A 67,906-nucleotide genomic window follows, 5' to 3' on the forward strand; every position below is an offset into this window, starting at 1 on the left:
AATATGGAGGTGTCACTTTTGCATTCCAAATTGTAATTGGGTTTTGATCATGATTCATAAGGAGGAAGATTTGTTTGTGACCGATCAAGAGGAAATTCGTGAACAATTATTGGGCTTTAAGGGTAAGTGTGACTAACCTTAAATTTCTTCTCTTATCTATTTTTCGAAGCATGCTGTAATTTTGTTTAGAATGCATATGTAGTTTCTACAATTTAATGTTCTATAAAAAAAAAATTACAATTGGGATCGATCCCTGCTTTTGCTTCAGATTTCAATCATTGAATTGTCTCCTCGGAGTCACTTCCTATGAAAGTGTGCCTTTGGCTTCGCCCCTTATGCCTATGTTCATGCCTATGTCGGGATGCACACCTTTATCTTGATAGAGATACTAACCTGTACACCTAGTGAGCCCAGTAGTGGGTCACTTACTGAGTATTTTTATACTTACCATCTTCTCTATAATTTTATTTTTTAGGTAAAGGAAATGATAGAGCGGCGAATGACAAGAATAATCCATGACCAGACCTTGGGGCTTGACATCTTCTCTATAATTTTCTTTTTTTTCTTACATTTGCAAATTTTAGCTTTGTAATTAAAATTTTAAATTCTTTGGGTATTTATTTCGGTTTTTTTTTTCCTCTTTGATTTTTCCAAATTTATTTTAAAGTAAAGTTAGGGGTACCCCGAACAAAGATTTATGTTATTGGCTTTGTAATAAAATTTGTTTTATTCTTTTGAATTTCATCAAAATTTTGTGAAAATGTTGTTTTGAGATTTATGCAAGCATATGATAGCAGTCTGATTCCTATCTCGAAAAATTGGGTTGTTACAATGTATGTATTCTCGGAATTCGAGAATCACACTTCCATGGAAATAAGCCCAGTTCAAGAATCACACTTCAAATTTTGGTTTGTTCTAATGTATTTTATTCTCTCTCTCTTCCTATATCACACTTTCTTTCTTTCTAGTCCCGAGAAAAACAGAGGGTGTTTGGAACTTCCATGGAAGTGGAAAATCTCCAACAAACTAAAACAACCTATTAACCCAATGAAGAAAAACCAAAGACTATATAAACACACCCTGAGTTTTCCCGGAAGAATAGAGAGAAAAGTTTAAGAAACTAAGATTATTAAAAAATGAGAGACAATTTGAGAGGATGGAGATGGAGGAGAGAGGACGAGAGAGAAGAGAGAGAAGTGAGCAAATTTCATCATCTTCTTCCATTGAAAAACGAGAGCTAAAAAGAGAAAGAAAGATGAGAGAGGAGAACAAACGTGAGAAAGATTAAAAATTATATATTTTTTCCAAGTGGTATTGTCACATCATATATTTAATCAATTTTATAATAGATTTATTAGTCGAGAGACCTTTTAAACCTATTCTTGAAAACTTAGGTGCGTTTGGGGCAAATAGTTGATTATTATAGTACTAGGTTATTATGGTTGGGTTATAATAGTTTGTGGTTGGAGTATATATTATTTTAGTTTGGGTTATAATAGTATGTATTTGAGGTGTAAACTATTTTAATTTGAGAAGGAAATGGTAACACTGTAGCAAATAATAAAATAATTATAAATGTAAAATAGTAAAACTATAGCAAATAGTAAATACTGTAACAAATTGGGGTTTTGAAATATTGTTGAGGGTAGCGAACTGGGGACTATAAAATAGTATTTACCGCAGCAAGAGGATTGTTGTTATAGTCTTAAGATAGTCTTTGCCTCAAACGCCCCCTAGGGATTAAAATGACAAATTTAAAACATTAGGGACCAAATACACGTATTCTTGAAAAATCGGGGACGAAAAAAGTATTTTTCCTATAAAAAGTATGATTTTTTCGTAGTCATTTTTGTTTAACCCTTCAATTACACACATATTTTTTTCAAATTTATAACACTCAATCGATATATCAATTGGAAAACTTCACATATATTCTACAATTTTTTTACATATAACCATCGTACTTGAGGTAGATAAAATACTTTTGATTTTTTAGTATATGATTGGTTGAGTTAGTCACTGGAGATGATCAATAGAGTTGGTGATCGAAATAGGTCATCATAGGTGACCGAAGTTGGCCGCTAGAGGTAGTAATAACGCGGAGTTGGACGTTGGAGGTGATCGCTGAAGATGGTTGTCATCGGAGGTGGTCATCAGAGTTTGGCCACCAAAGGTGGCATTGGAGTTTGAAAATTGGAGGTGGTCGTCACAACATGTCGTCGGTGGCCGATTGACAAATGTCTTGTATCTTCCTCACTTTTTTGTAGCTAGAAACAACACCAAAGACGACGAGGAATACAAGAGTCTCTGTGTATTTGGATGACTCCTACTTTTGAAAGTCTGGCTCATGTTTACGTGATAGTGGTCACCATTCCATCTCAAATGATTTAGTTATTTTTAATTAAAAAACAAGTACCTATAACATAACGACACATGACTTTAGGCATGTGTGAGAAACCTTTCTAACGGTGACTGAAATGAAACTTGCCAAAGGTGTAAAATGATATACCTGTTAAAGTTTGAAGTTTTCATTGATGAAATTGAAAGTCTGTGATTAAAATTGATATAATCTAGACTGTAAAATTTAAGATTTAAATCGATGAAGCTTAAAATTGTAGGAATTAAAATTAATACGATCTCCTAAATTTAAGGTAAAAAATGATTAATCCCCTTAGTATTATTATTTTACCAAATTCAGTAAAATTAGTTTTAAATTAATAATAAAAAACAAAAATTAGTACATAAACTAAAATAGAATAATCTCAAACAACAAAATGAAAACTTAACCAACATTTAGTTGATTTTCTTTGTAAATTACTTGACACAATAAATAGTAAGACATTTTGTTCTCACTAGAAAGGCATTAATAAAAACCTAACACTCAACCAGTCATTTGCAAATCTAACTTATTTTCTTGGTTAAAAAGTATTTTTGATCTCTGGATTTTTTACAGAGTAATACTTTAGAGTTTAATCACTAGACTTTAGCTTGTAATGATTTAGTTCACGTATTTTTACATTTACAATAGTTTTTTTTCGTACAATTGAGAATAGGGAGATTCAAACAACAAACCTCGTGGTTTCTAGCACACTTGTATGCTAATTGAGTTATGTTTGGTTTGACGAATTTGTAATAATTTAGTCCCAATCAATTTTTACTGGTTTGATCTCCATCTTAAAAAATGGTATTATGATATTCTTGATGTAGATTGATAAACTAGTTAAGAATCAAATTGGTTCACATATTATAAACACCAAGTCGCTATATAATACAAATTAGCACTTAATTTTGAAGAGTTATTAGAGTATGGACTATTTCATCATAAATTTGTAAGTACAAACACTAAATTGTTACATGATAGAGTTGAATGATTAAATTGTCACAAATTTACAAGTATATGAACTATGCTATCATAAAGTAAATTTTATGAAGTAAACTACTACTTTTACAAAAGTTTGTCACAACTATTTTTTTAACCTTTTTTTATACTTCGCCAATCTAAAACATAACTTAGTTGATAAGAAATCAATTACGACCATCTAAAATCAAATTGTCGTACTCTAAAAAAAAAAAAAGAAAAAATAAAGAAAAATAAGGTCAATTGTAAATTTGGTTCCTACGGTTAAAAGAAAGCCAGAATTGAATCCCTATGGTTTATAATTAGAATTTAGGCAAGTTTACTTATCCATAATCAAAATTTCCACAAACATAATGAGTTGCATTTATGTATTAATTGTAATTGGGTTCAATTGCAAAGGGAGTAATGAGTGAGAGCAATCAAATCAAATGAGGCTCACTTTTCAAATTGGATTACATCATGGTTTAATAAAACCTTTGCAAATAGTTCTTATAGAAGGATCTGTTTATGAGAATTTTATTAAATTATATGAACTATTTACGAAAATTTACTCCGGAATCTTTTTAAATATAAAACAATATTTAAAAATATTTACATTTAATAGAAAAATATTCCTCTTTTTTAATTTTTTTAAATCATAAAGTACAAATATTTTTAGATTTTTTCTATTTATAAGAATTTTCGATGTTATCATTCAATATAGAGAGTAGTCTTAAAGGTGCTGTTTTCGCTTAACTAAATCTGAAAGACAACAGAATCTTGGAATTTGGAAAAAAGCCCACAACGAAGGAGAAGGGGGCAAAGCGAATTCAGTTCAGGTTCGCCATTTGCAAATGGAAAGCCCAAATTCAAAGGTACCATCTTCACTGTAATTACATATAAACGTTCAGTCATTCTTCTTTCTCTCTTCTCTCATTTTCAGTTTTTTTCTTTGAGAGCTCTGCGCACGGCGGGAAAACACACAAAAAACCTTCCTTTTCCCTCAAAAACCTCCCTCCAAAATCAAAAAGCAAACGTCCCCATCGCCATCTCTCTCGTTCTCTCTCCAATCCCCTCTAAAACCCTAATTTCCACAACCCCATTTCCCCCTTTTCTTCCAAACTTGCTGTTTTGCTTCCTTCCTACTTCCCTGGATTGCCGCCCTTTTTGGGGCTGTTGTTTTGTTGCTGGAGGGAGCAGAAGTGGTGGAGGGCTTTTGCTTTTGCTTTTCTTTTTCAATGGCATTACCTCTTCAGCAGCGCCCCAAGCCACCAATTGTTGATGGGGAAGATGGAGATGATATCAATATCGATGTTTATAATGCTGGAACTCCGATTCGGTACCTTTCTCTCGATCATGTCTACTCCACTACATCTCCTTTTGTTAGTACAAGTGGGTCTTCCAATGTTATGTCTAAGAAGGTGAAAGCCCGGAGGCTTGTGGTGAATCACTTCGATGATCTTAATTTCAAGCCGCCTCGTTTGCTCCATGTTTATTCTCGCCGCCGGAAGAAACCCCGCCACTCTTCTGCTGGTTCCTCTGTCTACGAATCTTTGGTTGAGCAGGTTGAATTGGGCTCGAGAACTGTTGTGGAATCTGAAGCTCGTGAGATTGATGAGATGGTGAATGGTGTGGACGATCATGAAGAGGAATCTGAAGTTGATAGAACGCCCAAGAAGAAGAAAAAGAGAAAGGATAAGTTTGGGTGTAATGAGCTTGTTAAATTGGAGGTTGATTCCAGTGTTATTCGTGCGATGAATGGTCCTAGGTTGAGGGACTGTCGCACTCACAGCAATAACAATAAAAATCCTGGACAGAGAAAGAAGCGCAATTCTTCACAGCTTTCCGAGAAGACCATGTTCAAATCTCCTACTGCTAAGAGATGGGTCAGGTACTGGTTTCTGGTTTTTGAGTTGCAATTTAAGGCCTCGGAGGGGTAGTGGCTTCTTCGGAGTTGAAATGTGAAGCATTTGTATCTTGATTTTTGTGTAGTTGTTTCTCACTTAGTCAGTTCTATTTACTGGAATATAATAAATTATCAACTCTCAGGTTAAGTTTTGAGGATGTTGACCCAAAAGTGTATATTGGATTACAATGCAAGGCAAGTCATTCTATCTGTAACTCTGATTTGAATCATCTTCTTGGGATATGTTTGAAACGATATGGTACTTCGCAACGTCACAGGTTTATTGGCCATTGGACGCTGATTGGTACTGTGGTTGTGTTGTGGGCTATAATTCAGAGACTGGTCGTCATCATGTATGTTCTCACATATGTAATTTTAAACTTCACAGTGTGTGTTTGATATAAGTACTTACTGTTAACTGTAGATTATGTGTCTTCTCTTGTATTGTTCGGACTTGTCGGCTTTTGGTTTTTGGTGATGCCATTTATTCTTACTTACAAAATTCAATATAGATTGAATATGAAGATGAAGACAGAGAAGATTTGATTCTTTCAAATGAGAAAGTCAAATTCCATATTTCTGGTGAAGAGATGCAGTCTTTGAACTTGAATTTCGGCGTTGATAGCGTAGATAGTGATGCTTATGATTACAATGAGATGCTAGTGTTAGCAGCATCCTTGGATGACTGCCTGGAACCTGAACCTGGAGATATTGTTTGGGCCAAACTTACTGGTCTGTACTTCATCTCTTCCCTTTTCCCTATTTTTCCTCCTCTTTTTCATTTTAACAATTGAAAAAAGATAAACAGTAATGTTTTAAAAATAAAGAACGAATGTCTTAAAAAAATTAGTAAAAGAGAGGGAGTGGTGGTTTTTCCTGAAATAGAAAGACATGAAGGAAATAAGCACCAACTTGGAGTCCTCTATTGTTATTGAAAGTCCTCCATTGCGGAAACAAATGACTCTTGGAGCAAACATATTGTGCATTTTATGGTGAATGCATTTCTCTCTGTTTCTTAACATATTGTGAGAGGCTGAAAATCAAAAGGACAAAAAATTAAATGGAAATAGGAAAACATCAACGTGTTGTACCTTTCTATCACGGTTCAAGCTTCAAAGTGTCGCTATTGAGAGTATTAAATCGAGGGGTGGGGCAGTTCATGTTTAGGTTTTTTCAATTTTGAGAATTTATCTTGTCTGCCAGCTCCGTCATCTCTAAAATTGTAGGTTGAAATTGGGAAGAAAGGCAAAAAAACTGCTGAACTAAAGTTGAGAGTTGATGTTGAAATTTATTGGGAAGAAGAAGCCATAATTGAAGAAAGAATAGAATTGTTGGGCTAAAACTGAAGAAGGAAGAAAAATCAAGGATTAAATTGGGAAGATGAAAGAAATTATTGAGCAAAAAGACATAACTTCATGCAGGCTGAGTGCTTTTGTTACTATTTTTGAATTGTATGGCGATAGCAATGCAAATAGAAGTTGGTTTCTTATAAAAATTGATAATTCTTGCAAGGGACATATTTTGATTACTTCTTTTGTTAGTTAAATGCAGGTCATGCTATGTGGCCAGCAATTATAGTGGATGAATCACTCATTGGTGATCGTAAGGGGTTAAGAAATATTTCAGGAGGAAGGACAGTCCCTGTTCAATTTTTTGGTACACATGACTTTGCAAGGTTTGTGAGCTTTCTGGTTGAACTATATTTGTCTGGTTTATTGTACCAGAACTTTGAGACAAAAAATGCAGAAATTTTTTGTTGGGAATGCGCACACTAACTAGTTTCTCTATTGTCCAGGATTAAAGTAAAACAGGCCATCTCATTTCTCAAAGGTCTTCTTTCTTTTTTCCACCAGAAATGCAAGAAACCACACTTCATGCGGAGCCTAGAAGAGGCAAAAATGTAATGCTGGATTGGTTTGGCTTCTTATTTAAAAAAAGAAATGATTACGACATTTCTTACTCCCAAGTCTCTATAATTGTTTATCCTAAATTAAACTCATTCGACAGCCTGACGCTGATTGTTGTTTGCGGTATCAGCTCTGTCAATTTATAGTTACCATGCTAAGGATGTGATGGGACCAACTTTACTTTGAGGCAGATTCCTATTGAGATATATTTTGTCCTGTGTCCTGTAATGAAATGTTGAAAAAATTGCCGTGAGATTTAATTTATATATACTCACTTTGAGAGAATGGTTCTGTGCCAACCCATCTCCATTTCAATTTAATACTCGCACTCATGGAGAGTCCAATAATGTAAATGAAACTGAGTGTGATGATGTAAGAGGGGCTTTGTTGGTTCTTGTTACTTCTTGCTAAGCTGTATTCTATTTTTAAGGTCACTGGTAGAAATTTACTGACTTACCTGTTGAAGCAGGTATCTAAGTGAGCAGAAACTTCCACCAAGTATGTTACAGTTGCAAAATGGAATTGAAGTGGATGATTTTGCAACTGCAAGTGGTGAGGAAGAAGGGACAACAGATTCAGGGGAAGAATGCCTTAATGAAGGAGGAGGGATGCATTGTCTACTCAATGAATATGGATCTTCTCCATTTATAGTTGGGGATCTAGAAATAATAAGCCTTGGTAAAATTTGAATCACTCTTTTCCTAATGTATTATGGGATATCATGAAATGTTGATTTTCATCCACGGATTTTGAAACTGTAGGCTATTATAAGATTTGAATTGTTATTGTTCCATAAATTATAATGTTATATACGTTAAATTGACTTGTTAGTTCTCAAGAAACAAGATAATGACGTGGGAAAAATGATCAAAATCTTCATTTTACTTGTGAAACATAACATACCTTTGAGGTAAATATAGTAATCTTTTGATATGAAGTATCATTGCCATTAGACTTTTCTACGAGCACATTTTCCAAATATAAAAGTTCCTCCCTTTGGCAAACTATCGTAGATCTTTCTCTGAGTAGCACACAACCACAGAGACACATTTATTTGGCAGGCTATCACTAATCCTAATGAGAGCAACTCTCTGAACAAAACAACGTTGACCTTTCTTTGGTACCTTTGTTTTCCAAATCATCGATTGAGAAAAATTGTTAACTTTTCCACTTTTGACTTACCATCTTTATGATCTTTTTTTCTTCTAATGTTACTTACACTGCATTTAATTGGTGTAAATTAGTTTCTCCTTTTTGTAATTATGACTTAAACCCTCTTATAGCCCATTGGATTTTTTTTTTTTGTAATCCTCTGAACGGACCTCTCATTTTGTAGTTTCATTTATATCGATGAAATTCTCTGTTTCCTATGGAAAAAAATATGACTAGTTGTCAAAATATGGCAAAACAAGGGGTAATTGACATTGTATTTTAATCTTAAGCAACCTGTTTATTAATGTTTATGGGCATATTTTTTTTTTGTTCTCAGGGAAGATCGTCAAAGATTCTAAATATTTCCAGAATGATGGGTCTGTATGGCCCGAAGGGTACACAGCTGTGAGGAAATTTTCTTCTTTAACTGGTGGATATTTGAACTTTTGTAATTATTATTTTTGAAATTATCTTTGTTGCAGATATTTCTAGCTTACCTTTTCAACGTGATGAATTTCTAACACTATTCTTGTCATCTCTTTTGCTTGCTTCCAGATCCCAATGTCTGCACCTTATATAGAATGGAAGTTTTGAGAGATTTTGAATCAAAATTTCGACCTTTATTTAGAGTAACTTTGGATAACGGAGAGCAGGTTAGTTCGTTAGGTTGGGTGGATATACTTGCATTTGCATGTTATTTCAGTTCTTTTTTTCTCTTCTGATGAGAAACAATTTGCATGTTAATTCTCTGGTTATTCTAGTATATGATGGCTTCTTTGGTGCTTTAAAGTTACAACTATAATTTTTTTAATATGTATTTTTTTTAAAAATAAAGTAATTGCTATTAATTGGATGGAAGACAGATATTGTTATCACTAATAAACTTAGATCAAAGAACCCTTCCAATCGAAAATCATTATGAAAGAACAGTATATTCTTCAGTTTTTTGTCCTCAGAAGTTATTCAGTGGAAGCCTCTTTTGAAGCCTTTCAGTGGGTGTAGTATTTTTGGGTGTTGGTTCACCATTTTTCACTCAGTGGGTGTTTGATAGCTCAATTAAGGTCAACAGTTTAGAGTTTGGTTGGGCATTTTAGAAGATTTTCCTTGGTTGTTTTGTTCACTTGCAGAGATATATTACCTAGATGAGTTTCGTTTTGGAAGAATTCTTCAAGTCTTTCAAGATAGCTTTTTTGGTTTTTTAGTTTAAGATCAGTTTGAGTTTTGTCTTCTCTTGTTTTATTTGGATTGATTCAGTTTTCTACCTAGATCTTTCGCTTTGTGTAAAAGGATTTGGTGAGTTTGCTGATGTGTTAAGGAAGGAGAATATTTGTTGGAGCCAGAAGATGGAAGTGAAATGGGCTAAGAAGAGGGATTTTAATTCTGCCTTCTTCCATAGGGTGGATAGTGGTAGAGGAAACAAGAACTGCATAGGTCTTATAATCAAGGGCAATGGTTGTAGTACGGGCAATGATAAGGAGGTGAATGTTGTCGGTGTTTTCTGACCTGTATAGTCCTGCTGTCTTGCCAAAACCATTTGTTCAAGGCATTGATTGGTGTCCCATCTTGACCAGAGAAGGTGGAGAGATGGTGGCCCCGTTCACTATGGAAAAAATTAGGAAGGCGGTTTGGGAGTGATAGGAATAAGTCCCCAAGCTCGTACGACTTCTTTATGGCTTTTTTCCAAGATAATTGGAATCTTCTTAATGGGGATTTGGAAAATGTGTTTAAAGAATTCTTTGAAAGAGGCATCTTGAACTGCTCCCTTAAGGAAATCTTTGTTTTGTCTTATCCCCAAAGAGGAAAATGCAAACAGGGTCAAAGATTTTAGACCTATCAATCTCACAACCAGTGTTTAGAAGATCATTTCAAAGGTCTTGGCTAATAGGTTAAAGAAAGTGCTCCCTCCGACCATCTCTGAGGCTCAAGAAGCTTTTGTTGTAGGGAGACAAATTCTTGATTAGGCCCTCACTATGAATGAGGCCATTGAGAGCCAAGAAAAAGGAAGATTTGATTTTCAAAATCGACTTTGAGAAAGCCTATGACATGTTGACTGGAATTTCTTAGATAGGATGATGGAAAAGAAAGGCTTCGGGGATAAGTGGAGAATGTGGATGTAGGGATGTGTTAGGAACGTGAATTACTCCATCCTTATCAATGGCTCTCCAAAGGGCTCGATTAAGGCTTCTAAAGGCTTAAAATTAATAGAAGTAAGTGTCAGACATCCAGGAAAAGCTTAATAGATGGGCTAGTTTTGTTGGTTGCGATGTTGACTTCTTTCCTTCATCCTATCTTGGTTTCCCCTTGAGGTAATCCAAGAGTTATCTTGTTTTGGGATCCCCCCTTGGAGGAGATTAGGAAGAGATTGGCTTCGTGGAAGAAAAGTTTTTTCTCCAAAGCTGAGAGATTGACGATTGGATTGGTGTTGAGTGGTATCCCCATTTATTACTTTTTGCTTTTCAATGCCCCTATTTCAGTTTGCAAGAGCATTGAAAAACTTTTGAGAGACTTCCTCTTGGAAGAGGTGGAGGAAGGGCAAGGGTCTCGTTTGGTTAGCTGGGATGTCGTGGGGAAGCCCGTGACTCAAGGAGGGTTAAAGATTGGGAATTTAAGGTTACACCACAAAGCTCTGTTGGCTAAATGGATTTGGCATTTTGCACTTGAGCCTGAATCCTTGTGGCAAAAAGTTATTGAGAGTAAGTACAGTCCTCATCCCTATGAATGGGTAGTGAAAGAGGTTAAAGGCACACATCGAAATCTTTGGAAAGATATTTTTTCTCATCCCCCTTCCGTTGCCCACTTGTTTTTTGTATTGTGGGAGATGGTAAGAAAACATCATGCAGACTATTTTAGTTTTAGTTATAATAGTTTATATTTGAGATGTAAACTATTTTTGTTTGGGTAGAAAATAGTAAATACTGTAATAAAGAAGAAAAGAGAGGATGAGTGAAGAATAGTAAATACGGTAACAAAGAGGGTTTTGAAATAGTATTTATTATACTTAATTGTAGATTATAAATAGTTGTATGTACCACTATTATATTTGGTGCCCCAAACATGGAGTGGGTTAGTGGGCTTGATTTTTTTGTATGTCCGTGTATTCTTTGATTTTTTCTCAATGAAAGCAGTTGTTTCTATAAAAAAAAGGATCTATTGTCTTATTTTTATATTTTTGTATCTCGAACATTGGTCTCTTTTTATTATTTCAATGAAAAGTTTTTTTTTCCCTTTTAAAAAAGACAAGCAGTCTATTCAGGAAATGTTAATATTTTAAGAAATCGTTATTGTTATGCATTCTGGCAATATTGAACCTTATCTTCCGTTACTCTTTTAGTTTAACATCTTAGCCATAGATTACTTTTTAATTAATCCACATTTTTTGAACCTTTTTTTGTTAGCCTTGTATTAATCTTGTGACTTCTTAAATATTTCGCTTGTCTAAACTAGATTTTTGCTGTAGCGGTTTTCAATTGCCTTCTTTCCTATTAAAAGATGTCAAGGGTTATTAATGCAAGGCCTTTTCCGTTGTTGATACTCCTGTGTATTGCTATAGTTTAAAGGATCCTCGCCATCTGCTTGCTGGAATAAAATATACAAAAGGATGAGGAAAGTACAACATATTTCTGATGCTGCTGCCGAAAGTAAAGGGGAATTCGTATACAAGTCTGGTTCTGATATGTTTGGTTTCTCCAATCCAGATGTTAAGAAACTCATCCAGGTATACATGAAAGTTCTTTTCCAATATATATTTCTTCCCTTCTTTTGGTGTTGCAATTGTATCATATTTGGTCCGTACCATGTATGATTTCTACTTAAAATTATATTTTTTTCTAAGGAACAAGAATTTCTTTGAATGAATGGAATTACAGAGGAGGAATAACACCTACAAACCAAGGAGCTGTAAATCTTTCTAATTGGCAATAATGTAAGGAAGGGGTACTGACAGAAGTAATTAGAAACAAAGCTTCTAAAACGAGGCTGGACAAACTACAAGGTCCCATATCTCATGTGGATCCTTTTCCCCCTATTCCTGTTGTGTCACACTTGGCAAAAAATATCTCTAGTTGCATTCAACTATAGCACATCTCCCTCAAGTGTTGAACACAGAGGTACATGTCTAGCCTTGCTGGAACATAGCAGGGCGGCAACAACAAACCTAAAATTTCCAAGATTTTTCTTGTGCCTTTGTGTATAATGACGACTTTTTGGAGGAAGTGGTTCTGTTAGCTTCTAAATGGACCTTTATTTGTAATTATTTATGTTACCATCCCTTTGTTTGGTTATTCAAGTTGATTGCAGTTTTGTATATAGGCTCCTAGGCAATTCCGTGGATGTCTTGTCCTCTTTTTTTGGTTCCTTCATTCCTAATGATAGTCTATTTATAAAAAAAGTGAGTGAGAGAGCAGCATCAATGTAGAAAATACAAGTTGCTATTAGGAGCTTCTCTCTAGCTAATTACTTAACAAACAAGCATTGTCATTCAGGTGAATCTACTAAAAAATTAGCCAGTGGAAGTGCGATCAAGTTATGATATTCTAACTCTGTCAGCATACTTTGTTTAAGGCATGATGCTACTTTTATTATTATTAATATTATTATTTTTAACTTGAAAAGAATCAAAATTTTAGTAAAAGTGATCACGTTTTATCATCTCTTAATTGTTACTTTTTCCTTGCTAAATATTGCATATATGATGATGTAGGAGGATTAGGACAAATTTATATTTTTGTCGAAGTTTTGTATTTGTAATAGGATTTTACTTGAACAATTGTTTTGTTTTGTTTTTTTGTTTTGGTGTGTGCGTGCACGCATGTGTTGCATGTGTTATGTTTTTATGAGTCCCTAATAGGAGTCTTTTTGGCATCCATTTAAAAAGGAAAAAAACTCTTTGGATGAATTTCATTCGTGCATACCTTTGGTGCACTTGGCTTGAATGACATGCTTCCATATTCACAAATAAGGAACAAGACCACCAAGTTTCTCTCAGTCTCCCTTCTATTACCTTTTTATCTCTTAATTGGTGTAAATTGGTCTCTTCTTTTTGTAATTATAACTTCTATCTAATCTCATGACTAATTGAGAAATTTTTTTAAAATCCATTGGATAGGATCCACTTTTGTTATTTCATCTCATCAATGAAATTATCTGTTTCCTATAAAAAAAAAATTCTTTTATTATTATTATTATTATTATTTAATTTTAATGTTAGGAATTGGATTTTGCTTGGTTAACATCCTCTATAAATATGTTGCTTACTTATGCTGTTTTTATTGCTTTTTCATTCATTTTGGAGTTTGTATCCGTAGTAATAGACTCTTTTCGTTTTCTTAATGAAATGTTTAGTATCTTGTTCAGAAAAGCCTCTGTAAATAGGAAATGGTAATCTTTTGTATTGGAGAAACCTTGAATATTATTAATATCAGAATGATGATTTTTTGAATTGTTATTGTTGGAGCCTCGGTCTACTAATTGGTAGCCTTCATTATATTTTATTAAATCTTTATTTGTTTAATTGTGCCTTGTTTCACTCCAGCGATAATACTAGCTTTTCAGTATCACTATATGGCTATGCATATCTTGGGTGAGGTGGGGGTTGTATCCTTCATGTCCTTTGAGGAAAACCTAGCTTGCGTACTTTTTCTTGTAAACAAATCTGATGTTTCAAAGTAACTCATTTCTTCTTTTGACAGGGGATATCTAAATCTGGACTGTCTTCTTCCAGATCCTCGGGCAAAGTAGCCTCCAAAAAGTACAAAGATTTTCCCATTGGTTATAGACCTGTTCGTGTTGATTGGAAAGACCTTGACAAGTGCAGCGTATGTCATATGGATGAGGTGAGAGTTGTTTCCTAGGCTATATTCATTTAAGTTCTTTGCCCTTTTTCTCTCTCTTTGAAATGGTAACGTCACTTTTCATTGATAAAATGAAAAGAGACTAATGCTCGAATTACAAAGCAATAATCGAAATAACAACTAGAACTAAGGATCAACAGGTGCACTTGACTATCTCAACTAGATGGACACATTCATAACACCCTCATCACATCCCGAAACAAAATATGACAATTACAATAGAAAATTAAATGTCATAAAGACATGATTACATAGATTGAATGAAAGTATTCCAATTAAGATAGATATCTTTGCTTTTCAATCACTCTCTTTAAAAGTTATATTTTTTTTCTTAACGACGGTTTACTAGTACCTATATTAAAGAGCCTTCATCTGTTGCTGATATGTGTTTTCCTTTTCCTTTTTTCCCTTTTATTATGTATATATGATGCTCGTAGAAAGTAAATGGTTGCCATTTTTATAGTAAATGAAGTATGAAATTGTCAATCATTATGTTGTGGTTTTAAGGGTTCTCTTTCTCCCCCTCAATGAACTTTTGGGTAGATGGGTGCCCTTTCAGTTGCTATTGTAGTAAAAGGTAAAGATCAGTCAATTTCTGTTTCCTACAAAAATGAAGGAAATTAGATACTCATTACTAGAATACAGGAATGAAGATCAAGAATCTTCCCAAATAACTTCGATTCTTTTGTAAACTTTTGGGACTCTGTAGGTGCATAGCCTCAAATGGAGTCCTCTTCATAATTCCCTTTGAATTGCTCCTTTTATTATCATTTTAGATTGGAGAGACCTTTTCTGCAATTCTTCCTTGGCATAGGGACTACTTGTGCCTCTATGGTCTCTTGGTTGTTCTCATTTTTTTTTTCTTTTTTCTTTTTTCTTTTGTGTTTTTTTTATATCCGTGAGTGTTCGGACCATCTTATGCACACCTTGACTAATCTCACGGGACAACCCGCCTGACTCTATGAGTGTCAAGGAAACTCGTAGGATATTATATTTTTTTGAAAAAGGAAACGAGGCTCTTCATTAAGATAATGAAAGACGATACAAGATAATTGTGATGACACTAAAGCAATGTAAAGGGATCGGTATGTGGCCACCATGTAAAAGGATGACACTAAACGATGTAAAAGGATGACACTAAAAGAGCCTTTTCATTAAGATATTATATTATAAGTATGTGACCACCATGGATTGAACCTATGACCTCTTAGGTATTTATCAAGGTCATGCTCCCTATCTTGGTTCTTTTTTGTTTGGCTATTTATATGCATCTTTGTTTTTCATGTTAAATAAATAAAATAATTGAAAATAGGACAGTTGACCTGACTGCATTTTTTCTGGGTTCCTCTCCTAGCTCACACCATAATCTGCTCACCTCATTTTGGTATAGCCTTCTCATATGCGAAACTTTCTTACCAAAACTGCTCACTCACTCCTAATCCAGTTTTTACTGTGCATTAGATCATGTTGAGACTTCTATTATTATTATTTTAAAAAATAAAAATAACCATGCTAGTGAGTCTAAATTTATCCTCTTTGCCCCTTTTTGATGAATAAGCTTCTCTTTTTTTTCACCCTTTACATTTATTTTTCAATTCTGACAATGGTTTCTATTGTCTTATGATTGTCACGGTTAATGCTTTATGTTTTGCTAATCGAGCTTATACTTCTTTTCAATAGGAGTATGAAAATAACCTCTTCTTGCAGTGTGACAAATGCAGAATGATGGTATGTTTCCTCTTCCTTTTCATAATTTAATTTCAAAACCATCTGCAACTATCTTGAAATAGAACTTTTTGATAATCACTTACGAGTATCAACATATTGTTACAAACCAACAACTAGAAAAATACACTACTCTGAACCCAACAGCCTTGAAAGAGAACTAAACTACAAAACTAAACAGAGTCCCATAAATATTATAAGTAACATTGGCCTAAACTTAGGCCCTTTTGATAATGCTTTGATTTTTATTTTTATCTGAAAATTATGCTTTATTTCTCATGATTTTTTAGTATGCTTTCACATCTCTTAATAATAGAATTTCGAAAACTTTTATATATATATATATATATACATATATATAAATATGGCTTACGACCTTACTTGAATGAGATTTGTTCTATAGGTTGTACTGTATCCTTGAGTTCTAAGGAGTTTTCAAAATATGGCTTAGATTTTGAAAACAATTTAATAAATAGACAACAAATCAAATAAACACACATATAAAAGTAATGTTTATAAGTTTAATTTTCCAAAATAGAAAATAAAAAACAAAAGAGTTATTAGATGAGGCTGAAGAAATTGGAAATGGGTTTTCATTGGGATGATTTAGCTTCAGGTTGAAATCAAGAATGATATTGATCCATGAATGCATAAAATATAGTGAATTATAAATGCATACATCATAATATTGATTGTAGCATTTGTTTGAAATGCCACATTCTTAATTTTACTGGTTTACGTGGATCACATTACTTCAGTATACGTGAAATGAAATCTATTCTATGAATTATATATTTATACGTCAACTAGATTTATGAGCTAGTCTGTTTCCTCTGTTCTTTACTTAAACTTTCTACTATCCTGCCTTTCAAAAGCTATTTTATATTTTACTCTTATATTTAATCTGTTATACTTTAGGTCCACGCTAGGTGCTATGGAGAACTAGAACCAGTTGACGGAGTAATATGGTTGTGCAACTTGTGTCGGCCTGGGTCTCCTGACTGTCCGCCACCATGCTGCCTCTGTCCTGTCATTGGTATTTGAATTCACACCATTAAAATATGATTGCTGTATATCATGTTTTTTGGATAGGATTTTTGTATATCAACTTTGAATTATATTGAATCGTCTTTCACTTTTTCCGGTGAAAGCTTGGTTTATTAAATTCATATTCTCCAGGGGGTGCAATGAAGCCTACAACTGATGGACGCTGGGCTCATCTTGCTTGTGCTATATGGATACCTGGTTTGTGAGTTTATCATTAGGAGTTTTCAATAATTGGAAATTACAATATGTATGTTGACTTCTCACATTCTGCAGAAACGTGTTTATCTGATATCAAGAAAATGGAGCCCATTGACGGTCTTAATAGAATCAATAAGGTACCCTTTCGTAGTTTCTAATGTATAAATAACTTGATCCTTAGATTCTTGCACCCTTTTCCCTTTAGAATATTTACCTAGAAACTTCTTAATGCAAAAGTTGGATGTGCTTGTTTATTACTGATGGAAAAAACCTTGATTGAAGATGAAATTCCTTTGGTCTAATGGGGTCGTTGCCCTTTTCTAGAGGCTTTGGTTTGAAAGATATTCTCTTCGTGGTGAAGAACCTAGCAGGGAAATTTTTAGGGATTTAGTTACTTTTTGTCTCCACTTGGTCTTCGACCTCTAAACTCTTTTGTAATTATAGTCTTACTCCTGTTTACACTACTTGGGCTTCCGTTTTGTAACCTGTAGGTGTGTGGGGATATTTCTTCTCCCCCTCTTTTGCATCTTCTTTAAGTTTCTTATAATGAAAGTTAGCTGATGCCATGATGCCCTATAAGCTTTTTAAATCACCACTAAACTCAAAAGTTTAAGCTAACGGGTTGCGGTAAATTTAATTATATCTATACTTCAACATTACCTAAGCTTGAAATCTATAGAGGAAATTTATATTAATTGGAGAGGAAATAATATTGCAACAGTTCAAACACTAGACCTCTTGCTATGATACCATTTTAAATGCCTTTGTACACAAAAGCTTAAGCTAATAAGTTAGGATAAATTTAATTATATCAATGTTTTAACCATCATATTTTCAGCTCATGGTTCCCTTAAACTTTCGTTGAACTGCACGTGCATTATAATTTTTGATTAGAATTCGTATGCAATCCTTGTTCTTTTTGAAAAGCAGAAAGTAGTAAGGCATATTACGTATAATGGACACCATTATCTTCCCATTATTTACCTGGGTGGAGGGATATGCACAATTTTCCTTACTACCTTGTGTTGATGAATACATATCTGTTCTCTTTATTATTTGTGCTTATTTTGCCTTAAATTATAAATATAAGTTGCATAGTTTATGCTTATTTAGTTTTAATTTTATGATATGAAGATCATAGTTGTTTATTTTCTTTTACTGTAATTTCTAAAACAGGATCGTTGGAAGCTGTTATGCAGCATCTGTGGGGTCTCTTACGGAGCTTGCATTCAAGTAAGTTTGTTATTAATTTAAGCATGTATGTGCATGATAGTTGTCCTGATTTGATGGGTGTGTTATAGTTTGAGCTACCATACAGCCAACGGTTACAGTAAAAAAAAAATTCAGCTGGCACAAATATGCACAAGACTATAGTTATAATAAATATTAGTATGCTGAACATCTCTCTTTGGTTGATATGAGATATTTTGACATGTGGAAAAGATTTTTGAGACTTGGCTGTTTTTTCTTTCTTTTTGAAGAAACAATTTTATTGATTGATGAAATGGAGGAGTTGAAACTTTGAACACCTATTGGTGAATTGCAACACAGTTTTCCAATTTGGAGATTAGAAAGGCTGTTGTGATTTACACCAAAAGGAAGCACTAGATAAAAGCCTCTACATTAAAGAATCAAAAGAGTGAGAAATATCTCTGAAAAGACGGTCATTTCTTTCATTCCAAAGCAGCCAGAAAGAAGCTCGAACAAGGACAACCATAAAATTTTTTTAGTACCACCCAAAAAAAAGCTTGGCACGTGTTTGATGCAAGTTTGAATGATAATGGTGTAGCCTAAGAAGGATTAAGCAGAGTTTTCTCCAAAAGTCAATTTAAGATCTTTATTAGAATGAAAGTGTGTCCAATACATGTGGGAAACTCCCCCATTTATAAGGATTAATACACAAGTGAGGGTAAAAGAGATTTACCTAAGATTATCCTAATCCTTCATATCCCTCAAAAAAAAAAAAAAAAAAAGAAAGAAAGAAAGAAAGAAAAGAAAACTTGTCCATAAGTTTTAATCAAAATGAATTTTTAAAAAAAGAACAAATAAAAATCTTTAACATCAAAATACGTTTTGAAAACATGAAAGCAATATGTCTTTGGGACAATTGATTGAGTACAAATAATAGTGTGTTTCGAGCCTTGAGGGGAAGACTGCCCATTTCAACAAAAGAAGCTTCCATGTTATTAGATGAGTCCATTGAAGAAGAAAAATGAGTGGGTTAGGTGGAATATCATGTATCGTGGAAGAAAAACTCTTGAACAAAGGCTGGCCAAAGTTGAAATGGGTGGATGGGTTTGGTTAGTTTGTATTTAGGCTTGGTGGGATTATTGAAAAAAATGATAAGGGTCGAAGTTGGGTTAGGTTGTGCAAACGCCGAGGCAACAAATTGAAAACACGTTTGGTGGGTGTTGAATCTAGTCGTGTAGGTTATGGGTTGAAGACCTAATTTTATGGAAATTTCAATAGAAATATTGATTTCGATGGATATTTTTGGAAAAATTATATATAAAAAAAATAATAAAAATAAATTTGTTAAAAGATAGAAAATAGAGAACACTAAGTTTACGTGGAAAATCCTAGAACAAGGAGAAAAAACCACGATAGAGAGTCTTTTTATTATTTTAACATAAAATGAAAGTTACAAGAGAAGCCATATTTATAGGCTCTAGCAAGCCCTAATGCTAAAAAGGAAATAAACCTAGGGTAAAGTAAAATATTAAAATACCCTCGGGGCTATAAACTATCAACAAAGCCCTTTATTTCTAACACCCCCCTCAAGTTGGGGCGTAGATATCAATCAGACCCAACTTACTAAAACATGAGTCAAAACTTTGCTTGAGTAATCCTTTGGTGAGAACATTAGCAACTTGTTGACTAGATGGAATATACGAAATACAGATATTGCCATTATCTAGTTTTTCTTTTATAAAGTGTCTATCAATCTCCACATGTTTCGTTCTATCATGTTGTACAGGATTATTGGCTATGCTTATAGCCACTTTATTATCACAATAGAGCTTCACAGGTAAAACAATGTCTTGGTGAAGATCATGCAGAACTTTCTTCAACCTGATTTCTTCACAGATTCCCAAACTCATAGTTCTGTATTCAGCTTCAACACTACTTCTAGTAACAATACTTTGCTTCTTACTTCTCCTAGTAATTAGGTTACCCCACACAAAAGTACAGTATCTAAAGGTAGACTTTCTGTCCATAATTGATCCTGCCCAATCAGAGTCGGTATAAGCCTCAATGCATTTCTTGTCAGTTTTCCTGAACATCAGACCTTTACCCGGAGGGCTTTTCAAATATCTCAGAATCCGATTCACAACTTCCATATGTTCTTCGTAGGGTGCCTGCATAAACTGGCTAACAACATTGACAGCATAAGAAATATCTGGTCTAGTTTGAGATAAGTAAATTAGCCTTCCCACTAGACATTGATACCTCTATCAACAGGAACTTTGTCAACAGAATCTCCCAGTTTCGCATTGAATTTAATAGGAGTGTCGGTAGGTCTACATCCAGTCATACTTGTTTCTTTTAACAGGTCAAGAGTGTATTTCCGTTGTGAGAAAGAGATCCCTTCCCTTGATCTTGCCACCTCCATTCCAAGGAAATACCTTATATTTCCTAGATCTTTGATCTCAAACTCGTCAGCCATTTTCTTTTTTAGACTGTGCAACCTTGAGGAGGTGACGATTTTTCCTTTCAGCCATCCCATTCTGTTGAGGGGTATAGGCACATGAGCTTTGGTGGACAATGCCTTTAGAGGACTATAAATCACGAAGGATATGATTAAGGAACTCATGACCATTATCATTACGAAAAATAGTAATTTTGGTGTTGAATTGAGTTTCAACAGTTGTGTAAAATTGTTGAAATATCGATGAAACCTCAGATTTATCAGTGAGGAGAAAAATCCATGTAAGACGGGTATGATCATCAATAAAGGTTACAAATCAACGTTTCCCCGATGAGGTGGTAATACTCGAGGGACCCCAAACATCACTATGAATAAGGGTGAAGGGCGGAGAAGGTTTGTAAGGTTGAGACGGAAAGGTGACCTTATGCATTTTTGCGCGAATGCATACATCACCAGACAGAGAAGAGACATCAACTTTATTGAATAAATGAGGAAATAAATATTTCATGTATTGAAAATTTGGGTGACCAAGGCGAAAATTCCACAACATACAATTTTTTTTGAAGTTGAAAAATAAGAAGACAACAAACTAGTCCTATAACAGTTCCTAGAGGAAGCGTCATCATCAAGGAAATAGAGTCCCGTATTGTGCCGGGCAGTGCCAATTGTCTTCCCTGAGCTCAAGTCTTGAAAGAAAACATTATCTGGTGAGAAGGCAACTTGATAATTCAGATCTCTAGTTATCTTAGTAATAGATTAATTGTAAGATATTTTGGATACATGCAACATATTCTGTAAAGTTAAACCATCAAAAGGAGAAATATGATCCTTGCCCGCAATAGGAGCAAATGACCCATCTACAATCCGAATCTTTTCATTACCAACACTCGGAAGATATGATAGAAAATTATCAGAAGATCCAGTCAAATGATCTGTAGCCCCTGAATCAAGTATCTATGGTTTCTTACCATTTATGTTGAGGAGACTTAAGGATTGAGAGGTACCCGATTGAGCAACGACCCCAAGAGAAGAGACACTAGGGTCACTTTGGCAATTCACTTGAGGTTGTGACTGGGAGGCACTCGCAGATTCACTCATAAGAGCCCGATCAGGATTGGACTTGTCATTTGGTGGACGTCTTCTGCCATTGGTGGTCTACCATGTAACTTCTAGCACTGATCTTTCGTATGCCAGGGTTTCTTGCAATGTTCACACACCAGGGTCTGTTTTCCATTTTGCTTATCACTATCAGAACTAGATAATCTCGCATTGAAAGCAGTAGAATCAGCAGCAGTTACAGTCGTGATGTTCATAGCACTAACTTTGTCTTCCTCTAGACGAGAGCACACTTCCATAAAAGAAGGTATAAACCTTTGTCCTAGTGTATGGTCTCACACTACATCGAACTTGGAGTTCAAACTGGTTAGGAAATCATAAACACGATCAACTTTCTCAATCTTGGAATACTGAACACCTCCACAAGGATAATCCCAAATAATTTCACGACACAGGTCCTTCTCCTGCCATATTAGGGACAATTTGTTAAAGTATGAAATGACATCCATCGTCCCCTACTTGCACTCTTGAGCTTGTTTACGCAAGGTGTAAGGACTTGCATTCTACCTCTTAGAATATAATTTATGAACTGCGTCCCAGATATCTCAAGCAGTCGCAACGTATAACAACAGTTTCCCTATCTGAGGTTCCATACTATTAATCAACAGTGATCGAAGCAGAGAGTCTTCTCCTTTCCAAATGCGCTCCTGAGGATCCCTAACCTAGGTCTTGGTATCTCACCAGTTAGATATCCGAACTTTTGACGCCCCTCAAGAGCCATTTTGATGGATTGAGACCAGGAGAAATAATTTTGACCATTCAACTTCTCTTGTAATTAACCCTGAGGAATTTCCCATAGATCCAGACAAACAATGTTTGTAGTAGTTAAAGCAGGGAAAGAGGTTACCGGATTCTCTAAATACATCGGTAGACCGGAAGGAATGTCAGAATTCACTGTACTAGAATTTAAGTTTGTGGAAGCACCTAGGGTTGCTCCAAGAGCAGCGATTTATTGCAGAAAACTTGCCAGAAGATTAGCCAACTGTTGTTGAACCATTATTGGAGATAAACCAATTAAATCTTAATGTTCATAACTAGGTGGCGCATGATGAGGAAGGCCCGACGGCTACAGGTAGGTTGCTTGCGGTTGGAAGGGAAAAGGAGCCGGGGATTCTCGGTGGCTGTGAAAGGCTTGTTGCCGCGACAAGGGATTTACCTCTGTGGTAGGCGAACAACTCATCAATCTCGGCTTCAAGGTGTATGTTTCGGCTATTCACAACAAGGTTGGAAGGATTGATAGTGGCGACACTCAGGGAGAAACTCCGACAACATTGTGAAAAAGGGCGGCGACACTAGAGATTCCATCAAAGGGTCGGCACGAGAGTTGAACGGATATGCAAGGACTAAAGATACCAATCAACGACGGCTTGGACGACAGTAGCAGCGGTGGTGGTCAAAGGCCTTATCGGCAGTTGTGGCGGAAGTGGGGTTGGTGAAAAACTAAGGTTATCTTGCACCGGTTGGTTTTCGCCGATGGTGGCTAGGGTTTCGTCACCATGCTTTGATACCATGTTAAAAGATAGAAAATAGAGAACACTAAGTTTACGTGGAAAACCCTAGAACAGGGAGAAAAAATCACGATAGAGTCTCTTTTTATTATTTTAACATAAAATGAAGGTTACAAGAGAAGCCATATTTATAGGCTCTAGCAAGCCCTAATACAAAAAAGGAAATAAACCTAGGGTAAAGTAAAATACTAAAATACCCTCGTGACTATAAACTATCAACAAAGCCCCTTATTTCTAACAAAATTTAAATTAGTAAATAAACATTTTAAGCTTTTTAAATAATTTAACATGTCTGTTATTTATATTATATTTACATTAGTGGCATTTTGTTGCTTATGTTTTATGTTTAATGGATTTTTCTATGATATAATGGAAATTTCGACTTACCCTTCATGTTGATATCGAATCCATGGAAACATGTAAATATCGATGGAAGTATTGAGATATCGACAGAAAATTAATATTATAATTATCTCTCTCTTTTTTTTTTTTTTTTTTTTTGCGCTTTCAAATAATGGTGTATTAGACAGGGTTTTGGAGTAGTTGACACAAATGTCAGTTGGCTAAGAAAACTTTAGTTATTTAGACAAAAAGTAATATAATTTTTTGACAGAAGTATGTGGTTATGACAAAGTACCCGATCCCTGCTTTACATTTATTCATATTTTTACTTTAACCGTATCCTACTTTGTAACAGTGTTCAAACAATACTTGTTATGTAGCATATCACCCTCTTTGTGCACGAGCTGCTGGTCTTTGTGTAGAGGTATACTATCCATCCATTTGCTAACGCTTGTTTGCTGGATTATTTATTTATTTTTAAAATTTATACAAACATTTGCCGTAGTAACTTGTTGATTTTCTTTTCCTTTTCTTTTTTGTATTTTCAAAGCTTGAGGAAGATGACAGGCTCCATCTACTTGCTGCGGATGAAGATGAAGAACATCAGTGTATTCGATTACTTTCCTTTTGCAAGAAACACAGGCCACCATCTAATGAGCGTTTAATGGCTGAGGATCGTATAGGGCAAGCTGGACAGCAGTGCTCCAATTATACTCCACCATGCAATCCATCTGGTTGTGCTCGTACAGGTTTGGCACTTTTAATTGTTGAATTAAATTTGTGATTAGTTGCATCATTGTTAGAAACTGCAGGTTTACTAGTTTTGCTTCTTTCTTTTGTGGGGTGTTCTTTTATCGAGAGTTTTAACTGTTCTCTTATGGTGAAATAACATATTTGATCCCTATATTTTCCTTTACTATATTCATTGAAGTAACAATTTAGTCATTGAACTTTAATTTTCAAGATTTAGTATATGTACTTTTTCTAAGGGATGCTCCCTTAGAAAAGGTAAGGAAAAGGCTTGCTTCGTAGAAGAAAAGCATTTTCTCCAAAGTTGGGAGGATGACGTTAACTAAGTGGGTGTTGAGCGGAATTCCCATCTACTACTTCTCTCTTTTTTGTGCTCTTTGTCGGTTTGCAAAGATAGTGAGAAGCTCATGAAAGACTTTCTTTGGGAAGGGGTGGAGGAAGGAAAGGAGTCCCATTTGGTTATCTGGGATGCAGTCGGGAAACCTATGAATCTGGGAGGGCTAGAGCTCGGAAATTTAAGGTTTTGTAACAAAGCTTTGTTGGCTTAACAGTTATGGTGTTTTGCCCTTGAGCCCGAAGCTTTGTGGCAAAAGATTATCCTGAGCAAACACGGTCCCCAACCCTTGAGTGGGTAGCAAAGGTACACACAAAAAATCCTTGGAAAGACATTTCTCTTCTGCTTCCCTCTTATTCTCATCTTATTTTCTATATCGTGGGAGATGGTAAGGAGATGTATTTTTGGGAGGATCATTGGGTGGGGGATAGACCCCTATCTGCTGCGTTTCCTAGGCTGTATCATTTGTCTTCTTTGAAAAATTGCTTTGCGTCGAACTTCTTGGTTTGGTCAGGTAATTTGATCTCTTTCTTCTTTGGCTTTTGTTGGTCTTTGACCAATAAGGAAATGAATGAGGTGGCTTCTCATTTTGAGGGTTTTAATTTCAAGATCGGGAGGATGGATGTGTTTGTGTTTGGAGTCTTGACCCGCTTGCGGGTTTCTCTTGTAAGTTGTTTTTCAGGTTTTTGTTGGATCCTTCACCGTCTCTCGAGTCGGTCTTTGATGTCTTGTGGAGGATCAAGATTCCAAAGAAGGTTAAGTTCTTTGTTTAGTAGGTTTTGCTTGGTCGTGTGAATACGTTGCATAGAATTTTGAGAAAGATGTCTTCGTTAATGGGTCCCTTCTGTTGCATTCTTTGTCGGAAGGTGGAGGAAAGTATAGATCACCTTTTTTGGGAGTGTCAATTCGTGAGATTCGTTTGGATTTGTTTTTTTGCAAGAGTTTGATATCTCGGTTGCTCGTCAGGGGGATGTTTGGTTGATGATCGGGGAGTTCCTTCTCCATCTGCCTTTTCGAGAGAAAAGCCAATTTCTTTGATTTGCTGGGGTGTGTGCTTTATTGTGGAATCTTTGGGAGAAAGGAACAATAGAGTGTTAGGACGTGGAGAGGGATTATAGTGAGGTTTAGTCGTTGGTGAGATTTCATGCATCTCTTTGGGCTTTGGTTTCAAAGGTCTTTTGTAACTTCTCTCTAGACATTATTTCTCTTAGTTGGAAACCCTTTCTTTAGTGGGTTTTTGTGGGCTTGGTTTTTTGTATGCCCTTGTATTCTTTTATTTTTTCTCAATGAAAGCAGTTGTTTCAATCAAAAACAAAAAAAATATGTACTTCAAATTGGTAACAATTTAGTCTTGGAACAAGTGTCACAATTTTGTTGGTATAGTTTAAAATTTGTAACCCAATGTGAAGAATCTAATCAAAATTAAGTGTAGGTTTTCATTATGTAATAATTTAGTCTTCTTAGTTTATTAAGAAATTTGGTCCCCCTTTAATTTGTTGATCTACATGCATATATAAGCAATTTTATTATTAACGTCTTTCACATTGGGACTACTTGGACGACTAAATTGTTACACACTAATGTTTGAATGGACAATAGATTAGATGAAGCCCTGTCGATTAGCTCGTCACAAATTGTTACAGAAGTTCCTGGACTAAATTGTTACTAATGACATCTTTCCCTTGAACAAAGGAATGAAGCTCTGTTAAACATTGCTTTGGAGGTTTACCCAAGAAGGGAATAGCCTATGGAGAAGGAGAAGGGTGGTTGTGCCATCCATGGTTGGATTAATAAACCCTGAGAGGGTTGGCAAGAGGCAAACGGTGGGTTGATGTTGACAATAGTAGAGATGATTTTTTGAAGTCTTTCAGGCTGTAAAGTGGCTAATGGCACTTATATTCATGTTTGGGAGGATGCTTGGGCTAATGGCACTTTCAGATTTTCTTGCCCTTTCATCCAGAAAAGGGGCTCCAGTTGCAGATTGTTGGTGGGTTGAATCCCAGAACAGGGATTTTAGGATTAGGAGGAGACTTTTGACAGAGTAATCCCTAGATTCACCGTAAATTTCAACTTTTTCCTGCTCGGTAGTTATGGAGGAGTTAGAAATTTATTTTACTGGCTATCAAAATAGCATATCTTTGGAATCTAGGGGAGAAAGAAATAACTGTATCTTCAATGACAAGTCCTATTCTGTTGACAGTTTTATAGAAATTGTTTTGCTGTTCTCCCCATAATATGTTCTGTTGGTTCACATCGAAGTGTTCTATCTTTGATATATTGTCCTCTTCTTGGCAGAGCCTTATAATTACTTTGGGAGAAGAGGGCGCAAAGCACCTGAAGCCGTTGCTGCTGCATCCTTGAAACGATTGTTTGTTGAAAATCAGCCTTATATAGCGAGCGGTTATTCCCAACATTTGTTATCAGGAAACTTATTGCCTTGCATTGGAGTTCTAGGCATGAAATTTTCACTTCAACATTTGAAAACTTGTCAGCTTGATCCTCGAAACATACTTTCCGTGGCTGAAAAATACAAATTTATGAGGGAAACGTTCAGGAAAAGACTTGCATTTGGTAAGGATTAAATTGCAAAACCCTTTTTTCCCCTCATTTTGTGTTCTTGTAGGTTTTAACTAATTCAGCCACAATTAGGAAACTGCGTTGGTTTCCATTAGGAAACATTTGATAATAAATTTTTATTAATTCAGTCACCATTTTTTTTAAGAAAACATATTTATCTTATTCAATTAGTTTCATGTGTTTTTTCTTAATGAGATAAAACAATAATCCTCACTTAACAAAAAAAAAAAAAAAAATCATTTCAATTCTTGTACTTATTGTTGTGAATGCATTAGCAAGTTTACTTCTATGCCCAAAGGAAACTCATTTTAATTCTTGAACTTATTGTTGTGAAGCAAGTTTACTCTTTTTGTTAGATCCACCAGGAGTTTAGAAGGAGTTGGGAAGTAGGAGTTGTGAACTCCACTCCTTGTTTGGTCTAAGGAGTTTGTGGATTCCATGACTAAAAAACATCAATTTTATACTTCATCAACTTTTTACACTGTGGATCTCAAGAGTTCACAACTCCCTAGACTTCATAACTCCTTGGAGCTCACTATTCCACTCCTTGCCCCAAACACCCTCTATATGATTGTACGGAATAGTTTACTTGAGGATGGATTTAACAAGTTCTTATATCTATCCATCTAACTGCTTATCTAAAAAAGATCTATCCATCTAACTGGCTTTCTTTCAATTGAAACCTCTTTTGGCTCTTTAGGGAAGTCTGGGATTCATGGATTTGGAATCTTTGCTAAGCATCCACACAGAGCAGGGGATATGGTAAAAACAATGTTATTCTCGTTTATTGTTCCTTTTTCAGTAAGTATATAAAATTTGATTTCTTTAGGTAATCGAATACACGGGAGAAATTGTTAGACCTCCCATTGCAGACAGGAGGGAGCGGTTCATATATAATTTACTGGTGGTAAGTTCATCAGTATCATTAATCTGTTTGTCGGTTTCATGTAGTATCAATCATATGTCACACCCATGCAATAGAAGTTTCACCATTTGGATTTAGAATGAGTTTTCTTGATTGATATATTAAGTGGGTTGTCTTTTCTTTGATCATGTTGATTACCATATTTCTTTTTTTATATCGGTCATGATTTTTTAATTTGAATGCATTGGTGTTGGGGTTTGGGGTTGGGTTTTTTTTTTGTGATAAAATATTCTTGTTTGTGGAATAATTGTAATGACCCGACTTTCTAATATCTAACTAGGGCGTTACTACATGTATGCATGAGCTTGACAGTATATTATTTGTAGAGAGGTTTGGAAAAAAAGAAATAAAATCTCTATTTCATTTAATAAAGCTCTAAAACGATAACTTATTGAAAACACATGAACAAATTAAGCAAATAAAAATAAACTAACAAATGAACAAATAAAATAACCAGGAGTTTTAAATACTAGATCCTAACCAAATCATGTCTAACTAAAAGAAAACCTAAGTGTGGAAGGAAGCCAAGTCCCAACGGCCAGGTCATGGGTTCTCCTTGTCATTCGCCGTCTGGTCTTTTCCCATACTTAAAACACATAAAGACGAAAGAATGAGTATATATATACCCAATAAGCAACCTACTATTGGGCTCACTAGGTGATATGTTAGTCTTCCTATCGAGACTTGAGTGCACAGTGTCATAATCCGGTGGCTGGGTGAAGTGGTTGATGGCAATGGGACCAAAGGCAGCGACGATAGGACCAGAGATGGTGGTGTCGGTGTTGGGAGTAGAGCTGGTGGCGTTAGGGTTCCTGATCGATTGCTGTTGAGGATGTATTTGCAGCGATCAAAGATACCGGTCAATGGTGGTCTGAATGGCAGTGGCGGCGGCGGCGACGGCGATGGTGTTGGTCGGAGGCTCCATCGACGGCTGTGGCGGAAGTGATGTTGGTGCAACATTAAGGTTATCTTGCACCGGTTGGTTTTCGTTGATAGCGGCTAGGGTTTTGTCACCATGCTCTGATACCATGTTAAAAGAGAGGGAAAGAGGAGACACAAGATTTACATGGAAAATCCTAACCACGATAGAGAGTCCGTTTTATTAATTTTTTATATAATATGAGAAATACAAGAGGATTCTTATTTATCAGTTCCAACAAACCTAAATACAAAAAAGGAAAGAAAAATAGGTAAAAGTAAATAATATAATACCCCCGAGACTATAGACAATCAACTAAATCCCTTATTTCCAAGAGTCACAATTAGTCTAACATGGTCATAATCATACAATCATAATCTTAAGTCATGCTTATGAGTTTTCAGAACAGTCACAAAGTCCATCAATTATTCAATCATTGCGACATTCACATGAAATCATAAATTCCCATGGCATAAACACAGGCCCCCCATAGCCCCACATCAACCCAACATAGCGAGTCATAACATTTTAATCCAAAATACATGATACAACCACATACTTAACACCATTTAAGTTCGAGGGTGAATCGACAGTAAGTAGCTTACCTTGATATTAGGTCCAAAGATGACAGCAAAATAAACCCATAAGATAACCTTTCTTCTAGCTTTTCCAACTTGGAGTTAGGTTCTAGGACAAAGGCCAAATAACTCTAATTTAACCATCAAACCCAAATTCATTCATAACAATATTTTAGAAGCCTTTTAATTTCACTTAAGTAGCAACTTGATCCAAAACGTCCCCTAAACTCGCAAGTGATCCAACTTGAACATAAACCAATAATTAAGGGTTAAAACCAATCCTCAGACACTGATAATGTTCCAAATTATTCTTCAAGACCAAAATCACTCACCAAAGGAGTGCCAAAATACACTTGAGCTTGCTGAACGATACCCAATGGTACAAGAAAACTAATTTGATGATCCAACTTTGAAGACAAATCAAGAATTAACCCAAATTCAGTGGATAAATAAGGTTTAAACAAGAATCCTTCAAGAACGTCCAACCTGAACCAAAACTCACCCAAAATTCCACAATTCACCGGCGACACATGGAGGAAATCGAGCGGCGATGCGTGTGTGTTGACAACGGCCAGTGCGAAACAGGTTTGGAACGGCGACTCGACAATGCTCACGGCCGGTGAAGGGGAACCTGGCGGCGCAACCCACGAACGGACGACATTGGCTGGCGGACTCGTACGCACACAAACTCACCGACTTGCGTGTGAACCGGATCTGTCAGGCGGATGGGCTTCGATTGGCAAGGGGGTGCGGCGTGGCTTCGTCAGGAGGTGGTCGTCGACGACAGCGTGACATGCGTTAGTGATTTGTGTGGGTAGCGGCGCTCGAAGCGTGAAGGGGAGATAAGAGAAACCGGGGGGGGGGGGGGTGTGCTGTCACGATGAAAGAAGAGAGAAATTTCCCTTCTCTCTCTCTCTCTTTTTCTTTTGCCTTGCACGCTTAACGAGACACCCCTAATATATAAATAAAATTTCTTTAAAAACCCTAATTTCTCCCCTTTCCCCAAACCAAAATATATACGTTAAAAATTTGTTTCCTCCAATAAACATGCATAAATAAAATTCCTCACTTCAACCCCAACAATTAAAATTCCAAACCAAAATTAAATTCAATTCTCAATACTTAGAATTAAATTCATGTCTTTTACCAAGATTAATTTAAATTGATTTAACTAAAATAAACAAATTTCAAATCTCTAAATTTCGAAATCCAATCACGAATAATTCAAGATAAAGAAATGCAATTTCTTGAAATTTGGCTTAGTTACAATAATCACTGGTTAACTTCACTCGTGTATTTCTCAAAGCACATCTCATCTTATGTAATCAACTTGATTATTTTTTTGCTTAAGCTTAAAAGGAGTAAAATTCCTTGACAATTACGATTTGTTTGCTGCCATTTAATTCATGTAGTGTGCTTGTTCTTTGATATAGTTGAAGTAGAATAAAATTGTTTTTCACAAAATAACCATACTTTGAGATTAAATACTTACTAGCGTTAGTTTTGTTTCAGCTTTCTTGTAATCTGACTGTATTAAGGTGTTCTTGAGTTGTAACCTCGTCTAATCAGGCAAGTTTTTCTCAAGGATATAATTGACTGTTATGATTCGCTTATGAGGGGGTGTAGTGCAAAGGCCAGCTCCTTAGGGTTTCTTCTTAGAGAGATAGTACTTAACACTAAACGGAAAAACTATAGCATTTGGGTTTTTTTTTAAAAAAAAATTTAATTTTTTACTTCAACCATGCATTTTTTGCTTCAACCACGCTTTATCTTCTTGAGATATATATATACACACTCACATGCATACATAGATATACTTGTACATGTAGTGCAGGTCGAGCTTCCAAAAAAACTGTTCACTTGAACTGGAGCATTTGGAAAATATTTTCTTTAAATTGGTTTTTTGGATGACCTAAGTGTTTGCTTTTGGATGATCGATGAGTGGCAGACAAACCTTTGTGACTTGTTCCCTCGATTTTACTTTCTTTCGGATGAGAAGCTGCATTATGTGGCTTCGGCGTTGTCTTCTCCTGACCAATCTTTTTCAATTTCTTTGGACTTTTGTTGCCCTTTCTCTAACAGAGTTGTGGTCGAGGTGACAGATCTCAACCTTATTGTTCCTAGAGGAGGGATGTCAGGATGTCCCTTGACCATGCTAGGGAGTTGCTCAACCTTATTGTTCCTTGAGGAGGGATGTTAGGATGTCCCTTGACCATGCTAGGGAGTTTTCTTGTCATTCCTATATAAGCTTTTATCCTCTTTCCAGGCTTTGGTCTTCTCCTTTGTATGCAAGGTACAAATTCCAAAGGGTTTAAGGTTTTTGCTGAGCAGGTTTTACAGGGAGAGTTAATACCTTAGGTCATGTCCAAAGGCATTCCTCCTTTATCTTGCGTAGGAAGCATCATGAGGATCACTCATTTGTTGTGGGAGTTGAAGTTCGCAAATTACCTGTGGGATTGGTGGCAGCGTTCCTTTCGGGGTGGAATAAGGATGGTTGTTCTTTGTTGGAGGTGGTGACAGCATTCCTTTTGGGGTGGAATAAGGATTGTTGTTCTTTGTTGGAGGAGGTAGTCATTCTTTTCGATTGGAGTCTATTCTTTTCAATTGGAGTCTTTTTGGGGTGGAATAAGGATGGTGAGGTTCCATGTCTCTCTTTGGGCTTCAGTTTGGAAGACATTTTGTAATTATTCCCTAGGTTTTTACTGAGTTGGAAACCCTTTCTCTAGGGGTTTTTGTGGGCTTGGTTTTTTGTATGCCCTTGTATTCTTTCATTTTTCTGAATGAAAGCAGTTATGTTCTTAAAAAAGGAGAATGAAAAGAGACTAATGCCTAAAGATACAAGATGAAACGAAAAGATCCAAACAAAGAAATAACATATGAACATTGGGCAAAAAGTAAGTGGGAGAGGATTGATGCTTCTGTTTATGCATTGGTTACTAGGCTGTTTTGTAATTATTATATTGGTCTTATTCTTTTCAATTGAAGTCCTTTATGTAGTTAGTGTTTGACTCTTTTTTTAATATTTGTTTTTGTTTGATCTTGTATTCTTTTATTTTTTCGATAAAAGCTAGGTTGCTTAAATAAAACGGTTTTCTGGAAGTGAGTTGTGGTTTTCTTGAATTTGGTAAATTTAGAAGCATTCCTTTATTTATCCTCTAATAGATTTTGGATTTTCCCCTTCCACTTTAATGGAATCGGACTGAGAAAAGTTAATGAGTTCCATTTATTTCAGGGTGCTGGCACTTACATGTTTAGAATTGATGATGAAAGAGTAATCGACGCTACAAGGGCTGGGAGCATTGCTCATCTGATCAACCACTCTTGTGAAGTATGCATTACTTACTCTAGCTATTCATTTATTTTACCTTTTCCCATTTTAACTTGTTAGCGTTCTTTCTCCTTATGAGATGACCCATTAAATTGGGTGTCAGTAGAATTATCTCATATCATAGTGCTTTGTGGGGATGAATGCAAGTAAGCTAAATATTTTCCTTGGATGCTTGGAAGTTGGAAGAGAAACTTAACTCCTGTTTTTCTCTCATGAACTCAGCTATCTTACACAGCAAGTGTTGCTCTTCACAGAGATCTTTAAATAAAAAGAAAAACTCAAATAAGAAAGGGAAGGCTGACGTACTAAGTTTATACCATTGAAGGATGGGATGATTGGGAGCTCTGTAAAGTGCTTAGGCTTCTGCTTTATCTATAAAAACTTTACTGTAAATCTTTCTCCTTTTCAATCAAATGTCACGTTTCTTGCCAAACAACAAACACAACACCTCGTAGTCGATGTAGCTGTTGTACTACTGATAAGGTCATTTATGGAGTTCAGGGACATTAAATATAGTCCAATTCTTAAAACTAAAGATAGTAGATTAAGATCAAATGATGACACTGCCATTGTCACCTGTGATGAACTTCATTCAGACATCGAAATTGTTTATTTTGGAACTGTGAAATAGAATCTTTGACAGCCTGATCACAAAATATGAAAATGAATTTATATACAATAACAGAAAACTAAACTGCAAGTTTGATGTGGAACTCGAGAAAATTATCGTCCTCAATTAAAGGATCTTCTATTCTCGAGTGCAACCTAATTAAGGAGTGAAAACTTGCATTTTCAGTAAGGAAAATTCTTTGTTGGCAGTTTTCCTGTCCCAATAATTTGGTTATGTAATTCAATCTCTCTGTTTTTGTTACTCTATTTTCATCTTTTTCCTCTTCTAAACAAGAAATTGTCATTGATTATTCACAATAATATTTCCTTTATGCAGCCAAATTGCTACTCCAGAGTTATAAGTGTCAATGGAGATGAGCACATAATAATATTTGCAAAGAGGGACATTAAGCGATGGGAAGAACTTACATATGATTATAGGTTCTGCTCATTCTGGATGATTACATCTTATTTTATGCAGTCTGTAGATGCTGATATTTCATTCTGCATTCAGGTTTTTTTCCATTGATGAACAACTAGCTTGTTATTGCGGGTATCCTAGATGTCGGGGTGTAGTCAATGATATGGACGAAGAAGAACGAGTTTCAAAGCTACATGTATCTCGAACAGATTTAGTAGATTGGAAAGGGGAATGAAACAGGTCAGCAAAACGGGGATTGTTTTTATTGTCTACTGTCTTACTTTTTAATGTTTAAATTGCTCGATCAAGTAGATATAGAGTTAAGTAGCCAAATTGCATTCGTTTTCCACATTTTGTTGTCTTAAAAACTATGGTCTGTCATATGAAACAGGTTCTAAATCATTTAGCTATTGGTAATTAAATTGATTTCTACATACGAAAAGAAAATTTTGCATTCTCACTCGCACGATTTTGTTTCGTTGACACGTGGTTGCTGATGATTCTCTTTTTTTCTCATGGGCAGAACTGTCATGTAAAGTTTGCCATTGGCAGCTCACCTCCGGCAAATTTTCGAATGACATTTGCCATTCTTGCGACACGCACTGGAAGTCGGGATTCAAGTTCTGGATTCACAAGTCAGTGATGTCGAATCAGGCAATTCTTTATTAAAAAATTCACCCATTTTTTTTAAAAATCCCATATTTACTAATTGTACGAGCCGAACTTATGAGAAATATCGAGATTAGCAGTTGCGAATTTAGAATATTAGCAGCATCATAGGAAAGCTTATTCTTAGTCTGGTTGAGAGAGATGGGTCCATTGCCGTTGGTTTGGTAGATTTGCCATTAGTTGGGTATCAAGTACTTCCATTGTTAACCATTGATCTCCTGTACAGTATATTCTGAAAGTAATTGAAAATAATTGTTCCAAAGCTTCTTGTTATTTATCCCTTTTTCCCACCATTTTCCACATATTTACCATGTGCACTGAGCAAAAACATAGAAATAGTTTGGACTTTTCTTGTGATGGCTATTCCAATTAGACTTCTGACTAAATAATTGTTTGAACTTTCAATCCATGGACTAATTACTTGGTTAATTTCCCTTTTTATTTTGCTTACTAGACAATACTTCTGGTTTTATCGTAAATATCGAATGGTATGAATACTTGGGTTGGTATCGAGAGCGATATCAAAAGATCTGGATCCGTTTTCGATACTCTAAAATGTCTATTTTAGTTCATAAACATTATTTGCTGCTATTTTATAGATGTGACTTTGAAAAAGTGTTATGGATATGGACATGAGTATTAGATGGGGGTGAAAATTGAGTATTAGATGAAATGAAAATTGATTGTAGAATGATAAAAAAGATGAAGATGTGACATGTTAGATAAGATATACCCCCTTTTTTCTTTTCTTTTCTTTTCTCTCTTCCCCCCCCCTTTTAATTCTAATCTTTTAATTTCCACATTTCTTTTCTGATAGTGCAAATAACTTGGATTGGAGATAAATATTTATAGTTACAAAAGCATTGTATGTATCTTTAGGAAGGAAAAAAACAATTGTAAATCCAAGAGTGACCCACAATTGAAAACTTAAACCTCACTTAATATTTGAAACTAAGAACTAAAACAGAAATTCCTTTCTCTTCACTCTGATATTGATTCAATGTTTGTTAGTATGATTGAGTCAAGATTAAGGGAATAACCATATCTTTCACCATCAATATGAATTGAAGCAAGTGAAATCCATTGGTTAGCTTGGTCTTCAAGAGTGCCTAAAAGGCTCTACACTTTGAATGTTAGAGTAATTGCAACGAGTTCCATTTTTGGACTAATAATTAAATGTATAGCTACATTTTAAAATAATTATAAATATAGTAATATCTATCATTGATAGATTTTGAAAACTGAATCTAAATTATATTATATCTTCAAATTCTTTGATATTGTGCTATATATGCCAATATGTTGAACTTGATTGCTATATCTGTAACTGTCCTCTGATGTTAACATATCTTGGCCCAATAGGTGGAACCCGAGAGAGAATAGGATTTGAGAGAAAAGTAATATTAGGTTGAATTGCACTGTTGAGCTAACTTTGCAACTAATACCCACCCCCATAATTGAAGATTCTCTTTTGCTAATCTGTCTTTCAAAGTACCAAACTTTTGGAGTAGGTCTTGTTTTGTTCCACATGTAAATCATTCTATCTTGCTTCTAAAGCCAGCTTTTGATAACATAACAACATACCCTTAATTACAACACAACCTTATAATCATTTGCTTCTCAACATTCTTCTTTTAATCACTTCTACTTTTCCCTTCTCCAAAACATGAGAGCCATTGCAAAATTCGCCGCTCTTCCTTTCTTCTCGGGTTGTGCTTCTCGCTCTAGTGTCGCTACGAGCACCTCGATTTCCATGGCTCAAATACGAGACCTTAAAGGAGGTTCAGAAGTAAACCCAAGTGTAGCAAGTAGGATCAATGATTTTCTTTCCATTTTTCTTGTTTCCAAGTTTCTCTCTTTTTTCCCCCCTCAATAAAACAGTTTTGGGTTATTTATTTACTTTTATTTACTTTTTTAGGAAGAGAAGAAAGTGAAAATAGAACTTCTGAAGTGAAAATGAAAAACCCTTCTGGTTTCTTATTTGTTCTGCCTAACATATCAAATGGAGTTCATAAGTTGGTTAGAAGCCTCAAAACTTTCTCCCAATTATTTGGTAAGTAGTAATTTTATTTTGTTTCCATAATTACATATTTGTTTGAATTATAATTTCTTTCATTAATTATCTTGAATTTATTATGGCTTCTGAACAATTATATGATTTGTCTTGAAATAAACATGGTATAATGTGCTTCTCCATTCATAATGCAATATGATATTATATGATAATTGCAAGTTTATAATAATACTTGAGAGTTTAGAATAATACTTCCAAAGAATAGAGAAATTCCATCATTTGGCCATTCTAAAAATTTCTTATCTAATGGCTCAAAATTTTCAATTATACTTTCAAAGAGTTACAATTTATTTATTTTTTTTAAAAAATAAAATATCTCCACTAAAAAAATATTTTTGAAATTGAATAATAGTGACTTTTTTTTTTGTTCACTAATAATGATCTGACATTTTAAGAATTATGTTCCTATTATGTAAACTTTTTTAAAGTTAAAAAACATCCACCTTATCCAACTTAAATTTTAAAACTCAACCAATTCTAGGTAATAATAATAAGGGTAAATATTAATTTATACTTTGAACTCTTGTATCAATTTAAATCCTGAATTTTGGGATTCTTATCAATTTATACCTCAAATTAATAATTGTATTAATTTAATCCAAAACTTTTATAAGTAATTTAAACGGTGAACTTTCATAAATATATCAATTTACACCTTCATATTTAGTTTAGAAAATGTCATTCTAAACATTTAATTTTTTTTTTTCAAATAAACTTATAAACAAGTATAAGTGAATCAATTTAGAATATTCATTAGGAATGTATTTGAAAATCATCAATGCATAAATTCTTATATGCGTGTTGACTTCTACAAATATCAACTTAACAAAAATTGAGGATTATAATTTGAATGGACAATTTTCAAATAAATCTTAATTAAGAGTCTAAATTGATTCACTTATGTAAATTTAGATATTTAATTGATAAAATTATAAGTCTCACAGCTATTTATCCAAATATATCATAATGGAAGGTTTAAATTGATACACTTGTGAAAATTCAGGGTTTAAATTGATACAATTGTTAGTTTATGGTTTAAATTGATATAATCTCCAAAATTCAGGGTTTAAATTGATACCATTGTTATTTTAGGGTTTAAACGGATGCAATCCACAAAATTGAAGGATATAACATTTGCCATAATAATAATAATAATAATAATAATAATAATAATAATAATTAACCACCTACTCTATATAGTATTCTTCTAAGAACATTTGATTTTTCACTCAATAAAACAAATACTCTCTCAATGCAACACTTCTTCATCTGTTAATCTTTCTTCATTCTTGCCATCTTCACTTACTTTTTGATTTTAATATGAATCCATCCTTCTCCAAATGAATTGTAATATTTTTCTTCTTTTGACATAATTAGCTTAAGTGTTTTATATATATAATTTGAAGAGAGATTGTATAGGTCCATTTGGTAACTGTTTTGTTTTGTTTTTAATTTTTGATAATTATGCTTAGTGAATAATACTTTCACTTATGAGTTTCTTTGTTTTGTTATCTATTTTCCAATAATTTTCAAAATCTGAGATATTTTTCTGGAGAGAGAATCATTAAATTTTGAAAATTGAAAAAATAGTTTGAAAAATGTATTTTTTTCTTAAAACAAAAAAAATGTTTTTATCCATGGAATTTGATTTCGAATTCAAATGTTTACTTAAAAAGGATAAAAATCAAGAAATGGCAACAGAAAAGCTAGAAAGTAAATAGTTATTAAACATGAATTAGTTTTTTTTGGATCAAGTAGTTATGGTAGATATTTGAATTATCTTTTAAGTAAAAACTTGCTCCTAAAAAATATTTTCTAATTAATATTTCTTACCCAATGCTTTATTGAAAATTTTGATTTTTTTTTTGAGTAAATTGAAATTTATAAAATTTAAGAGTTAAATAAAAAGAATATTTTGTATACTTTACTTAGTGATATATTTAGCTTAAAAAGCATACTAGAAGAGTATGGAGTTCTAGAAAAAAAAGAAAAAGAAAAAAAAGTAGTTGGTCTACCATTTCTTATCTTAATTAAATAACCCTTCCCCCAATTGTGAAAATAAATCCAAATAAATTAAACAAAAATAAGTCACACCCACCAACTAATTTTACCTACCATTACAAAATCCCCTTCAAATAACTGCAAAATAAGAAAAAGAAATACTTCTATGAAGGTAGAAAAAAGAAATACTTTAACCAATCAATATAATTAGGAGACGTACCCATCTTTATGCATCTCTGCCTCATCATTCACAAAAAAAACTAGAATTGAAAAAATTCTTAGGTGTTGTATGAGCTGCACTCGTGTTTGTGCAACTTAGACAATTGTCCAATAAAAAATTGTCATGTGACAATTTATTTTTTTAAAACTAATTTTTTAATTATTTTTAATATGTGAAAGGGAGGGATATGCATGAGATTAGGTACAACTTACCCAAAAGAATTGAAATATTTTAAAAAAGAAATAAACAAAGTTTGCTACATGAAAAATTATGATGGGACAATTCAGTGGGATACGAAAAGATAGGTATTGTCCGATATACACCTAAGTATTTTTCATATAATTTCATATGATTATTATCTACTGCTATTGAAATATGTTCTCATAGATGTGTGTATCTTTATGGCACTGTTTGGGGGCTTAACATGAGATGGTATATCCCCACATCCTATATCATCTCAATGTTTGGAGGCCCATTATCCTATCTCACCGATTTTAATTGTTCGTGGGTCCATTTTCGGAACATGTTACGTATCTCACCGTCATTTTCCTTATGTGTATTGTATATCATCTCAATACTTGAACATACTCGATCATACTCAGTCGTTCATACTTGATCCGAACTCTCTAAACATCAGAACTCCCCACATTTTATATCATCTCAGCATCCCAAATAGTCCATATGTTCTTATTTTCATGGGTCTGTCATTTTCTTTCTTTTTTTTTTATCCATATAATCATATATATTCTTTAAGAAGAAAAGTGGAAAACTGAATTTTGATCTCTCTTGTTAAAAAAAAAACCCTAGTTTTGAGAAAAGATGAAGATCAAATAGATGAAGTGGAAATGGAGATTGGATATCCAACAGATGTGAAGCATGTGACACACATTGGATTGGATGGCTCTACAACTACAAACCCTATTATTATTAACCCTAATAATTGGGATAATAATAATAATAATAATCTCAATAACTTTGTTCCTTCTGAGTTTCTTAATTCTTTTCCTTCCATTTCTTTAAGGCAATTTGAACTTTCAATGGCTGCTCAAGCACAAGCTTCTCTTGTACATACAACATGATTTTATTATTCTTTTTCATTTTCCTTTGTTATTCTTCCTTTTGTTTTTCCCCCCTTCAAAGCTTATACTTTGATGATTTTAAGGATCCTCTTCTCCTTATTAAACAATGGTGACAAGGAGAAAAAAAAAATGATGTTTGTATCATATGTATGGTGGAATTGATGAATTTGTTTATAGCAAATTAAGATCTCATTCTTGCTTGTTTTTTTGTTTTTACCAAAAAAAAAAAAAAAACAAAAAAAAACAAATACAAAGGTTCGAATACGAGTACGTATGAGACCAAATTTTGTACGAACATTTTAAATTGATTGAATTTTGTTAGTTGAGTTATCACTATTAAGATTTTAGAAGTATTTTTTTAGGTGTATGCAAATATAGCAACTAGACCTAAAATATTAGTAGATAAAACATAATACAAAGAAATTTGTAGAAATAACAAAATTTAGATCTAACTCTTAGAGTCTATCAGTGATAAACTATGTCACTGAAAGAAGTTTATCAATGATGGAGGCTATCAATGATAAATTTTGCTATTTTTCAATTCTTTTAAAATATTGCAATACACTTAATTATTAACCCTAGAAGTACTACCCATTACAAATACCTCATTTTTTGAAAATATTAATAAGGAATGCTTTTGTTTTAAGTAGCCATTGGGACTTAAATTAAAGTGAAATTGTTATGAAATGTGGTTTTTTACTTTTAAGTTCATACAATTCAAACAAATTAGTGTAGAAATTAAGTGAGGTTACTCATGTATTATTGGCAAATAAAACTATATGCTCTAAGTTAGTCTCAAATGCAATGAAGTCATGTGGATAAAATATGCATATACAACAACACTTGTAAATAATACAAAACTCTTCATTCACTAGACTAATAATAGGTTTTTATGACTCTAAAAAACTGTCATGAAAACTCTGTCGTTGTTGGTTGTTTCCTGACTTTTCAATTTAATCAACAATAAATATTTATTGATATTTATTACCTATCATAACACATTTTCGCTAAGCACTATAATACGAAGACACTCTTGTAAAATATTTGAACATAGTTTAATTAGTTTAAATACAACAATAGATTCGAACTTATCCTTTTCAAGTCCTTAAACTTATCTTTACAATGTTTGATAGTTTTTTTTAGTACAATTGAGGATAGAAAAATTCGAACTACGAACCCCATGGTTACAAACACACTCGAATGTCAATTGAGCTATGCTTAATATTTAAACGGTTGTGAATTCCACTTTAATGCATAACTGTTTTAAAAACCTAAAAATTTGTGTAAAAGATGAAAGGAAATTCAATTTTTGTTCATGTAATTAGGCGTTAATTCCATTTTTACTCCATACTATTAAATATGTACCATAACGTTGTTTTAGTTATATTCAACTTTGTTGTCTAAGGTTTAATTTGGTTAAATTGAAATTTTTTTAAAATTTTTTATTTATTCTTCGGGTAATTGTTTTAAATCAAAGAACTGTTGATAGTGACATTTTATTATATTTAAAAATAAGCTGATTCATTTTTATGTATTTGAAACTGAAAATTTCCATAAAATCTATTTATTCTTATAGTTTACTTTTTCTCATCAATTATTCAACGAAAACTAATACATTTTAAAATGCGATATATAATCAATTATCAAACACATGTAAACAATTATTAATTTTATAGATGAACAAAAATCATGGCAGGTAGCTTCTGTTCAATGCTTTATTCAATGAAAATTACTGATAACTACTAAAATAAGTATTTGTGTAATGCAATTTTGAAATAAAAACAAAATATTTTAAAAACATAGAGAGAGAGAAAAAAAAAAAAACAATAATTTCTATCAAAGAATGCCAATATCCTAAGTTTCCAAAATTTTAAAAATTAAAGTTTTCATGTCAACAAGAGTATTCTATAAGAAATAAATCAAGGAAATTAGAGAAATTTGTAAAAATAATATGAATCAGTAAATTGAACCAAAAAAAAGAAAAGAAAAGAGATACGTGGTTCAGAAAAAAAATTAAAATGATATGATAATGATGAAATTATTGGTTGAACTAAAAAAAAAAAAGATTTCCACACATGAACTTGATTGAAATAAAATGATATGATATTAAAAAAAGTAACATTAGTAATTTAATTATAATGATTTAATATTAAAGATTATAATACATGTCTCTTTTATTTTATTATCTTGATTTTTTTAATTCAATCAACCATATAAAAAAATTCGAACTTCTAACATCTTAGTCGAGGATTTGAGACGTATCTCAATAATGAATGAATATGTGAACAATCTATAAAAGTGAGATTTTCTTTTCTTTGATAATATATGAAACGGATGAATAGAATTTCAAATTTCGAAATTGACAGTACAAATTTGATATCAATTGAAACAACGAGAAACTAGGAGTGTTTAAATAACTCAACAACCCGAACAACCCGGACTACCCAACCCAAAATGTAAGAGTTGGGTTGGGTTAGTTTTGTTCTTGGGTTGTGTTGGGTTGAATTCTTCTATTTTTATTGGATTGGGTTGGGTTGTGGGTTGGCTAAAAAAAATTTGGGTGACCTAATCCAACCCGAATTTTGTATATATATATATATTCCTTTTTATTTAAAGTTTGATTTCTTTGTATTGATTAATTTTTGATTTTTTAATATTTTTCTTTTAAATTATTATGATATTTGTTTTTGTTTAAAGTTTACAATAAATATCATAGATATTTGGTATTTAACATATTAATTTTATGAGATTTTAGTTATTAGTCATGTGTTATATATAAATTTACATATTTTTTATTAAAAAAAAAAGTTATAACCCGACAACCCAATCCTACCCAACCTGATTTTTAAGGGTTAGGTTGAGTTGGGTTGGAAACTTTATTTGGGTCATTTGGGTTGCCAATCAAATCAATCCGAATTTTCAGGTTGATTCAAAAAATATACTCAACCCAATCCAATCCAACCATGTACATCCGAGAAACTTTAGGGTTATAGTAATTATTGCTTTAAGCATTCATTTACCTTTCACCACACAACTTGATTTTGAAGCCGCCCACATCTCTTGGCGTAACCTTCAAACCATATTAATGTTTTTCTCTTCCATTTCCATATTTAAAGTTTAAACCCTTTCCATTGATATCACATCTCAAATGGCTATTCTCTCTAACTTCTTAAACTCGACATCTCCGTTGCAATCCGCTACCACCACCACCACCACCATCGAATCCTTAGAATCGTCTATCCACGATGTTGTGAAACTCTACGAAAGACGTAAAAAATGGCGATCTCTATTCGTCGCCCCAAATACAAATAGTATCGACACATTTTCGTCATGGAGAGTCCATTTAATCACCTTACTCGAATCCACTCCCGCTCATGTCATCACCATTGTTCTCCTCGTAATGGACCTTATCATCACCGTTCTCGAACTTTCGTCGTCGTTAATATCTTGTGGATCACACGGGAAAGAAGAAGAAAAAATGTTGTACTTCCATTGGGTGAGCATTGCCATCTTGAGCTTTCTCTCCGCAAAGACGACAGCTCTGATGGTGGGGTTGGGCTGCTCGTTCTTTAGACGGTCAGGTTGCGTCGTGGATGGTGTGGTAGCGGTCGTGGCGTTGGTTTTGGAGGTGGCGGCGGAGAGGAAAGGCGGCGGAGTGATAATGATGGCAAGCTTGTGGAGGCTTGTGAGGGTGGTGGAGAGTGCTTTTGAGCTAAGTGATGATGCCATTGAAGTGAAGATTGAAGAAATAGTTTGGGAGTTAGAGAGAATGAAAGAAGAAATAAGAAGACAGAAAGAGAAGGATGAACTGATGGAGATGCTTTAAGGAAAGAGTTTGAATCATTTGCAAAACTATAATTCTTAGTAACCTTTAAGTTTGGTTCTTCATATGCCTTATATAGCCAATATTTTGTTTGTAAATTATAATTTTATTTATTGTAATATATTGTTGGAAAAAGTTGGGTTGTTTTTAAATATAGAAAAATAAATCAAAATATTTAAAAAATATAGTAAAATTTTAGAACTATAGATATTGATAGACTTCTATCAATGTCGACCAGTGATATTGATAGACACTAGAAGTCTATCAGTATTTATCAATATCTATCAGTATCTATCACTGATAGTTCTAAAATTTTTCTATATCTTGTAAATATTTTCAACAGTTTTACTATTTAAAATGATTTCTCGGAAAAGTTCCATTTATTTGATCATAAACTTTTGAGTTGGTATGAAACTAATATACATTATATCAATTTAAACTTTATACTTTCAATTCATGAATGAATAATTTAGGGCACGTTGTTGGAGTTTTGTTTTAAGATGGTTAGTGCATAACTTTTACCTGTTTAAATTTTCACAAATTCATAAGATCACTTCCTTAAGTACAATAGAATTAAATTCACAGATACAATAATGTCATTTTATCTTACTTAATTTCTCTATTTATTTTAGAAAAAATAATTACATGATAATTTTTGTTGCACCCTTGGTATGATTTTAGGGAAGAATAATTTTAATTAGGTGATTTTTAGAATATTTTAAATGAAATCAAATGTGTTCGCATGACATTTTAACAAGGAAATTTAATTCATGAATATGAATTTGAATTGTATTGATTTATAATATGTGGATATGGTGATACAATTTCTAATATTTATTGGTTGATTCTTTTGCTTGAACGTATGCTTCACTTGAGGGTTACTAAAAAGTTTGTTCTCACGGTCAAAATTTTAATTTTTCTTAAAAGTCTTCTGGTCTTCAAAGCCTTCTAATCTCAAACTTTTTGATCTTGAAGATTTTTTAACCACTTCAAAAATGTCATGGTCATTCGAAGAGTCTTCGATCTTCAAAGAATTGTAGAGTCATCGGTCTTCAAGGAGTCTTTTGAGCTTCTATGAATCTTTTAAATTGGTTAAATAATTTTTTTCCTCAAAATCAAGAATTTTTTAAAAAAAAAAAGAAGATTCGAGGTGGTTTTATAGCCTTTCTTTTTTGTCTTTTTTTTTTTTGTCTTTTTTTTTTTTTTTTTATTTTCTATTAAAATTGGATATATAGTGGTAATAGTTTTTATGCAAGAAAAGGCAATGAGACTATGTTTCATAAATAGCCTAAACTTGAATGATATTTCATAACTAGATTTCTACCGATTTTTCTGGACAAATTTAGTCTTGTAGTACATTCTTACTCTTANTCTTTTTTTTTTTTTTTAAATTAGGCTTATAGTCACAAACACTCGATTTTTTTTTCCAATTTTTTGTAAGTACATTCGAACTCTAGACATTGTGGTTTTTAGTATACTTGAATACCAATTGAACTATGCTCAATTTGATATCAATATTCAGATTTAATCATACCGTATTTCACGCATTATTGAGGGTATTTTCGGAAAAGAGGCAATTTGTTATAGTTTTGAAGATTTGTGTGTTTTGACCATTTTCAAAATGCAACCTAAAATATTGCTATGTTTTACTATTTCCTATTCATTTGGATTTGGGTTTAGACAATTTTGGGCTAAATCATATTCAATACTAATAGACTTACTTGAAAAGTTTAAACAATTAATCTATTTATATTTCATAAATAGCCTAAACTTGAATGATATTTCATAACTAGATTTCTACCGATTTTTCTGGACAAATTTAGTCTTGTAGTACATTCTTACTCTTATCTAATTTTTATAGTATTTTATAATTAAAATATTAAAGAAAATAAAAATAAATTTAATATTAAATAATTAGAAAGTTTTTTTTATTAATAATTAATTATGAAATATATCATCTTTAATGAGTGTTTTCCATTTAAACGTTTCTTATTTTATTCGTTAACAAATAGGTTATATATCTCTAAATCTCAAGAATATGTTATGGTGGTTATGTTCTCAAAATTATCCATCTGCTATGAAACGTCTTTCAGGTGAAAATTGCAACAATTACCATACTTGAAGGATGAATTTTGCAATTTACCATATCATTATTATTATATAATATGAGACATATATTTGCAAAATAACTAAATATATATGGATAGATGTGACAAAGTAAGTGAAATAAATATTTTAATAGAAATGAAACCAAAATTATAATATTGATATATATTATATAACAACTTTAAATCTCTAATTGTTCTAAATATATTTGAAATAAACATTATATATATTAGAAATAGCGTCGTATATATTAAAAATAAACCTAGTATACATATAAAGAAATGTAGATGAAAGCCAAGATTTGGTACTATAATTATGTATTAAATGTATGGAGATTCTAAAATTTAAGTCAAAATTCAAAATTTGTAAAAAGAAAAATTTGTAAATAAAGATCTTCTAAATTTAATGGAAATGAAAATTATTTTGGGTTTTGAAAATTTGGAAAAAAAAAAAAAAACTACTTGCACATGATTTCCATTTTTTTTTAATATTTTTATCTTTTCGTTTTTTTTTTTTAAATGAAGAAAGGCAAAAATTAATGGAATATTAATGACTTTTGGGCGATTTTTATGTAATATTATAACATATTAGACTATTTATAGAGAAAATGGTAAAGTTAAGTTATTCTTGTAATTTGACCTATTTAATTAGGTTATTAAGTGTAGAAAGCCCCCCATGATACAATCTTTTTCCTCATTGAACAACTCCAAAATTTAAAGATTGCTTTAAATGTAATATTTTAAATCCCATAAGTTTTAAAAAGGAAATTATTTTAAATGGTAAAACTGTTGAAAATATTTATAAGATATAGTAAAATTTTAGAACTATCAATGATAGACGCTGATAGATTTCTATCCGTATCTATCAACGTACATGGATAGTTTTAAAATTTTACTATATTTTATAAATAATTTATTTTATTTTTTTTATATTTAAAAATGGCTATTTTAAATGGATTTACCCATTAAACTTAAAAAAAAGTGAATTTCGAAATTTCTCTCTTTAAATTAAAGATTTTAAATTGAATAAGATCTTATTAATCTAGTACAATATTCAACAATTCTGTTGGTGGCAATAAACATAATTAGTGTACATGTGAGTTTATATGTCAATACTACTTACCAATACACTTAATTTATTATAAATTATTGCAAGTAAGAGATCGTATCTCTGACTAATTAACGTGATTAGGGTGCATGTCAATACTACTTACAAGTACATTTAATTTACTATAAATTAATGCAAGTAAGAGCATAGTTAGTGTACATGTCTATATCAATACTACTTGTAGATACACCTAATTTGCGATAAATCATTGTACGTTTAGATTAAACCTTTGACTGGTTAAGATGGTTAATGTGCATGTCAATACCACTTACAAGTATATTTAATTTGTTGTTAGCATAGTTAGTGGACATCTTAGTACTACTTAACAGGAGTGTTAAAAAAACTCGATAACCTGAAAAAACCGATCAACTCAAGCCAACTATACGATTTGAATTGTGTTCAAATAAATGAAAATTTTATGGATTTGAATTAGTTCATGGATTTTCCTAATATAATTTAAACCAATCCGATCCAACTTGAATTTATTATTAACTTAAAAAAATATATTTTCCTCTCGCTGGTAAAACTAAATAAGTATATCGATTTTAATTTTATTTAATTTCAATATTTTTTGAATAATTTATTTACATTTTTGCTTTTTTTAATAAAATTTTTAAAAAATAATCCGATTAAGTGAATTAATCAACCAAATATTTAGATTAGATTGATTGAAAAAATTTACAAGTTAAGATCTAAAAAAATTTCAATCCAACTCAACTCATGAACACACGCTGCTACTCGGGGGTGCACTTAATTTGCAGAAGAAAAAATGGAAGAAAATCATTTTCGTATTTATTTAGGCATACCAAAGGGAAAGAAAGAAAAATCAGAAATTAAAAATGGGAGTGCTCGAAACTATAGAAGGCGAAAAATCCAGAAGGCGCTTAGAACCAATCCAGGGCTTCACAATCACAACCGAGTCAAAAATTTTGCTCTCCCCATTTTGAATCCCCAAAATTCTCAAATAGTATTTAATTCCCGACACCACCTGCCTCTCCGCCGCAATCACCGCCGCGAACTTCACCTTTCCTCCGCCGCCTCCCATCCGATGATTGTACTCCTCCACGCTGAATCTTCCTAATCGCTGTACCTCCTCATTCCTCTTCACGTCTTTGATCTCCATCCTTCCGCCTACTCTTCCGCCGTAACCTTCCGCCACCACGGCCGCCGCCACCAAAGCCACCGCCACGGCGGCCATAACAGATAATTTTGTTTTCCCCATTATTGGATGGTTTTCTTTTTGTTTGCGGAATTGAGGGATGGGGAGCGGAGAGTTGATATAGTGAAGAAGATGGGGGTTGTTTGGACACGCGAATAAGAAAGCCAGGTGTGGGGATAGCGGTGTGCCGCGTCTTTTCTGGACAAACCTCAATCCAGACAAAAATTTATCGGAATGGATCTTCCTCTTGGTTTTGTTTTTTTTTTTTCCATATATTTTTTAAGGAGATTTTTAAAAATAAAACAATACGGAAACTATTTATATAAAATAATAAAATTTTAATTCTATTCGATAGAGTTTGATAAAATTGATCTAATTGATAGATTAGTTGATAGAAGTTTATTAATATCTATAAATATTTTCTTACTATTTTTTTTAAAAATAATTTGACATTTTTTTCTATTCTTAGATTTTTTTATTGTTACATTTAATTTTTAAATTAAAAAAAAACCAATCCCTACCCTTATAGGATTCTATAAAGAATTCAACTAATTATTTTATCATTTTTAAATTATTTTAAATTTCTTGAAGTTGATATTAAGTCTAAATTATTGGCTAATGTAGTCTAACTAATTACTTGTTATAATACGATGCAAAAGAATTTGTAGATATAATAATATTTAGATACAATTTTTAATATCTATCCATGATAAAATCTATGACTAATAAATTTTACTTTATTTATAACTCTTTAGAAATATTGTAACATAGTACTTAATTAATTATTAATCAGAAAGGTATTATCCATTGCAATTATCCATTTGTAAGATTATAAGTTTAATTCATAAACTTTTAAGTAGGTGCATATTTGTGTCTTAATAAATTTTTGAAAAAAAGATAACTTTTTGGTCCTAGATTTTGTATCTAGTGTACATGTTTTGATCTAAAACCTTAGAAATCAAATATAAAATGTATACTATTTTAAAACCTTAGAAACCAAATATAAAAAAAATTAAATGTATTAAAGATAACTTAAGAATTAAATATATACTATTTTAAAACCTTAGAAACTAAATATAAAAAAAGAGATTTTCAAAAATAGAAAAATAAATTAAACTATTTATACAAAATAATAAAATTTTAATCTTCTTTAATAGAGACTGGTAGAAGTCTATCAATATCTATCAATGATAGAAACTGATAAAGGTATATTAGTATTTATTTTCTTATTTCTGTAAAGTTTGAAAATTTTTCTATCCGTAAAAGTTTCAAAAAAAAAAAAAAAAAAATATAACTTTGGGAAATTATTTCTAAAATTCTTGAAAATATTTACAAAATTATCAATAATAGACACTGATTGACTTCTATCAGTATCTATCAATATCACTGATAGATACTGATAAAAGTTAATCAGTGTCTATCAACATCTATTATTGATAGTTAAAATTTTATTATATTTTAATTTATTTTTCTATATTTAAAAATAATCTTATATATTTAAAAAAACAAATAAAAGAATATATATGTAGAGTGGGGTTAAATTTGATGGTGTTGTGTTGGGGATGGAGGAGGTATTATTAGATAAGAAAGAATTTAAATTCTCTTCCCTTTCTCCGCCAACACACACTTCTAATTCATCCTCTGCTCGCCACCTCTCATTTTTGCATGCTTCCAAATTTTCATTTCAATCCCTTTTCTACTTTTTCTTTTCACATTTTTTCTAACTTTTTATTTATATATATGTTTTTTTCATTTAATTTGTCCATTTCTTGGCCTTGGTATGATATATTTTTGGACTTGTAAACGTTCAACCAATCAAGATGTGTAACTTTTGAGTCTTCGGTTGGGAGTGTTGCCATGGAGTAATGGTTTTATTTAGAAAATTTTCAAGCAATTCTCACAACCTTTTTCCGAAAGAACACATCCAAATCTAAGGGTAGTTTGTTTCACGAGCATTCTAGATTTTCATAGAATGAACATCTAGATTATCGTATTTATTTTATGGTATTGTAAGATATCTGAATATCTGGAGATTTTGAGATATCCTAGGATATTCTTATGGAGGACATCTCGAGAGTTTTGGATATTCTCTTAAAACATAGATTTTTCAGATTTCCGAGTTGAGGCATCCTCATTTTTTGCATTCTTTTTTCTATTTTACATATATAAATTAATCTTCATTTGCATTATATAATTAAAATAAATATTGTCAACTATATATATATATTTGTTATTATTGTAATTCTTATTATTCTTTTAGCAAGATATTTAAATTTAAATTTAAATTAATATTTATTTTATAGAAAATATAAGATTATGATATATTATTTTTGAGAAAACCAACATATAAAAATAATATAAATTGTATTAATTTAAAAAGAAATTTAAATTGATAAAAATAAATATATTACATAAGCAAAAATTAATTATAAATAAATAAATAATTGTATGGGTATTCTTGGAATATTATGTAAATTTAAGACACTCTTGAGTAGAATTTCTACAAAACAAACATGATTATCAAAATATTCCCAGATACCTGCAAAAATATTCATATAAAACAACACATGGTAATCTAAAATGTCAGACATCTATAGTTCTGTACATTTATAATTCTGAACATCTAAGATTCCAGTTATCTACATTTTCAAAAAAAAAAAAAAAAAGACCCCTTGGTTGATTTTAGGTTTTTCTTTTATTGTGGTGGCTCTGAGAGCGCAAGTTGTTGGGATATATACCATAAAGCCTTGTAGTTAATAAGTTATTTAAAATAATGATTGATTATTTTAAATATGTAATTATTCGTGCATTGAGGGAAGATCCAATGTTATTTTATGTAATTTAAAAAGTATTTGATAGACATATAGATGGATCATGTTCAAGTAATAACTTAAATGGTCTATAGTATATGAATAATGTTAGGTACCTTATTCTGATGACACTACGGACCCGCTTTGTAAATGTAGCAAGAGTTGTAAGTGTTACAAACGATTTGATCCAAATTATTCATGTGAAGACATGCGAGTGGAGGTATCCTATACAAAGAGTTTGTATAAGATTGGACCGCGACATGATTAATCTCTCATCATAACACCGTTAATTGAAGAGATTAACATTTCATAGGATGACCATAGACCTCAATCCTAAGTGAGTTATGAACTCTTATCCATGAGGGCAGTCATTTGATTTGTATGGATGAGAGTGGCCCGAGTCGCCGACTCAATAAGCCTACCATTTTGGGAATTTGTCCAAGTAGGGAGCTAGGAATATAACTACACAAGATGGAATTTACTTAGTCCTTATTTAGGGTAAGTAGATGAATTGCTCCCGTTAAGTGCTGATCTTGGGTCTTCAATAATGGGGTCCCTCCCTCTTATTCGCCCGAGAGGGTTTTTGTTTATGGTAGGATCATAAATAGATTGTTCATTAGAGGATCAATAAGGCTTAAGGAGTAAAAGGTAACCATAGGGGTAAAACGGTAATTTGACCTAACTGTAGTTATAAGCAATTCGTGAAGAGTGGACTTACTGATAATTGGTTATATCCATAGACATAAAAATATATGTACAGTGCGAAGAGTGCAGCTGTGGGTCTTTAATAGAGTAACCCACAGTTAATGAATGTTGATTAATTAATTAAGATTAATCTAATTAAAGAGTTTAATTAATTAATGTCGTATTGCTGAAGCTTGAATCTGTAGGTCCATTAGGTCCCTTTATTTCCACACTAAGAATAAAACAAGGAATATTTAGTTTTGAAAGAATTTGAATTGTTCAAATCATAAGAGAATTTAAGTTAATTGTATATAAATAATACATTATATATGATATAGTTATTAATATAATGTATATAGATACATTATACATAATACATATATAGATACTGTTGGGTTTTATGTCCTAAAAATTTGCAATTTGTAAAATGATAAACATTTTCTATAATCAATATACTTGTTATTGATTTCATAAATTGTACGAAGGTCTAAATCCAATAAACTAAGACCCATGACTATTTTATGAGTACTTGAATTTTATGTGGAGACATAAGAGTGGATCAGGTTCAAGTAAATAGTCAAAATGATCTATGGTACATGAATAAGGTTGGGTACCTTATTCTGGTAACACCATTGGATGTGACCTACTCTGTAGTTGCTACACAGAGTTGTAAAGTGCTGCTACATACGATGTGATCCTAATTCGTACATGTTATGACACGAGGAGTGGGGACATCCTATGCAATGAGTTTGCATAAGACAGGTCCAAGAAATAAGTCACTCTTACTTTATAACGCTGTTTACTGTATAAGACTGACTATTTCACCTAGATGACCTAGGTAACTCGATCTTAATACTAAGCTAACTATGAACTCCTGTTTATTTGGAATTGCCCTTAGATTTGCATAGTTGAAGGTTGGTTCAACAACGCCAACTCAATAAGACTCCCATTTCAGGGATAAAATTGGATAGATAGCTAGAGACATAGGATGCAAGATGAAGTTCACGCCTACTCGATTTAGGGATAGGAGAAAGGTTGTTCTCTCAAGTACTGAATCCAGGTCTTGAACAAGGGGCCCCACCCTCTCACTGGGTTGAGAGAGTTTGGTTTAGTGATTGGAACACAAACCAGTTGTTTATTAGAGGATCGATAGGGACTTAAGCAATAAGACATAATCTCGGGGGTAAAATAGATATTTGACACAGTCGTTATTACAAACAACTTTGTCGACTTGTTGATTATGGTTAAATCATGTGGACATAATATATCTACAGTGAGGGGAGTGCAACTATGGGCATTAGTGGAGTGACCCATTAGTTAACGATTGAAGATTAATTTGGTCTAATGAGTTTAGCCAATTAATCTCGGATCGTTGGAACCCATGATCTGTAGGTCCACGAGGTCCCCCTAATAGCTCGTAAAGGACTAGCTTTAGAATAGCGTGATAAGTTAATTTGAAACGTTCAAATTAAAATTAAGAGAATTAGTAATTATATGAGATATAATTACATGTTTAATTTTAGAATTAAATGGAATAGGGGAATTTATATATTTAAATATGATTTAAATATATAAAGATGAATATGTGTTAAAATTAATTTAATATTTGATATTAAATCAATTAAGTCTTATTTAATAATTAATTTATGAAATTAATTATATTTTTCATTTTTTAAAATCAAATTTTGATTTTGTGATAAAATTGGAAAAAGTAAAAAAGCAAAACACTAAAATGGAAAAAAAATATTTTTCATTATCCATCTTTGAAGTAGCTTACACATTATGCATCTTCTTGGCTTTCTCTTCTCCAAGTATGAACTACAACTCATGCAACTCACTCCTTTGCATGTTGATATGCAATACAGTGAAGAGATTGGAGTGAAAAACGATGATGCCATCTATAGAGAATTTTAAAGAAAAGTCGGGTTGAAGAAAAGGTTCTTCAACAAGGTTGCTGCAGTGAGCTTTTCTCCTTCATCCCTTGATTCAAACTTGTTTTGAGTCCCACAACTCAATCTAGAGCACCAAGAGAATATTGGAAAGATCTTGAGGTGGTCTGCAATAAGATTTGAAGAAGATAGCAGCTGGAGAAAGAACTTTGAAAAAGTTTGAAACTCACTTGTTTTTCTACAAGAGCATGCTTAATATTTTGCCAAAATTAGTGAATTTGAATGCTTAGATGATCCTTGTGCTTCCGTTGTTGCTGACACAATCCTACAGATACATTATATTATAAAGTTAATTTTGAATGAGATCAAAATATTAAACTATATGAGAGAATAATGTATTTGAATAAGATTCAAATATTAAATAATATGAATACCATTATAACTATAAGTTAAATCTAATATGAATGAGATTCATATTGAAACTATATGTTAAATTTAATGTGAATGAGATTCATATTAAAATTATAGGTTAAAATTAATATGAATGTGATACACATTAAAATTATAGGTTGTAAGAGAGAAATACATTTGAATATAATTCAAATTTAATATTAATTAAATATGTGATATTTAATTAATTAAGATTAATTATTTAATAATTACTTAATTAAATTAGATTTAATTTAATATAAATTAAATAAACACATAACTCCATTATAGTTATAGAGGAGTTAATGTGAGTTTATAATGTGAGTTGTAAGAGTATATCAGCATGCAACGGAAGTAACAAGGATCAATAAGCACTCTAATTTCTTACTTGTTTCTTTAATTATTTGAGCAGAGGCTGAAAAAACTGGAATCTGCAGCTCGACCTTCTTTACTTGTTTCTTCAATTACATCTAAATTTCAACTCTAATGACTCAAAATAAATTACAGACTTTTGAGAACACATATAAGCTCATGAATCAAGAGCCAATTACAAATTTAATCAAGAAATCAAAGAGAAATTAAATGCCAAAACTCAGAAAACCATATCAATGCACCATGTTCATATAACTCATGAAAAACACCCACCAAACCAAAATTAAACCAAATTGAGTGCTTAAATGATGCTCTGAAACCAATTGTAAGAGTATATCAGCATGCAGTGGAAGCGACAAGGATCGATAAGCACTCTAATTCATTAATTTTGGCAGTAACTAAAGCATGCTCATCAATCACAGGAGGTTTTGAAGCCATACATTTGTAGAACTCCTAGAAATCTTGATTCTTAGCTGTAACCTTCTTCAAAACTTGCTATGAATCACCTCAAGATATTCTCCACTATTCTCTTGGAGCTTTAGAATAAGTTGTGGGACTCAAAATCAGCTTGAATGAAAGGAAAGGAGAATTCACTGCTACAACCCACCCACTTGAAGAACAACTTTTCAGCCCGAATTTTTTTAGCAAAAACTCTTTTGATGCATGCCCGAATTCCACTCCAATCTTTTTTATTTATTGCAGGTCTTTCATGCAAAGAAGATGGCTGCATGAGATGCAGCTCATGCTTAGAGTTATTGAAGCCAAAATAAGTGGGTTTGGTGTGAGCTAATTGAAGGTTTAATGGAAAAAACCATATTTTCATTTTTGTGTTGTTTTTCCAACTCTTCAATTTCATAAATGATTTCAAAAATCAATTTAATTTCAAAAATTAAAAATATTATTAATTTTGTAAAATTAATTTTCTAATCAAATTAATAAATAATTATTTAAATAATTCAATTAATTCTAATTAATTTAATATCAAATATTAAATTAATTTTACACAAATCCACTTTCATATATTAAAATCATATTTAAATATAAATTCTCCTATTTCGTTTAATTCTAATTTGAATGTTTCAAATTAACTTATCATGCTACTCTAAAGCTAATCCATTTACAAGTTAGTAGGGGAACCTTGCGGACCTACAGATCATGGGCTCTAACGATCCGAGATTAATTGACTAAACTCATTACACCGAATTAACCCCTATTCGTTAACTAACGGGTCACCCCACTAAAGCCCATAGTTGAACTCCCCTCACTGTAGATATATTATATCCACTCGATATAACCATGATCAGTAAGTTGATCCTTCACAGGTCGTTCGTAATCACAGTTGGATCAAGATCCCCGTTTTACCCCTGTGAATACATCTCGTTCCTTAAGTTCCCATTGACCCTCTAATGAACAATTTGATTCATAATACTTATGAATCAAGTCCTTTCTCTATCATGAGAAGGCGAAGCCCCGATTATTCAAAACCTAGAATCAGTACTTAAGAGAACAACCTATCTGCTAACCCTAAATCGGATTGGAGTGAATTCCATCTTGCAGGGCTATGTCCCCAGCTATTCATCCGATCTTCTCAATAAAAAGGAAGGCTTATTGAGCAGTGCTGTTAGACTACTCTCACCCATGCAGATCAAAGGATAATCCCGAACAAACAGGAGTTCATAGCTAGCTCAGGATTAAGATCGAATTATCCTAGGTTACTTAAATGAAATACTCAGTTTTAACAGTAAACGATCGTTATAAAGAAAAGTGACTATTTCGTGGTCCAGTCTATATGCAAACTCATTGCATAGGATGTTCCCACTCACATGTCTCTACATGAATGATCTGTGGATCACATCATTTGTATTACCTACAAAATGGGCTGCATCCAATAGTGTTACCAAGATGAGACACCCAATTTCATCCATATACTTATTAGACCATTTAGGCTATATACTATTAACTTGATCTTGTTTATGTCACCACATAAATTTAAAGTATTCACACTATAGCCATGGATATGTTTATTGGATTTTCATAATAGAATGCAAAATTAACAACTTTATCGAATAAATTACTCAATAATATTTATTGATAAATAGAATGTTTAACATGAACTGCGAGTTCTAGGACATTCCCAACAATCTCCCACTTGGACTAAAACTCTAGTGAGAACAAATATATACAATACAAGGTTGAGAAACATAAAGGGAAATACAATAAACTAGGCATTTGGAGAAATCAACCTTTTCTTATCAGTCCCAACAATTTTAAACATCTCTATGTTCAACACAGCTTTGACCTCAGTTGGCTTTAACATGTACAAGTTATTTTCGAGCTTTGCAGAGCAAATCTGTTTATTTCCCATTTTGATGAACACTTCATCATTTTCAAAATAAACTTTATGATTTTGTTCTAGCAAATAAGAGACAAATATTAGATTCCTTTTTATAGAAGGAATATAATATACATTTTTCAAATAAATGTACTTATCTCCTATAAATAACTTCATATATCCCACTGCTTTGGCTGAAACAATCTCCTTGGTCCCTACCTTAAAAATTGTTTCACTTTCTGTCAACTATCTCTAGGAACTTGTTTCCTGTGAGATAGTATATGATTAGCCGCACTTGAATCAATTATCCAGATTTTATTGTTTTCCACTAAACATGCTTCGATAACAAGTAAATCATATTTATCTTGTTGTTCGAATTCAACATTCTCATCTACATAATTCATAATTTCAGATGAGTTAGGAGATAGAGAACAATCCTCTGTTAAATTCTTTTTGTATAATCAACCACTAGTAATTTGTTTGCTGATTTGATTTTACTGTTATGTACATCAGAAATGAGTATTCTAGATTTCGACATGCTGATAAAATTCAAACAAATTCTAATTAGAAAATTGTATATAAATTCAAGATCAAATTTTAGCAAAAAAGTAATAATGTACCCATAACCATTATTTGAAACGATACTTTAGTGAGTCAGAATATGGGCTATCGAAGGGCAGTCACATACTCCTTCACTAAAACAAACAAATTTGACTAAACACTATCCTCAAAATAACTCTTATTCCTATTGTCTCTGGAATAACTCTTATTCCTATAGTCGTTTAGTTATCGTTTTTGGTCAATATCTTTACTAACAACTTAGTAATTCTTGTAAGTGTGACCCTCCATTTTCATATCCTATAGGACGGTACGAATTTGCCTTCAAAATAGAAGACAACATCCAAAATGGAACTATAGGACCCTATTCATTTTACTGAAGTCTGTGTTGTTCCGAATCTTATGTTACAACCCTCCGTGGGGATAGCCGTTGCTAAACGACTAGCAAAGGGCTGCTTAAAGCTAACCAGCAAGCAAAACATAGGAATCTCACGGTTTAGACTAATGGAGGAGACCGTAGGAAATATTGACACATAGCCTTCACCCACTTACTATGAACTACTTCCTCCGTTTACCTTGATATTGACTCATACAAAACACTCTCCAAAGGGAGGTCACTCCCAAGGTGACATGAAACGTCATATGAATCTTACGGTGTAAACTATGTGGAGACATGGTAGTTAAAATCTATTTATCGTATAATAGACTTATATTTGAACAACTTTCTCTTATTCACCAAAATCTAGATTTAAGCTAAAAAATACTTTCCAAAGGGAGGTCATTACTGTTGGATTTTATGTCCTAAAACTCGTAGTTTGTAAATTAATAAACATATTCTATTTTGTTTTTCAATAAAATTGTTATTGAAATTGTAATTTTGAATCCAATAAACTAAGGTCCTGAGGCTATTTAATGTAGTTTGAACTTTATGTAGTGACATAAATGTGGATCAAGTTCAAATATATAGCCAAAATGATCTATAGTATATGAATAAGGTTGGGCGTCTTATTCTGGGGACACTATGGATGCGGCCCATTTTGTAGTTAGTACAAACGATGTGATCCTAAATCGTTCATGTGGAGACATGAAAGTAGGGGCATCCTATGTAAAGAGTTTACATAAGACTGAACCATGAAATAGTCACTTTTTACGTTCTAAATGCCGTTTTATGTATAAAACTGACTATTTCGTTAATTGATGACCTTGGTAACTTAATCTTAATCCTAAGCTAACTATGAACTCCTGTTCACTCGGAATTATCCTTAGATCTGCATAGGTGAGGGCAGCTCATTATCGCTGGCCCAATAAGCCTCCCATTTCAGGGGTAAGATCAGATGGATAGCTGGGAACATAGGGTGCAAGACGAAATTTACTTCTACCCATTATAGGGACGGTAGATAGGTTGTTCCCTTTAGTACTGAATTCAGGTCTTGAACAAGGGGCCCCACCCTCTCCTTGGTCTGAGAGGGGTTCGGTTTATAGGTTGGACCTTAAACCAATTGTTCATTAGAGGATTAGTGGAACTTAAGGAACAAGATGTAGTCTTGGGGGTAAAACGATTTTTATGACCCAACCAAGATTAGAACAACATGTGAAGGATTAGCTTACTAATCATGGTTATATCAAGTGGACACAAATATATCTATAGTGAGGGGAGTGCAACTACAGGACTATAGTGGAATGACCCGTTAGTTAACGAATGTTGATTAGCTCTGTCTAAAGAGTTTAGGTAGCTAATCTCGGATCGTTGGAACCCATGATCTATAGGTTCATTAGGTTCCCCTACTAGCTCATATGGAGTAAACTTAGAACAGTATGATAGAATAATTCGAATTGTTCGAATTAGGTGAAGAGAGAGAAACTGACAAGTATATGTGATATAATGTTCAGTTTTTCAGTTTAGAGATACAACTTTAATATTTAAATATGATTTAAATATCAAAAATATGAATACGTTCATATTCGGAAGCTCGAAAATAATGGAAATAGTGAAAGATGTAAAACGTCAAAGAGTTGACTTTTGACTTTGAAAAGTCAAACTTTGACCGACCTTATATTCAAATATTATTTTAATTTCGAGAAAATGAATGCGGATTCATGCTCGGGAGGTCAAAATTAGTCAACACGAAAAAATCATAAAAAGTCAAAATGTTGACTTTTTGGTCAAAGTTTGACTTTGACAAAATGACTATTTTACCCTTTGACTATAATTAGTGGAAAAATCCAAACTTTTGTTGGATAATTCCACTAACAAAATAGTGGGCTAGGTGTTGGCTTATAGTGAAGACGTTAAGCCCACTTAGATAGTGGTATCTAGATGTTGGATTTTTATGGATTTGTTTCATGTAATTGTTGCATGATTTTTTTTCTATAAATTGGGCTTTCAATTTGAATGAAAAAACTTTTGGTCATTTTTCCAAAATTGGTTTCTAAATTTGGGCTGAAAAAATCACTACTTTGGAGCAAATTCAAAACCCAAAACCCAACCCAAAATTCCATCTTCTTTTCCATCTCTTTCTCTCTCTCGGGTTCTTCATCCATCGGGTCCCACAATCCGGTTCTAAGTTTAGAGAATAGTAGGTCAACTCTAATGGTGGTCCGAAAGAGTTCGGGTCGAGATTCAGCGAGGAAAAACGGTTTTCGGGAGCTTCAAAAGTAATTTTTAATTTCGTGTTTTTTCCTTCAATTGCATGCTTTTTTCCTTTAAATTAAAAGCAATTAGAGTGTAATTAGATCCTTATTCCATTGCGTATGTCTCGTATTCCATCAACTACCAAGGTGACACAAAGTACTGCTTAAATCTAGATTGTGAACTTTTAGAAACGTGAGAGTTAAAAATAACGTATCGTATATGTTATTAATATCCCAGTGAAGTTTTCTAATAACTCTATCATATAGAAGTTATTAAACTGACATTGAAGTGTTCTATTTGGGTATATTTATACTTATGTTCTTGTCGACTAATAAAACAACCCTAAGTCTATGTGGTTTATCCAAGTATAACTCTTATAATCAGATTTTAACCTATGATGTCTAGGTGATAAACCATTTTATTACCTCACATCACCCACGTATGCTCATAAAACTGGTTACCAATGATCAATAATTTGGCCATAATCCCTAAGTAAGAGGTATTCCGTAAACCGTCAACTTAAGTACCCCCGGCCTTAGACATGATTACATACCGGTTGAGTTTGTAACCTAGGTTTTATAAGTTTTAACAATTAAAACAGGTGGTCAACCTATGTGAGCATGCAACTGTTGTTTATGGATTTTAAATGTCTAACCTAATTTTATAACAACTTATAAAACTTTAGACATGCTAAACATCCGTAACATACATGAGGCATTCAATATTTAATATAACATTTATATTAAATACAAGAAACCCTAACATGCATACTATATATTATAAAAATTATAACATACTTTTAATGCATGTAACATGCTTCCTATGGTGGGATTTTAAATCTAAATGGCATACTATATGGACATACAAGATTTATTTAATTATAACATACGTCAAATGCATAAATAATTAAACAAAGACTGATATGGTTTTAGTTTTGGCAAAAACAAGCAAACAGAAGCCTAACTATTACAATTAGCTTCAAAAACCGTCTTTGAACCGCTCGAACTGCTCCAAACTGAACCCAAACATCTTGAACGGGACTGGATAAGTCTGAACCGGGCCAGCCAAAAACACTTTAATATTGAACCAGATTGAATCTTGAGAAAACTGGTCGTACCGGCTGCTCTCAGTCCAACCTCAAAGTTTTACAAAGGCCGATCGTGTAGCGTTGAAGGCAATCGTCTAGCTCCATCGCCTTTTGTTGTGAAGAACTGCACGATCGCTTAGTGTTTGCCTCAACTAAATGATCGTTTAGCTTTATCGCATAAAGCTACACGATCGCCTAGTGTCTCCCAAAGGTACACGATCGCTTATTTCTATCGTATAGAACTACAAGATCGCTGACTTCCATTGCTTAGTTCTATAGTATAGAACTAAATGATCGCGTAATACCATCATCTAGCGCTTTCATGCCATCGTTCAGTATCCGCCGTAGCTAAACGATCACTCAGCTCCATCGTATAGAATATCATCGCGTCGCTTAGCATTTCGTAGGTAAGCAATCGTTTAGTTCCATCACATAGAAACTTCAACGCATCGCTTAGCACTTCGTCTACACGATTGCTTAGCTCCGCATCTAAACAATCGCTCAGCGCTATCGCGTAACAATTCATCGCATTGCTTAGCGCGCATCGTAGCTAAATGATCGCGTAGTACCATCGTATAGTAAATTCAATGTACCGTTTAGTTCACATACCAAAGCTAAACGACTGCTTAGTGCTATTGTATAGCAAATTGAACGTATCGTTTAGCTCCCAGAGGTACACGATCGTCTAGCGTTCAAAATAACAACCACCACCCCCACTTGCTATACGATCGTCTAGCTTTTCTTCACATTGTGTACCGCATGGAGCTAGACGATCGCTTAGCAACTGAACCTCAACAACGATTTTGTGCAGAAGCTGAAAAACTGGAACAACAGCTCGACCTCTTTCACTTGTTTCTTCAATTACATCTTAATTTCGACTCTTGTGACTCCAAATAAATTATAGACTCTTGATAACACATAAAAGCTCATCAAACAAGAGCCAATTACAAATTTAAATGAGAAATTAAAGAGAATTAAACAGCCAAAACTGGAAAAGCATATTAGTGCACCAGTTTCATATTTTTCATATAAAACACCCACAAAACCAAAATAAAGGCAAATTGAATGCTTATTTAATTCTCTAATACCAATTGTAGGATTTTATCAGCAATAGCGAAAGCACTAGGATCATCTAAGCATTCAAATTCACTAATTTTGGCAAAATATAAAGCATGCTATTACAGAAAAAGAAGTGAGTTTCAAGACATACCTCTTGTAGAACTTCTTCAAAACTTCTTCTCCAATTGTTATCTTCTCCAAATCTTGTTGCAGACCACCTCAAGATCTTCCCCACTATTCTCTTGGTGCTCTAGATTGAGTTGTGGGACTCAAAACAAGTTTGAATCAAGGGATGAAGGAGAAATGCTCACTGCTGCAATCTTGTTGAATGACCCTTTCTTCAACCCGAATTTTCTCTAAAATTCTCTATAGATTGCATACCCGATTTTCACTCCAACCTCTTCATTATATTACAGATCAACATACAAAGGAGAGGTTTGCATGAGTTGCAGCTCATGCTTGGAGAAGACAAGGCAAGGTTGAATGCATTTTGTGTGAGCTAATTGAAAGATGGATAATGGAAAAACCCCTTTTTCCATTTTGTGTGTTTTGTTTTCTCTTTTTCAATTTTATCTCAAAAATTAAAATTTTATTTTATAAAATCTATTTTGATTTAAAAAATGAAAAAATTAATTAATTATTAAATAAAACTTAATTAATTTAATATCAAAAATTAAATTAATGTTAACACATATCCATCTTTATATATTTAAATATATAAATTCTCCTATTCCGTTTAATTCTCAAATTAAACATGTAATTATATCTCATATAATTACTAATTCCCTTAATTCTAATTTGAACATTTCAAATTAACTTATCTCGCTATTCTAGCGCTAGTCCATTACGAACTAGTAGGAGGACCTCGCGGACCTACAGATCATTGGCTCCAACGATCCGAGATTAATTGGCTAAACTCATTAGACCAAATCAATCTCCATTCGTTAACTAATGGGTTACTCCACTAAAGCCCATAGTTTCACTTTCCTCACTGTAGATATATTATGTCCACATGATTTAACCATAATCAACAAGTCGACCTTTCACAAGTTGTTCGTAATAACATCTGGGTCAAGTATCTGTTTTACCCCCGAGAATACGTCTTATTCCTCAAGTCTCTACTGATTCTCTAATGAACAACTGGTTTGTGATCCAATCACTAAACCAAACTCTCTTAACCCAGTGAGAGGGTGGGGCCCCTTGCTCAAGACCTGGATTCAGTACTTGAGAGAACAACCTTTCTCCTCTCCCTAAATTGAGTAGGCGTGAACTCCGTCTTGCACTCTATGTCCCCAGTTATCTATCCAGTCTTACCCTTGAAATGGGAGTCTTAATGAGCTGGCGCTGTTGAGCCAACCCTCAACTATGCAAATCTAAGGACAATCCCGAATAAATAGGAGTTCATAGTTAGCTCAGGTTTAAGATCGAGTTACCTAGGTCATCTAGGTGAAATAGTCAGTCTTATACAGTAAATAGCGTTATAAAGTAAGAGTGACTTATTTCTTGGTCTTGATCTTATGCAAACTCATTGCATAGGATGATCCCACTCCTCATGTCATAACATGTATGAATTAGGATCACATCGTATGTAGTACTTTATAACTCTTTGTAACAACTACAGAGTAGGCCACATCTACAGAATAAGGTACCCAACCTTATTCATTTACCATAGATCATTTTGACTATTTACTCGAACCTGATCCACTCGTGTGTCTCCACATAAAGTTTAAGTACTCATACAATAGTCATGGGTCTTAATTTATTGGATTTAGGACTTCATACAAATGTTTATCATTACGTGGTCTAGTCTTATACAAACTCTTTGTATAGGATACCCTCACTCACATATTTGCACATGAATGATCAGAATCAGATCATTTGTAGCACTTTATAACACTTGTAACATCTACAAAACGGGTCGTATCTGTAGTGTCACCAAGATAAGGTACCCAACCTTATCCATTTACTACAGACTATTTAGGTTATCATTTAAACATGATCCACCCGTATGTCTTTACATACATGTTTAAATTACATAAAATAACCTATGATCTTAGTTTATTGGATTGAGTGTATGCTCATAAAATAAAAATTATTTTATTAATAACAATTTGTTTATACTATATTTAGAAACTACGAGAATACAAGAGATTTAGGATACCAATCCCAACAATCTTCCACTTGTCCTAAGGGAGCCTAATGTACCATACAAATAAAGTACAAAATACAATAAACAAGGGTACACAATATATCCCAGTAATATCTTCCACTTGCATTAGACAATATGCCGCATGTCCCGTATACACAGACTTTCCAGTTGATCCTCGAACACTTTAGCCATGAGAGCCTTTGTAAACGAATCAGCAACGTTGTGCTTTGAAGCAATCTTCATGACTATCATGTCAACTCGATGCACAATATCCCGAATCAAATGATATTTTCGCTCTATGCGTTTGCCTCTTCGATGACTCATAGGTTCCTTAGAATTTTCTATAGCACCACTATTATCGCAATAAAGTGTAATGGAAAAATACATATTTGGAACAACTTCCAAATTAGTAAGGAACTTCTTAAGCCAAACTACCTCTTTAGTAGCTTCACAAGTAGCTAGATATTCGACTTCCATAGTGGAGTTTGCGGTGAATCCTTGCTTGATGTTTCGCCAAACTATAGCTCCTCCATTCAGAGTAAACACTGACCCTGATGTAGATTTTTGAGAATCTCGATCAGTCTGAAAGTTAGAGTTTGTGTATTCTATAAGGATCAAATCCTTATCTCTATACACAAGCATATAGTCCCTCATTCTCCGAAGGTATTTGAGGATTGTTTTGACTGCTGTCTAGTAATCTAATCCTGGATTGGATTGATATCAACTAACAATCCCTGTTGCATAACAAATGTCAGGTCTGGTACATAATAATGAATACATAAGGCTACTAATAGTCGATGCATAGAGAATTTGTCTCATTGCCTCAACATCTTGAGGAGTCTTATAACACTGTTCCTTACACAATACATTCCATGCTTGAAAGGTAACAAACCCTTCTTGGAATCGTGCATCGAATATCTGACAAGCATCTTGTAAAAATACTCTGCCTGAGATTTGGCCAACCTTTTGTTCTTTCGATCCCTAATGATCTGGATCCTTAGAACAAACTACGCCTCTCCTAAATCTTTTATTTGGAATTGGGCGGCCAACAATTTCTTTACATCAGTTAGAAAACCTACCTACATCATTCCCAATTAGTAGGATATCATCCATATAGAGTACGGGGAAAGTGTAGGATTGTATCAACAGCAGCGGAAGCACAAGGATCATCTAAGCATCCTCATTGGGAATGAGGTAGAATATCTAGTTGACGTTAAGAGATGGTTGCCTTCAAAATTCCAAATGAAAGATTTAGGAGAAGCATAGTATGTTCTTGGAATCCAAATAGTTCAGAATCGCAAGAACAAAAGATTGACATTATCTCAAGCTAATATAGACAAGAAGTTTTCTAGGTATAAAATGCAAAATTTCAAGAAAGGATATTTACCTTTCAGGCAAGAATTCACTTGTCTAAGGAACAAAGTTCTAAGACACCTCAAGAGGTTGAGAAGATGAATTGAATTCCATATGCATCTGCAGTTGGGAGTTTGATGTATGCAATGTTGTGTACTTATCCCGATATATGCTATGCCATAGGAATTGTCAGTAGATTTCAGTCCAATCCTGGTCATGACCATTGGACTGCTGTTAAAAACATTCTCAAGTATCTGCGGAGAACGAGAGATTAGATGCTCGTGTATGGTCCTAAGGATCTGATCCTTATTGGATACACTGATTCTGACTTTTAGACCGATATTGATTCTAGAAAATCAACTTCGGGGTCCGTATTTACTCTTAACGGAGGAGCAGTGGTGTGAAGGATCATCAAGCAGAGTTGTATTGCAGACTCCACAATCGAAGTTGAGTATGTTGCTGCAAGTGAAGCAACAAAAAAAGCAGTATGGCTCAGAAAGTTCCTAATAAATTTGGAAGTAGTTCCTAATATGCACTTGCCTGTCACTCTCTATTGTGACAACAGTGGAGCAGTTGCAAATTCAAAGGAACCATGAAGCCATAAAAGGGGAAAACATATCGAACAGAAGTACCATCTCATCAGGGAGATTGTACACTGAGGAGACGTTATCGTCACCCAGATTGCTTCCTAAGACAATTTAGCTGGTCCATTTACGAAGGCCCTCTCGGCTAAAGTGTTCAAGGGTCACCTAAAAGAACTAGGTCTACGAGTTTTGTATCAATAGGGCAAGTGAGAGAATTGATAGCTATTATGATGCCCTAGTTTATTGTATTTGTACATTTTATTCTCTGCATGTAAACTCAACATTGTATATATTTATATATATCGATCCACTGGAGTTTTAGTCAAAGTGGAAGTATTGTTGGGTTTTATGTCCTAAAAACTCACAGTTTGTAAAATGAAAAATATTTTCTATAATCCATATACTTGTTATTGATTTCATAAATTGTACGAAAGTCTAAATCCAATAAACTAAGACTCATGACTATTGTATGAGTACTTGAACTTTATGTGGAGACATAAAGTGGATTAGGTTTGAGTAAATAGTCAAAATGATCTATGGTACATGAATAAGGTTGGGTACCTTATTCTGGTAACATCATTGGATGTGGCCTACTCTGTAGTTGTTACAAAGAGTTGTAAAGTACTACATACGATGTGATTCTAATTCGTACATGTTATGACATGAGGAGCGGGGTCGTCCTATGCAATGAGTTTGCATAAGATCAAGACCAAGAAATAAGTTACTCTTACTTTATAACGCTGCTTACTGTTTAAGACTGACTATTTCACCTATATAACCTAGGTTAATTCGATCTTAATCCGGAGCTAGCTATGAACTCCTGTTTGTTCGGGATGATCCTTTGATATGAAAACGGTGAGATTAGTCCAACAGCACTGTTCAATAAGCTTACCATTTTGGGGATAAGATCGGATGAATAGCTGGGGACATAGCCTTGCAAGATAGAGGTCACACCTACCTGATTTAGGGATAGGCAACAGGTTGTTCTCTCAAGTACTGAATACAAGTCTTGAGCAAGGGGCCCCACCCTCTCACTAGGCTGAGAGAGTTTGGTTTAGTGATTGGATCACAAACCAGTTGTTCATTAGAGGATCAGTAGGGACTTGAGGAATAAGACGTAATCTCGAGGGTAAAACAGATATTTGACCCAGCCATTATTACGAACAACTTGTGAAAGGTCGACCTGCTGATTATGGTAAAATCATGTGGACATAATATATCTACAGTGAGGGGAGTGCAAGTATGGGTTTTAGTAGAGTGACCCATTAGTTAAAGAATGGGGATTAATTTGGTCTAATGAGTTTAGCCAATTAATCTCGAATCGTTGGAGCCCATAATCTGTAGGTCCGCGAGGTCCCCATACTAGCTCGTAACAGACTAGCTCTAGAATAGCGTGATAAGTTAATTTGAAACGTTCAAATTAGAATTAAGGGAATTAGTAATTATATGAGATATAATTATATGTTTAACATTAGAATTAAACGGAATAGGAGAATTTATATATTTAAATATGATTTAAATGTACAAAGATAGATATGCGTTAAAATTAATTT

The 67,906-nt window shown here is 33.2% G+C and overlaps 4 protein-coding genes across 6 annotated transcripts; 3 read left to right on the forward strand and 1 right to left on the reverse strand.

The window, feature by feature from the left end:
- Positions 1-4,076: 4,076 nt before the first annotated feature.
- LOC120075405 (histone-lysine N-methyltransferase ATX2-like) lies at positions 4,077-35,108 on the forward strand. 3 transcript variants are annotated; one of them, XM_039028780.1, is made up of 26 exons: positions 4,077-4,212; positions 4,295-5,228; positions 5,387-5,438; positions 5,522-5,596; positions 5,756-5,975; positions 6,795-6,918; positions 7,039-7,143; positions 7,620-7,828; positions 8,640-8,732; positions 8,858-8,955; positions 11,853-12,017; positions 13,990-14,133; positions 15,832-15,879; positions 16,795-16,912; positions 17,056-17,121; positions 17,197-17,258; positions 18,298-18,354; positions 24,092-24,160; positions 24,287-24,485; positions 27,116-27,391; positions 28,098-28,159; positions 28,227-28,304; positions 33,052-33,147; positions 34,094-34,197; positions 34,271-34,417; positions 34,701-35,108. In XM_039028780.1, exons 2-25 carry the CDS (start codon positions 4,576-4,578, stop codon positions 34,410-34,412), a joined length of 3,315 nt encoding a protein of 1,104 aa, XP_038884708.1. In that variant the 5' UTR covers positions 4,077-4,212; positions 4,295-4,575; the 3' UTR covers positions 34,413-34,417; positions 34,701-35,108. The 3 variants fall into 3 exon arrangements, 2 of the variants coding, with proteins under 2 accessions (XP_038884708.1, XP_038884706.1); XM_039028778.1 differs by having other exon boundaries at positions 4,095-5,228; XR_005481331.1 differs by lacking the exons at positions 34,271-34,417; positions 34,701-35,108 and adding an exon at positions 31,332-31,388 and having other exon boundaries at positions 4,094-5,228; positions 34,094-34,131.
- A 1,365-nt stretch (positions 35,109-36,473) lies between these two features.
- Positions 36,474-40,370, forward strand: LOC120076677 (CRIB domain-containing protein RIC4-like). The gene is made up of 3 exons (XM_039030570.1): positions 36,474-36,654; positions 36,765-36,899; positions 39,949-40,370. Exons 1-3 carry the CDS (start codon positions 36,513-36,515, stop codon positions 40,218-40,220), a joined length of 549 nt encoding a protein of 182 aa, XP_038886498.1. The 5' UTR covers positions 36,474-36,512; the 3' UTR covers positions 40,221-40,370.
- A 2,890-nt stretch (positions 40,371-43,260) lies between these two features.
- LOC120076714 (voltage-gated hydrogen channel 1) lies at positions 43,261-44,166 on the forward strand. The gene has a single exon (XM_039030610.1). The coding sequence runs from the start codon at positions 43,369-43,371 to the stop codon at positions 44,044-44,046; it is 678 nt and encodes a 225-aa protein (XP_038886538.1). The 5' UTR covers positions 43,261-43,368; the 3' UTR covers positions 44,047-44,166.
- Positions 44,167-48,028: 3,862 nt separating this feature from the next.
- LOC120076532 (cysteine proteinase inhibitor 4) lies at positions 48,029-48,647 on the reverse strand. Its single transcript, XM_039030388.1, has one exon. The coding sequence runs from the start codon at positions 48,476-48,478 to the stop codon at positions 48,083-48,085; it is 396 nt and encodes a 131-aa protein (XP_038886316.1). The 5' UTR covers positions 48,479-48,647; the 3' UTR covers positions 48,029-48,082.
- Between the last annotated feature and the right edge of the window lie 19,259 nt (positions 48,648-67,906).

The sequence above is a fragment of the Benincasa hispida genome, chromosome 4 (genome assembly GCF_009727055.1).
Source record: "Benincasa hispida cultivar B227 chromosome 4, ASM972705v1, whole genome shotgun sequence".
Lineage (NCBI taxonomy): Eukaryota > Viridiplantae > Streptophyta > Magnoliopsida > Cucurbitales > Cucurbitaceae > Benincasa > Benincasa hispida.

What these genes read in the sequence shown, in the direction of transcription:
- LOC120075405 (XM_039028780.1), top strand. Translation starts at nt 4,576, where the DNA reads ATGGCATTACCTCTTCAGCAGCGCCCCAAGCCACCAATTGTTGATGGG. An exon ending in ATATTGGATTACAATGCAAG is followed by an intron (nt 5,439 to 5,521) that starts GCAAGTCATTCT and finishes GCAACGTCACAG; the next exon opens with GTTTATTGGCCATTGGACGC. An exon ending in GAAATTTTCTTCTTTAACTG is followed by an intron (nt 8,733 to 8,857) that starts GTGGATATTTGA and finishes GCTTGCTTCCAG; the next exon opens with ATCCCAATGTCTGCACCTTA.
- LOC120076714 (XM_039030610.1), top strand. Translation starts at nt 43,369, where the DNA reads ATGGCTATTCTCTCTAACTTCTTAAACTCGACATCTCCGTTGCAATCC.
- LOC120076532 (XM_039030388.1), bottom strand. Translation starts at nt 48,478, where the DNA reads ATGGGGAAAACAAAATTATCTGTTATGGCCGCCGTGGCGGTGGCTTTG.
- LOC120076677 (XM_039030570.1), top strand. Translation starts at nt 36,513, where the DNA reads ATGAGAGCCATTGCAAAATTCGCCGCTCTTCCTTTCTTCTCGGGTTGT. An exon ending in AGTAAACCCAAGTGTAGCAA is followed by an intron (nt 36,655 to 36,764) that starts GTAGGATCAATG and finishes TTACTTTTTTAG; the next exon opens with GAAGAGAAGAAAGTGAAAAT. An exon ending in AACTTTCTCCCAATTATTTG is followed by an intron (nt 36,900 to 39,948) that starts GTAAGTAGTAAT and finishes AAAAAACCCTAG; the next exon opens with TTTTGAGAAAAGATGAAGAT.